We start from the raw sequence: 66,635 nt of genomic DNA on the forward strand, positions 1-66,635 counted from the left end.
TTATCAGGTCTGCAGCCTTGCAAACTGTTGGCTGGTTGGTTTCTGTACAGCAACCATAGCAACGCACAGAGCTGACCATAAGCCGTAAACAGGCAAGAGGCCATAAACTGCGATTAAAAACCCTGATTGAGACGCATATTCCGAATGCGCTGTATACATAATACATGTCCAAAGAATGCCTCTAAAACCCGAATAATACCAGAATAACCCACGTCTTAATCAGAAAATGCTATATTCGGAAAAAGGCCTTATTTGGAATATCCAACCGGAATATGCTGTTTACATGATCTGTATCAAATTCGGAATATTGTCATATTCGGAATAATAGTGGAATATTGGTGTGCATGTAAACATACTCATTGTAATCAGGAAAGCACTTTAACTGCATGTAGACTCTGTCTACCACTGTAGCCATCAATTATTGTAGTCCCTGACCCCTCCTATCATTCTGTTACATTTAAGCTAGGGAGCAAATCAAAACAGTATTTTCTCAAGCAGTCTCTGTTAACAAGCATAAATACTGCTTACATGGCCCAGAGGAATTTACTTAAAAAAAAAATTTCAGCTATTGCTGTATATTTAACTGGAGAGTGAATTGGATGAAAGAAACAAAGAGGGACGGATGGGGTTTAAAGCCAAAGGCTGTTTGGTAATGAGTGCTGTTATAAAATGAAAGTGTCTGCTGCCCAGGGTCAAAGCTTTGTTATATCAGTCCCCTTTTTTGTTGAGCTGATTCTTATGTGTTTGATCAGCGGCCTTGCAGTCGACACTCAAGAAACAAAACAAAACCAGCCTTGGTTCTCTGTAATCCTGATATGTAACGTGTTCATTCCTCAGCGGGACTGTGTCTCTCTGGTCTACTCGCTCCTGCACGAGTTGGAGAGGAAATTATGTAACTTCTTCAACCTTCATCTCCTTTTGTCTTTTACATAACACTTTTTGTTGCCATGGAGATGAATTACCCAGACAAACATTTCCCATGCTTACTGAGACGCAACTACTGGGAAGTTGTTAATAGCAGCATGCTTTTTTCCACTGTAGAGGACTGATTTTTAAAGTTTCATCAGATTTATATGCAGCGATTGGAGTGTGTTGATTAGAAAGTCATCACCTAAAACAGTACAGTACATATTAGTTAAGCAACAAAGCTATCAATCACACAGCGATCAATGCTTTAACCCCAGTTTGTCTTTAACCCCAAGATTGACTGCAATATTTTATAAAACACCTTAATTATGTATATGTATATGTATGTATGTGTGTGTGTGTGTGTGTGTGTGTGTGTGTGTGTGTGTGTGTATATATATATATATATACACACACACACACATATATATGTATATATATATATATATATATACACATATATATATATACATATATACATATACATATATATATACATATACATATATATATATATATACATATATATGTACATATATATGTATATATGTATATATACATATATATGTGTATCTATATATATATGTATATATATATGTATATGTGTATATATGTATATGTGTATATATATATGTATATGTATATATGTATATATATATATGTATATATATATGTATATGTATATATGTATATATATATATGTGTATATATATATATATATATACATATATATGTGTGTGTGTGTGTATATATATATATATACAGTACATGTGTATATATGTATATTTATATGTATATGTGGTTTCACTCATACTCAAGGTAGTTCGAACTCTGCCCTAGTCACACCCTAACCATGCCCCTGGTCGGGTTTCGAATATGTATTATATAGATAGATAGATAGATAGATAGATAGACAGTGTTGGGCAAGTTACTTCCAAAATGTAATACATTATAGATTACTAGTTACTGTCATTTGAGAGTAATTAGTTATATTACAATATTACTGTCTCTGAATTGTAATGCGTTACACTACTTTTGCATTACTTTTGAGTTACTTTTACCAAAATAACAGGGGAAGTTTGATTTGGCAGCTAGCTTGTGAATCCACTTTAATACATCATAGATTATTCATATTTTGTATAATTAATATAAATATGCAAAGTAACTAAAGCTATAAAAAATAGATAAGTAAAACGTATAATAGGCAATTAGGAGAAAATGAAAATACTCAATTAAAAGTACGGCATTGTTGTAAAATGTTTGTTTATAGCACTTGAATAAGAAATTAATGTTGTTTAGTTTAAAACACTCTAAAGGAAATGTTCAATTATAGTGTGTTTAAAACTCACTATTTACATTATTTACAGTACTTGATTTACAGCTGATTTGTGAAAAGGTAGCCTACACAACCTTATTTAACAGTAATTTAGTTTTACTGCGAACCGTCACAGGAAGTGCTTTTATTTTGAAGTAGGCTACACGAGTTGTCTGTTGTGTAGCCTACTCTTGCTAGCTTACTGAGAAGCGACATGTCCGTCAGGCTCAAGTTGTTCACTTTCTTGTTTGTAAAACTGCAACATATTGAACAGTAAATGGTCACAGTAAAAGACAAGCGCTTTTGGTCGTCATTCGAAGCCATTCCACTACAGGCATAGTTACTCTCTACGGCTGATAAAATGCAATGATATTTACGTGTAGCAAGCCTCAACATTAATTCCCGACATGTTTATATCTGTCAGCCGCTGACGTACCGTCACCTGTTGGGACATACATGCTGTCCGTACCGTCTCTGGTTCTGGTTCTGACCACGGGAACAGAAACAGGACAGCTCACTTCAACGCAGCGTAATAACTCCTGAAAATAATATCCATCTCGCAAATGTATTTGTCTCTGCAGTCATCTCAACCATCGAATACAGCGACAGGAAAATAATACGGCTTTTTTTTTTCCTGTGAAGAAATGTGTCGCGGTGTTGGTGAATTCTTAAAAAAAACGCACCACTAAATGTTGCGTTAAAATGCGTTGTAACTCGCGTTACTGAGACTGTAACGAGTATAATATTACCGAAATTTAATTAGTAATGCGTTATATTACTGCGTTACAGCAAAAAGGAATACATTACTGTAATTGCGTTACTTTTGTAACGCGTTACTCCCAACACTGTAGATAGATAGATAGATTTTCTGTCAGCAGGTCAGGGGTCTTATAGGTTGGAGGGGAGGACCTATTTTTTGTTTTTATTTTGACTTTGCCTAACTCGAAGATCTGCCATCTTTCTCTCTCTCCTATCTAACAAGAGCCACAATGGAAATAAGATTTTAGATTTGTGTTTTTTCATTCTCAACTGTTTTTAAAAAAGCATCATGCCTCCTGTATTTAGACTTTTATTAAATATATTTATCTAAGATGTACTCAGTAGAGAAAGAGTTTCAGCATATGTGTAAAATAGCAAGCGACTCAGATCTGACCCAGAAGGGAAAAGTCCCTACATGTACTGAGGAGACAAAGGACAGAAGATAAAGTCCAGAACATGGTGGTGCTGTTTGTCACCTGTAGGCTCTCACATATAGTATTTTAACCCAGTGGTAATAAGTGAAACACTGTTTCTCTAAAGTAGGCTAGAAGTCAACTTTTTTGGCTTGTGTCTTTTCTTAAGAGTCTCACAATATGCTTTAAATATTGACAACAAAATGTGAGACTATGAAAAAACAAACTGCTGTCAACACTGTAGTGATAATGACGTTCAACACGTCTGAGGGTACATTATATTTCAGTTAATTTTTATGTGTGTGTGTGTGTGTCACACTTTCCTAATCTGGTAATTTAGGGTATTCTTAGCCATGCTTTAGTAATATGTCCATTTAATACTCAGGAACAGGGATATGGATACAGCTAAGGACACTGAAATCCTCTCCTTGGTATTATGCCTGAGAGTTCAATGGTCTGACACAAGTTAACATAATTACACAGAAAATACATATGGTATTTAGAAAATCTTTGGGTTATCTTAAACATTACCTTTTATTTCCATGTGGAGAGAAGTCTTTGAAAAGCATTAGATCATTGTGTTGTAAAATAAATGTACAGAATATACAATTGGGCTGTAAAATGAATACTTGCACTAAGCTTTTATGGTGGCAAGTTTTTCTTAGGAGGGTGAGTTGCATGTGGCCACTGCTCAGGAGGGTCCACCATGGTCCCTGGTTTAATGGAAGAGAAGGTTTGAAGTGGTTAATGATGCAGTTAAATGCAATAAAATTGTCGGAATCATTTCTTTAGCCTTGATCATTTTTTAACATGGGCTAATAAACTCCAATTTATTACCTCCGTTTTATTATGCTGCTAAAGTCTGCTTTTCTTTTTATACACAGTACTCAGACAGTGAAAGGTTTTTCCATGCCCTGAACTAATTTTTTCAGGCTGCGCAAAAGAGGTCAAGAGGTTTTTTAGATCAGTGTCATCCGCTTTAAGAGGATTTTCTGAGTATGTTCATATAGTCGAGTACTAGATATTGCCATATTTGGATAGAAGAGAGGCTCAGTTTTCCTTTGGGTTTGACATGTTGAAGTTAAAACCCAGGGTTGCACAATAAAAATAAAAAAGAGCAGATTGTGCATTAGATATGAATCTCATTTGAACTCATTAACCCCGTGCACGTGCTCCATGAAGCCACAGACGGTTACAGACGCCTTTGATGAATCTTGTCAGTTGTCACTATGAATTACAAACAACACTGTTTTTTGCATGTTCGTCATGAACCACAGCTGTAACAAAGACCGACACTTGAGACGCTTCTTTGATGCGATTCTATCACCACATGGCGGACAGGCTTCTTTTTCTTTCCGAATGGAAATGAGGTGCCTGATCCCGAGGCTTCTGTGGTCTGTTAATAAAAAGCATATTTAAACGAACACACACGTGGACTGTGTGCAGAACTAAGCTCAACACTCATGTGCTGGCGAGTGCGCGCATTGATTTACAAGCTGGTACGCGCTTGTTTTCAGCACAACACCCCCCTCAACAACAAGAAATAAGACACACAAAAAAAGCAAATAAATAGTTTTTATTCATCTGGTTTGGACTGTGAATATCTGGAACCCTGATGACATCACCAGCTCAGTTTTTGAGGGAAAAGTGAGGCAATGAAATGACAACATAATTTGCTCTGTGTCAAAGGTGTTCGACACTATCAGACTTTATTGCAGACACGCATTGCTAAAGAGCGCGCTGCTCCTGAATGTCTTTTCTCATGTGTTTTTTCTTGACGCAAACTCGCTTTAAATGCCACTGACAGAAATCTGTGAATGGTTTAAGACAGCAGTGCTGATATATAGCTTCATGTCTGCGTTAATACAGGTTGATATAAGAGTGAGACCTATATGAGCTCACAGAGAAATAATGTAGCTTGGATCAGTTGTGGATGTGATTTGATCAAGTGTTTTTGTTCCACCACTGAATGAAGGTGTCTGCGCTCGACATTAAGTGTCAAGTTAATTTCCGATTGGGCGGGTGGTGGACGTATATCAGACATATGCGCGCCGTGGGCGGGTGTCGACGTGTTTGTAAAGGGGGAAGGCAGAGGGGAGCGCAGCGCTTCAGTGTGTGGATATACGGAGATAGGTGATGGTTAGAAGAGATGCAAGTGGCGTCGGCCTCAGCTCTCCAAAGCTGTAGGCTTTGGATGGGGGAGGCGTGGCGCACTCTGCCCCTCCAGACCGAAAACCACCTGTATGGATGACCAGTCCCTCAGCGTGATCAAGCCCCGCTCGTCCGCCAGGCACAAGGGCAGCAACGCGACTGACAGCCGGGGTTATGCCGAGGTGGAGAGGGACGTCATGACGGTGGAAAACATGCTGGAGGACCCCGCCGTGCTCTCGGCGCCTCACCTGTCGGTGGATCGATATGAGCGCGGCCGGCAGGGATGCTGCCAGAGGGTGGTCATCAACATTTCGGGTTTGCGCTTTGAGACGCAACTTAAAACTTTCAACCAGTTCCCAGACACGTTGCTGGGGGACCCCAGGAAAAGGATGCGCCACTTTGACCCACTGAGGAACGAGTACTTCTTTGACAGGAACAGACCCAGCTTTGATGCCATCCTGTACTACTACCAGTCAGGGGGGCGCATACGGAGACCTGTTAACGTCCCCATTGATATTTTTTCCGAGGAGATCCGGTTTTATCAACTCGGAGAAGAGGCCATGGAGAAATTCCGTGATGATGAAGGTTTTATAAAAGAAGAGGAGCGCATACTGCCCAAAAAAGATTTCCAAAAGCAGGTTTGGCTTTTGTTTGAATATCCTGAAAGCTCTGGACCAGCGAGGGGAATAGCCATAGTTTCAGTGCTTGTTATTTTGATTTCAATTGTTATTTTCTGCATGGAAACTCTGCCGGAATTTCGGGAGGAGAGAGACCAATCCACAGTGGCACCCGCGGCCAATGGCACTGCTCCCTACGTGCCAAGCCCGTTCACAGACCCCTTCTTCATCATAGAGACCCTGTGCATCATATGGTTCTCTTTCGAGTTGCTGGTCAGGTTTTTCGCCTGCCCCAGCAAAGCTACCTTCTCCAAAAACATCATGAATATCATTGACATCGTCGCCATAATCCCCTACTTTATCACTATGGGCACTGAGCTGGCCGAGAGTGAAACCAACGGCGGCCAGCAGGCGATGTCCCTCGCCATCCTGAGGGTTATCAGACTGGTGAGAGTCTTTCGCATTTTTAAGCTGTCGCGTCACTCAAAGGGACTTCAGATTTTGGGACAGACCCTCAAGGCCAGCATGAGGGAGCTCGGCTTGCTCATATTCTTCCTTTTCATCGGAGTTATTCTCTTCTCCAGCGCGGTTTACTTTGCAGAAGCAGACGACCCCTCGTCCAGTTTCACCAGCATCCCAGATGCGTTTTGGTGGGCAGTGGTCACCATGACCACTGTCGGATATGGAGACATGCATCCGGTGACCATTGGTGGGAAAATCGTGGGGTCTCTGTGCGCAATAGCAGGTGTGCTGACCATTGCCTTACCCGTGCCAGTGATTGTGTCCAATTTCAACTACTTTTACCACAGGGAGACTGATGGAGAGGAGCACCCACAGTACGTGCACACCAGCAGCTGTGAGCACCTCCCCTCGGAGGAGCTGAGGAGGTCCTGCAGTTCCTCATCCCTCAGCAAGTCTGAGTACGTGGTGATAGAGGACAGTGCGTTTAAACAGCCTAACTTCACCACCGAAAACAACCAGAACTCCGTCAACATCAAAAAGATCTTCACAGACGTGTAAATGAACCCCAGAATGGATCATTTATGGAGCATGAAGACATAGTAGCTATAATATAGTTTATATATGTTTATTTATTTATATATATATATATATATATATATATATATATATATATATATATATATATAGCCAATGTAATCAGTCTATATCTGTTAATGAACGTGCGTAAATGTCCGTTTTAACACGTCATTTAATGTTGTTGGTTTTTTTTTAACGTAAGCAAACGAGAAATACCGAGTATACGTATTTCCAGTCAAAAATTATTAATATGACCCAAAAACATTTGCACTGGAAAAGTATTTATTTTGGCTAAAGCTGTTGTCAGAAAAAAACAAACATTTAATGAACACGTAAACGGCTTGTTAAAACGGATATATTAGCAGGGTATTGTGCCACATATGCCTACATATCTTGATGTAAATGCGACAGTTGTTGGTGTTCATGATCTGGATACACGTATAGCATATAGTCTACTATAGTGAAAAACGACGTCTTGTGCTTCGTGGAAAGAAACTTTTCATTGTCCTGTATGCTAATACATACAATACAATTGTTGTACAATTATTGTTCATATGCTAATTTATATAGCCAAATGCCTGTTTAGGTTATATTTAATATCATAACCAGTCGAAATGTTAGTTTCTGAGTCTTGTTCACATGATTATTCAGGTATAAGAGTGGTCTCGATGGAAACTCTTACCATAACAATGAAGTCGAGCTTTTCGTAAAATTGTATTTTTATTCAGAACTGCCTATATTACCTATATTAAATAAAACGGAAATTAACTGACCCCGACTCAAAATGTCATTCTAACCTTATACATATCTTTTATCATTGCAAATTTCGTCCAAAGCGAGCAGAGGGGAACATGAAATATAAAAAGTGTGAGTAAGCGTTATTTGAAGTAATGTGCGCTCTAACAACAGGATGAAAACTGCGTGGATGAAGGGAGGGAGAGCGTGCAGAACACCCCGCCTCCTACTCGCTGAGCCCGCCTTGTGATGCAGTCTCCATGACGACGGTGGTAACCCCATATTCTATATCTATGGGTAACCCCCTCTGATGTTAGCATGGCATTGTATTGCATTTTCACACTTTTTCACGCATTTTCAAAAGACTTTCCAAAGGTGGTTCATTATCACATTTTGTCCTTGGAGGGGGGAAAGACGCAACATGTTAAATTGAGCGCCATTGAGTGCCATTCCACCGGATGACTGTTTTTTCTGTGTGCCGATCTGAAGGCCACATTCTGCTTCATGAGGAATCATGCACAAGTTGAAGGAGCTAATGGGATAACATTTCACTGGAATTGTACCTCGTACGATTTTAAGTGACAATTAAAAATTGATTGATTGATTGAACTAGCAATACTTTATTGGTCTTCTTATTGGTGGTTAAATCCAATCATTCAGCAGGTAAAGCACGTATAGCCTCAGGCAATGAGCTGGAAGACCTGTAGAAGTATAGCCTATGGGGAAATGATTGTGTTTCCCTTCACTAAAACCACCTCAGCTGCTCTGTGAGCTTCATTCTCTGAGTTGGCATGCCAACTAGGTCTGACGTCAGCTACCTTTCATTGTCTCCAACAGACATTTGCACCTGTGCTATGTAGTACAAAGTGGATGACTTTTATAATTGTTAGTGCTGCAACCAATGATTATTTTCATTATGGACTCATCTGTTGATTATTGTATCAGTCCGATAATTGATAATTTAATCTATAGCCTTTATGTCATAAAATAGTGAGAAAAAAGTGTTATAATTTCCCAGAGTCTAAAATGATGTCTTTAAATGTCTTGTTTTGTTCAACTTAAAGTCCAAGTACTCAGATTACAATGACATAAAACAGAGAAAAGTAGCCAACCTTCACTTTAGATAACTGGCAGCAGAGAATGTGTGGCCACTATTTTGATCATTAATTATCATTTGGAGGTTTTTTTTCAAACAAACATGCCAATACATGTTCTGTCAGTTGGTTAATCCATTAATCAGATATACATTTTAGCTCCAATTATTTTATTTTATTTTATTTTATGGAGTACCAGTAATTAGGTGTGCTTTCTGATCAGCACAATGTTCATTGCTGTTTATTACTGTGTAATTGATATAAGAAGACACATTTGTTCAGAATTCAATGGTAATGACTGTAGCGTTTTTAGAAACTACTGTCTGTATCATTAAGTAGTTTAAATGATGTTGTATTGCTGCTGGACAGTAGGTTTAGTCGTGTTGTTTTTGAACTGAGGCTTCATCATTCTGAACATAGCTCAGTGCTACTCTCTAGTGGATCAACTGATTTATTACTTTTGGGAAGGAGTTTAATGTTGAGCTCGTGCTCATTATATTTAGCCCCTTCCTTTTATACTTGATCAGTCTTGAAGACTGAATATATTATTGTGCCTTTATAATCATGATAGTGGTATCCAATTTATAATGTAGTCCACATTTTGTTCTAACTGCCTTAGACTTTCTGAGCCCTTTTTAACAACTCAAAAACATACCAACATTGTTTTATTATCCCTGATTTTATGAGAACTGCTTATGAGCACGATTTTGAACTGATGACGTTTCAGAAGGCTGCCAAAGAAAATGACCCATTGCTTTTGTTTGAAGCCTCAGGGACTTTAACTGTAAAATATAGTCATATACAATGGATTTTCATATGCTTCTATATGTGATTGGTGTTGACAATACTGTTTAAGCAGCACGACCCCTCCCAAATACCAAATTTGTCTCTTACTGATATTTTATAACAATTATTTTCATAAGCGGTCTAATGAGTCCTCTTGCTACTGTACATTTCTTTCTCTGAATATTTATTTGCCATATAAATACATCTGCTCATGCATAGCTCATATTACATATAAAACATATTAGTGATGTCCTCCTTTGGTGTAATAACAATGCCTAATGGTCATATTTAGTCATCTTCATCAAATGTGCAAGGCCCTTTGTGACATAGGAAAGGGTTACCACTTCAATACTTATTTAGGTATTGGGTTTTATTCAGGTCAGAATAAAAGAAAATATGCATATTGAAGAAAAGGTTGATTTTTGCAGTACTTGATTCTGTGAGACTCCAAACAATGAGGGAGGAATAATGTTTTGTTCCAGACTCTGCCATGTGATTTGTCACGCAGGTCAGGAAACTACCATATAATTCTACCTAGAGGCTTTTAGTTTGACTCACAATTCTTAGGTTTCCTAATTCCCAGTAGGACAAAGGGAAACCCGTTTGTAAGCTTGAGTGCTGAAAAACCTCTCCTCACTCACACTCAACATGACAGCACAGAAGTTGACGTGAAGGTTCCTTTAAATTCACTTTCAGCTGTTACAAAGCAAAATCCACTTCTAGAATCACATGACAGCTCATGAAGTCTGTTCTATAAAGCAACATTTTAACAAAATACTTAAGACAATGAACTTAACAGTCTTCTATAATATAATATACTCACAGAATGGTTCCAATAACATGTTGCATGATTTTCTATAACCCACTTCCATATTCATAATACTGTATACTGGACAGGTAACTTCTAATTTGCCATGAAAATAATTATGTTGAGTTCAGGTTAAGCATTTGTTTGGATAAGTGTATTTTCTTATGGTAAGATTTGGGTCTTGATGACAATGATTTAAATGTCAAACTTCAGAAACTCCTGTCTTAGTAACATGTGTTCCAAATTTGATTGGTGTATACAAAGACTCCACATACAAACAAAAGCACCTAAGAGAAGTAAACACAACATTTGAAAAAAAAAAAGAATAGAAGGCTAGAACATATAATATGACCGTCCACATTTTTAGTCATTTTTAAAGTGAAGCAGTTTAGCATTGAGTTTCACAGATTTAACCCTTCGTCCACTTAGTTTTACTGGCAGAAGGTCAAAGCCCATGCGGTCCACAGTTTCAGGTGCTCTGCCTTAGAACTGCTGAGTGGCTTTGTTCCCTCTGTCCCTACTGGAATTTAAGTCCTTCTTCAATGTATTTTTAACCAGGGGAAATGTTACCCAGCGCCATTAATCATCTCCTACAGAGTGCACCTGCAGTTCAGCCTGTCTTGTTCTGGCTTGTGGAGAGGAACGAATCGCATTAGAGTTGAACTTGTTTGACTTAATAGGCTGAGATATTGTGGCCTCATGAGGAGATCAATGCTGCTTTTACAGTATTTGAATACATAGAAGAAGAGCATATCACTCAATTGTTTATTCATCTCATCAGGAATGCTGAAAGTTATTACACAACTTCAATTACCAAGGCATGAGTCCACATTTTTTTCAAAATTCAGGACCATGTAGTTCTTTCAATAAATTCTTTTCTTGACGTGTCCCTTTGTTCCATGTAGAGCTGGTTATCAACTGCAATACCGAAAGTACCAAAAGCTGGCATTGAAGCTACATTTATCAATATTTCTGCCTTAACAATGGAAGGGTGTCCGTCAGCTCTACTGATCATTTTTGCATCTTTTAGCTCAATGTTTTTGGTTTGCTGGCCTGCAATCTCTGCTCTTATTAATCTTGTTTCCAGGTGCAGCAGGCAGCTGTTTTCAGCAAAAAGCTGTGATAGGCAGAACGCAGTATTAAGAAAGAGATTTAAAGCAGGATGGACACTTCTGACTTTAATGTGTCTGCTAGTTTTAAAATGTGTCCTAATGTCTAAGTAAGTGTGTGTGTGTGTGTGTGTGTGTGTGTGTGTGTGTGTGTGTGTGTGTGTCTGTGTGTGTGTGACGCATGGATGCACTCTGCTGAGGGATCCTGGTCATTGAAGAAAGTAGTGGTTAGAGCATGCATATGAGCTTGCATGCACACAAATGCACACAACAGACGCAGGAAACCTCAAACAGTCAGCTCCGCAGCTGGTCCTCTCTGATACTGCAGCTGCAGGCACATATGAGGAGTCCAGGATCATGCTCAGTTGAAGCTGGGGGGGGAGAGGTAGAGGGGACCCCGGGCTTCCACTCTCCTTTCCTTTCCTTTCCTCTCCTCTCCTCTCCTCTCCTCTCCTCTCCTCTCCGTCCTCATCATGCCAACATTCGCGACATGAGGAGCGATGCCTCTAATGATAAAAGGGCTTTTCCTGGCTCAGAATGAGCCTTTGGGGGGGGACCACGCACGGCAGGAAGCATGATCGGTCCGCGTACAGTAAAGGGAATTCTGTGTTACCTTATTTGACAGAAATCTATGCATTTCCCTGTTATATCTGACAATTTGATCAACAACAATTTATAGTATGCTTGAGTAAATTAAACCCCAATTAACAAATTTAATTAAAAAAAATAATATTTAAATAAATCACCAGGAGTCCGGTTCAGACTCTGGAGATAAATATGAGATTAGCTCTCATATTCAAGTTTATGTTCTGCTCGTTCAACGTTTGTTTGGTAAATTGCTCTTAAACACGTTAAGAGAGGATTTAAATCGCTATTTTTATTCTCACTTCTTTTTATTTTGGTTATGGTAATTTTTCTTTGGGGCTAGCTAAAACCTTTTTGGGGAGCGCCAAAAATTCCTCTATGCAGGAAAAACCCTGGATAAGCAGCAGTGTGCCAGCAGAGGAGCCTCTTGTCATCTTTGAACTTTACCAAAGCATGACACATCAGTGAAGGGAAGAGGGGAAGGAAGTAGCTAAGCCTGGTGCAGTTATTCACAGCTCTGCACATTTTTCCTCTTGCTCTGATGGTATTTTTATGTGGTACAGTATTTGCCTTAAAACTGTAACTCAGCGCTGCCAAAAATAGAAACCATGAGACATATTGTCATTTATTTCTCTGGGTGTCATACATCCATCTGCTCTCCGGAGAACATGTAATGGCACTCTTGGGGCTATTCATAAAGTTAATTCTTCTGCGTCAAGACTCTATGTTCGGGGCTTTCAGTGAGAGAAAAGAAAGCCCAGAAAGCATGTCAGAGAGAGCATATATTCCCCCCCACCCCCACCCTTTTCTGCCCTTGAGGGAAGACGTACTAAAGCTAACAATGAAACCAGTTTCATTCAGGCAACCTATGCTGGAAAACATGTCCTTTAACAACAGAAACACATTTTACACTTTTCTACCCACTAATTCATTTTTTACTTATGCAGCTGACTGCAGGAAAATAAAAAGTGCTTTGTCATCTTGCTGTAACTTTACCTGAAATATCCCAGTGGCACCAGAGACAGCAGGTGTGATGTCACTGCCGAGCCTCCTCCCACTGCTGCCCCTATAGAGATGGTCTCCGTAGCAACCAAATGAGGCTGAGCAAAAGATTCACCCAGATACAGTGCAAATGCTGACTTTGGACATTTTCTGTGCTTTTCTCCGCTTTCAAAGAGTCTGATCATCTTTACCTTGAGGGACAAGATTAATATTTGAGGGAAAAGTCAGATGTGTTTGGTGATGAGGTAATGTGATCCTGGAAACTGTGCAGTCCTGGCTCATCCCTCAGGTCTCCTGTAAGAGAGAGAGAGAGAGAGCAAGCGTCAGCTGGGTCCAGCAGACTGCAGACCAGACTGCTGCATGAGGCTGAGGGAAGTATTTTGGTTCCTCAAGTCACTGGCAAACAAAAACCCGAGGATTGCATCATCACAGTGACACAGTAGCTGTTACTGTAAATCTCATAATGTGCATCTGTGCTGCAGCAAACAAACACTGCAGCCTATTCTACCACCAGCGTAGTAAATTCCAGTGAATTCCAGTGAATATGCTTAGCGCTTGTCCTTTTAATGCCAAATTATTTGTTGCACTTTCTAAAACATGAAAAGGGAGCAAAATCCAGGATTTGCTAAACTATTCAGGGGTGGAGCAATGTGCTGCAATAAGTCACTGCAGCATGCAATGCATAAGGTCAAAGCTTATTGTCGGACACAATCAGCTTCATTTTTCTTCTCTCACCCTCATATCAAAGATATCATATTTCCAGTATGACCTTGGTGTAATTTAACCTAAGTGTTCCTGAAGCAAGCACTTACCATGGCTTGAATTTCTCACTCATACAGACACATTTTGTAGCAAAGCATAAGGGTATCCCTGCAACATTGACACTGACTCACTCACTCACTGACTGACTGACTCATAGTTCTTCCCTTCAGCATCAGTATCTCTCACTGAATTGAATGAAGTCACAATTTTGTTGTCATTTTGCTGCTGTCAGTACAAATAAAGAAGCCGTATAGTAAAGTGTGGGTTTGTTTCAGCCAAATGTTGCATGCTGTAACTTTTGACTTGCAGACCAGTAGCATGTGTACACAGACACTGTTATAGTGTGGAAAATGTCCACAGGTAGCGACTGGTATTCTGCAAACCTATGAGTTTAGATAGTAAGCTAGTGCAGCGGGTGTGTGCGGACTTGTGAGGTTATCTGGGTAAGTGAGATGCAGCTTGGCAGTATACCGCAGCAGCAGTGTCCTTGTGTCTCTCCTGGTATCTGGCTCCTTTCCAGTGTCTGCTCTCATCCTGCTGGTCCTCAATCTGATGAGCACGACTCACTCCCTTTTTTCTTCTCATCCCTCTCTTTGCACAATGCTCTATCTTCCCTATCCCTCCCTGTATTTATCTCCATCCCTTCCTGTTTCTGCCTCAGATGTACTGTTAGCTCCAGGGACACAGAGAAGGACACAGGGAGCTGCATTGCTATACATCTGTGTACCTGAGCCACTCTTTTTCATCTCTTGCCTCCCCTTTCCGAGCCTGGTCCTGTCGGCTGTATGTCCTGTATAACCGGCCTCTTTTGCAGGGCACCACAGTTTCTCTCTCCTGAGCAGTGATACTGCAATGACTCATCTCCCAGAGGGTCAAAACAATTGAGTTTCAGTGGTGATGCATTGGGGGGAAATAAGTGTTTAGCACTAAGGTTATGGGATTGCCAGATACACTGATGATTGGAAAAAAAACATGGTGGGAAATACTAATTTGTCAGAATATATAGGATGAGATCATTTTAGCATAACATTCTCATTGAATATGTTGATAACTTTGCATTAGAGAATTATCTAATGAGGAAATATACACAGGTGAAAGTTGCCTCATCATATTTAGAAGCAGAAAATCTGTTTTAATGCAGCAGCAAATCAAAGAGTAGACATGATATGGAGAGCTTATCTGTTCCGTCTTATTGCATTATATTGGCCAATGAGTTCGCTGGTAACAGGGAGTGTGTGTGTGTGTGTGTGTGGGTGTGTGTGTGTGTGTGTGTGTGTGTGTGTGTGTGTGTGTGTGTGTGTGTGTGTGTGTGTGTGTGTGTGTGTGTGTGTGTGTGTGTGTGTGTGTGAAACCTGTGGCTGCTGCAATGCAGTATCAAAGAGCAAGGAGACATCCAGTGTTTTTAAAAAGAGCACTGCCCTCCAGGGACCGAGCTGAACAGTACTGATACTTGTCCTTGATAAACCTGGAGACTTTGGGTACAGCTAATTTTGCAGTGATTTTCTAGTATTTTTCTAGCAACCAACTTAAAAAAAGTGCTGAACCTCAATTTTTGTACAAAAAGGAGACTGTACTGTACTGCACTCTTGGGAAGAGCATAGTCTGCCATATTGGTTTAAAACGCTGACCGGTTTCAACCTAAAAGGCTCTTGTTTACTTATTCTTTAATCAAATAGTTTTTATCTGGCTGTCTGTGTTTAGACATTGAACATTAGAGAATGCTGCCTTCTTTTGTATAATAAAAAAGGGTTTTATAGAAAATATATTTGTCAAAGAAAGTATCAAAAAGTATAGTTTTAAGGTATAGTTTTGGTAATGGTACCAAAGCTCAGCTCCAATATAGGTACTAGTCATGGCCGGATGAACCTGTTAAGGGGGCTTTACTGTTGGGCTTCTACTGACCCTCCTCCTGCCGCCCTCTGTGCAATGTGCAAAATGTACCCTGGCGACACCTCCAGTCCTCCCACGATGGAAAAGTACTTAATTTGTGTTTGTGGTAATTTGATTAAACATATCTTGATTTTAAACACAGTGTCTCACTATAAGACAGCATCGGTTGATATTGTCCTCTCATGGTGCAAATACCATAAAAGATTTGTAATCAATCCAATTACCAAATCCAGTTGGCATCTAAGGATCCGGGACCCTCGGACAGTTTCCTGCTTTACCCAGTTGGCAATGCAGCCTTGGTACTAGTATCAAAATATTTCAAATGAAAGCTTGCATCAACTTTCAGGTCAGATTCATAGTTTACTTACTCTTTGAACTGATACCGTAGTTCTTGGTCGAGATCAAAATTTAGCAAATGTGAGGCATCCTTATGACCCTGTGTTAAGATGCAGCATTTTACTGCAATGTTCCTGCATGGTTCCGGCTGGAGATTTTTAATTATGTACCTTTCCCTCTCATCACATTTCCTGTGTCTCTACTACTAGTAGTGATTCTATAAAAAAAAAGGCCAGCATGCCAAAAAGTATGAAAAGTTTTACCAATTTGAGACTATTCTTGGAGGGAAAGTTGTTACACAGCTGCTTGTGCATTTGAGAACTGAAGGTAAGCTTCTTTTTATTAAAATGAAAAAAGTTTAGCTTTTTGGTGGAAAAACATGTTTATGTGTCTTAAAAGAAGGCATTGTAAAAAGTAAACTCGGGTATCATATCGATACTAGTGAAAAAAACTTGAATGTAAACTGCCGTGTTTTTCATGAATGTTTCTGTAATCGTTTTTGTTGTCGTTTAACTTGTGGCTCAGTGATAATGACCCTGTGATCCTGTGCCAAAACATCAGATTGAAACGAGTCCTGAAATCAATACCTCTTGGAAACAAATTCATCATTGTCACCCTCATCTACACAATCACTCATTTTCACGTCCCCATGTGATTAGAACATGTACAGCATTTAGAGTGCTGGGACCCTTCTTTTTTAATTAAAGTAAGTCAGCTAATGCAAAGTGAACTGAGCTTTAGAGTCTGCATTAACAGTCTTTGTAATAGGCCCCCGTCTCATAAATAATGGCTGTGCTGTCATGAGGAACCTGGGAAAGCCATTGAGAGATTGTGAGAGACAGAGTTAGGATGATTTCCAGTTTTCATTCCGGTGTATGAGCTCAAAACGCTTTTGATTTATAGAAACTGGCTGAATTGGCATTTGTCATTATGACACGTTCTGACAAATAAAAAAATAACTTACATCAACCTGTGCCGACGGCATCACGGCACTAAATCTAACTTGTATTGCAAGCAGTGTTGGTCAGTAGCATTACTAGTTTAATTACTTTTCAATGGCATAGGCAATTGATCAAGTAGTGCAGTAGTGCGTCCACACAAGCTAGATTTCCTCAAGCGTTTGTGAAGCTCAAGCGCAGCGGAGCTTTCTGCTGCAGTCTGAAATAAAACTGCTGCCGATTAGTGATGCCACCGCAATACATGGATGTGTAGGCCTATGTGTATGTGTAGGCCTATGTGTAGCGTAAGTTACATGGATGTATAAAAATTTGCTTCAATGTAGTAAACTACTTTTGCCATGTTGCCGTAGCTTAGCTTGCTACATTCCTTTGGGGGCTAATGATAGCTTCAGTGTAGTGAAGCTTCATTTAATGTCAGTAGCCTAACTGGTAACTTTAACTAACTCACTAAACTTTCCAAGTAGCCTGCCCAACACTGGTAGTAAGCAATATGATAGTCTATATCGACGATGTTTCATTTCCGGGATTGTTCTAAAACAACAAACAACTTTTAAATGTACAAATGTTCCACCAAAAGTACCTTCCCGAGGCTATTTTGCAGAGGCACCATTTTCTGTCCAGCGCCAAGACGATTTTGATTGGTTTAAAGAAATGCCAATAAACCAGAGCATGTTTTTCTCCCATCCTGGGAATGTTGTGTGGACTAGCCAGACCCTAAGTAAATGCGCTTGGTCGGGACTATTGCCGTCCCTTTTGATGCAGTTATGTTAAGGAAAAGGTCGTGGGTGGGCCTTACATAGTACTCGCTAAAACCTATCTAACTGCTGCTCTCCCCAGTGCGTTACACAAACACGCTGAAAGACGAATTTTTCGTTGCATCAGACGCTGACAGCCACTGTCCAAACGTCCTTATTTTACGAGTTCGGAATGAGAACGGGTTGTAATGTTATATTTATAAAACAAACTAACTGAGTCGCTGACAGTGTCTACAGGCTATACACAAAGTCATGTTACTGCCGAGCCCAGTAGCGAAGGAGATCATATTTCAATAGCGGTAAGTTCATGTGTTTTTGAGGCTGACGAGACAATATCTGGCTGAGTCAGTCTAAAAGAAAACTAATGCTGCAACAGCGATATGTAAACATTTTGGATTTGAAGCCGACAAAAGAGCTGAGGTGAGCTGAAAAAGACGAGGCAAAATGTAAACACAACAGGAAAAAAGTCATGGCATAGAGATACATTACCGCTACCAAGTGGACTGGAGGCGTTATGGCTCTCTCAGTCTGATTGTAGGTACATCTCAGTTCTCTTAAATTCAAGCAAAAAAAAATCGAGCAAATGTGTTTCAGAGGGATGAGACGTCCTTTCCTGTCAAGCATCACATGAATTAGTCAGCTGTTTGGGCGGAGTTAGAAACCCTTTCAGCTGTACAGCTTCCGGGAAGGCTGCTCTGGTGTATCCTCGATTATAGCTCCTCGGAGAGCCCTCCTCCTTCGAGCGAGGAACTATCAAATAAGTGTTGCACCTAGTGTCCCACTCGGGAGTGGCTGCTGACTTAAGCGAAACACCTAGTGGTAAAATTTGGTGGTCCGGTCCAGTGGCTTAATATCACTCCGGTTTGAAACATCGGCCCAAGCCTAGTGAGAGGTATCTAAGTGGGTGGCAGCAGAGACAGGCAGACAGACAGAAGGTGACGAGGCTGGGAGCCGTGGTGGTCTCATGTCTGGCAGAAGTAACCTTGGCAAAGCAGAGTCTCACACAAATCATTCCGCTTGCCTCGCCCCACCCCCGTTTCTCCTTGTTCACCTCTTCCCTTTCACAGCCAAGGGATTCCCGCTGACCTTTGGCTTCTCTGGAGTTCCTCTCTGGCCATGGTGCATTCATTCCCAGCTCCAGTATTTATAGCAGGGAGGGGATTTACTATCGATCAGTTTGTTTTTCTATCTGAATATAGCAGAGCACAATGATGGAGGTTTTGCTCTATTTCTGTCGCCCTCCTATCTATTATTGATGAAGCTTTGTAGCCAGGAAAGGTTACAACCATAACTGCTGTAACAAGAGTTACAGAAAGCAAACTCATGTAATTGCCTCTGTATATTCTAAAAAATTCAGCAATAAAGCTTGGTAAAGACACCTGAATGAGAAAGACGTCCCCACAGACATGCATTGTTTGTGGGACAATGCTATTGAATAATCACGCTGAAGTATTTTACAAAAAAACAGCTACAGTCAAGTAAGTTACTGTACTTGTCTGTTAAAACAGTTATTGTGTTGGTTACACAACCTTGTCTCATCTTGCTAACTACAATAAATGCTTATCTGCCGATACTTGGCATAGCAGTTTGAGAAAAAAAAATGAAACCATCTGACCAACAGCGGTGCTGCTGAACAATGCTGGAGATGTGTTGCCCTTTAAATTGCCCACACTGCAGATAAGGTAAGGAGTGGTAGGCTTCAGTGCGGATGGAGAGCGCGTTTTTTTCGCCCTTGCCTTCTCCATCACCAGCACGTCTATTGGTATGCACAGCAGTGCCCGAATGCAGGTTTGACAAAGCTTTATACACGAGCGGCCACTGCTGACTACAGAAATCTTTCACACACACATATTTCACCTACAAAACTTCACCTCCTGCCGAGGTGAGACCATGCAGAACCAATAAAATCCACTTTATATTCATGTGTGTGTTTGTGCGCGGGGCTCTGGCTCAGTGTAGGATAATTGCCTAATCTTATAGCCCACTACATAGGGCGAATCTTTAATGCATGTCGTCTCAAGTCAGTGTCTGAAGACGCTGCTCTGCTCATCATGTAGGCTATGAGGAGGAGACTCCCAGAACTGTCTGTGCACTAAACGTTGGGACGCACTTAACTCCGCAGGAGCGGATCTGCAGCTCAGACACTGGCTGTTGTTTCATGTGGCGGGCGCATGCTTAGATAAGAAATATTTATTTCTTATCTATTTATTTATTTCTTATCTAGTATGTATGCAAATTGGCTTGAGTGACGGCAGATTTATTCACACACTGACATGAAAAGAGGACTTATTATTGATGCATATGTCCCAGAACGCGTCTAATTATTAAATCTTGCTAATAAGATGTATCTATTTTTTTTTTTTAAGCCCTCTCCCTCCTCTTCGCCTTTTCCCTCCCTTTGCAGATGTTGCCTCTCGATCTGAGCACCTTATCAGGATCATTTACCTTTGCGGCTGTCTGCAGCCACAGCTCGCCACACAGTCACGCTGGCGTGGAGGGGAACAGCGGAGGCAGATCATTCTGCTGATCCCAGCACCTTTGCTTATTAAGGGAAGCACCAGCACCTCCTTGATCGTTTCCCTCCTCCCTTTTTTTGCCGATTGCCATCCCACGACAGCCTAACCGGAGGAAAGGAGCCGGGGAGGGGAAAGCGAGGACACACCCGCACATACTACTGTAGGCTACCCGGTGTACACGGCGAGGATGCTGCTGCAGACAACATGAGGTGAATACCATCGACTGCCCCAAATTGGATTTTTTTTTACCCGCTCTGAAGACAGAAGACCTGATTGTCGTGGCTGGTTATTCACCTTCCTACCAGTGTTCAGCAAGAGCATCAACTCACATCACATGAAAAAGATGTCTGCAGGTATGAAGATCAAAATAAAGCAGCTTACCTATCATCTCTGATTTTGATTATATGTGTTTAAAAGTCTTGGTATTGCACTGATTTGCACCTCACTGGAAAACGTGATAATAGGCAATAAGCCTGCAGTTATAGATTTGGTGTATGTTTCATAAGGATTTTATTTAGTAAAACTGTGCTCCCACTCTGTGAGTGGAGATGATGTAGACGAGATACAGTTTTTCTCTTGGAACCTATTTCCTTCTATGGATCAATTATTTATAGATGTTTCTGAATATTTCAGAGACAGGCACCATTTCAAGACTAAAATGCTCCAACAAAACTAAACTGAAGTCAGTTAATATGAGGCGTGTGCGTGTGGGCTTGTTTGGTACAGCAGTAAATCTAAGTGTCTCATACATTAGTGTTTAGACTGCAGTGGTTTTCTATGATATTCAGGATGCTGTCTGTATAAATATGGTGCCTGCTGCATTGCCATATTCATGCATGGCCTCACTGCAAAAAGGTAGTCTCATTCATCTCAGTGTGTTTTGTCCATTGCAGCAGATCAGTGTCCTAATTTATGAGCGTCTGTATGTTTTATATGCCAGTTAGCCACTGAGTTTACCTGCATTCAAGTCATATATATGCATTGCGGATGGCTTATATGCATATTAATTTGCCAGAGTCAAGAGCAGGAGAGTCATCTCAAGTTTTCATGAGCTGATTCATTATTGCATTGATTGCCTTCTCACGACAGTATAACTTTACATAACTTGTATCAAATCTACTGACATTGTTGCAGAGGGTGGCTTCATTTCCATCTCTTTTCAGTTGTTTAAAGCAAATTCCTGACATCTCTATGTCTATATGTATCTAAATGGTAGAAGTATTGAGTGCTGAATCATGTCTCCGGTTTACCTGACCTTGTTGTCTGTCTTTGCTTCATCTTTCCTGCATGCAGTCAGATCCTAGGTGACATCCTGTGGCCGTCAGGTCTTTACGGCGTTGAGCCCCCACCCTCTCCTGGCCCCTGCCTGCAGTTCTCCAGGCTGCAGGACCCAGACTCACTGAAAAGTGCAGGCCTCCTCCCCCTGCAGAATGACTGTTGCCACAGGCGACCCCTCTGACGAGGCGGCTACACACCCGGGGCAGGACTACGACCCGGAGGCCGACCATGAGTGTTGTGAGAGGGTGGTCATCAACATCTCAGGGCTGCGCTTTGAGACTCAACTCAAAACCCTCTCCCAGTTCCCAGAGACTCTGCTGGGAGACCCAAAAAAGAGGATGCGGTACTTTGACCCACTGAGGAACGAGTACTTTTTCGACAGGAACAGACCCAGCTTTGATGCCATATTGTATTATTACCAGTCAGGGGGCAGGCTAAGAAGGCCGGTCAACGTCACCCTTGATATTTTCTCAGAGGAGATTCGCTTCTATGAGCTGGGTGACGAGGCCATCGAGATATTCAGAGAAGATGAGGGTTTCATCAAGGAGGAGGAGCGGCCTCTTCCTGATAATGAGTTTCAGAGACAGGTGTGGCTGCTGTTTGAGTACCCAGAGAGCTCAGGTCCTGCTAGGATTATTGCCATAATCTCTGTCATGGTCATCCTGATATCTATTGTCAGTTTCTGCTTGGAGACCCTCCCAATTTTCCGCAATGATGATGACGATATGCACAAGTCTCACTCAAAAGTCTATTCACCTGAGACCAATACCACAACCATCAGCTATACATCCACCTACTTCACTGACCCCTTCTTCATCCTGGAGACTCTCTGCATTATATGGTTTTCCTTTGAGTTTCTAGTGCGCTTCTTTGCCTGCCCCAGCAAAGCAGGCTTTTTCGGTAACATAATGAACATCATTGATATTGTTGCTATCATCCCTTACTTCATCACTCTTGGCACAGAGCTCGCAGAAAAGCCCGATGATGGTCAAGCGGGTCAGCAAGCCATGTCTTTAGCCATTCTCAGGGTCATCCGCTTAGTACGAGTGTTTAGAATTTTCAAGCTCTCACGTCACTCCAAGGGGCTTCAGATTTTGGGTCAGACCCTAAAAGCCAGCATGCGAGAGCTCGGTTTGCTTATTTTCTTCCTCTTCATAGGAGTCATCCTTTTCTCAAGCGCTGTCTACTTTGCTGAAGCAGACGAGCCCGAGTCACAGTTCGAGAGCATCCCAGATGCGTTTTGGTGGGCGGTGGTGTCCATGACAACAGTCGGCTATGGTGATATGGTCCCAACTACGATCGGTGGCAAGATCGTGGGCTCCCTCTGTGCCATCGCAGGTGTGCTGACCATTGCCTTGCCCGTGCCTGTCATTGTGTCCAACTTCAACTACTTCTATCACCGCGAGACTGAGGGTGAAGAACAGGCGCAGTACCTACAGGTCAACGTGCCCAAAGCCGATTCAGCTGAGGAGCTGAAGAAGAGCCGTAGCGGCTCCACCATCAGTAAATCGGACTATATGGAGATCCAGGAGGCTGTGAACAACAGCCGTGAGGACTTTCAGGAGGAGAACCTTAAGACGGCCAATTGTACGCTGGCAAACACAAACTATGTAAACATCACTAAAATGCTCACAGATGTGTAGTCATCTGCTATTTTCCTTCCGACACAGCCAGGAAATGTGGAGCAACTGGACGGGACATGTGTACAGCCTCCCACCTTACGTGTGCTGGAAATATCAAGGCAATAGAATTCAGGATGTTGATGACGATAGACAATGAAGAAAAAAAATATTACAGAGACCATCCGCTTGCTCCTCCCTCATCCTGTCTTCACTTCTCACAACTTGCCCTTAAAACTCCTGAAAACTGTCAAACAGAGTGAAATTTCAAAATTTGCATTTCTGCATGGAGTTGGCTTTTTGTGTGTCTGTGTGTGGCTGTCTAAAATGTCCTGCTCACAACAGTAGCCAACAGTAGTGCACAAAAAATTGAGAAACACAGCAAGTAGTAAAAAAAACAAAAAAGAAAAAAAAAAGATTTATTGCTTTCAAAAAGAAAAAAAGCAACACAAGCCCTGCTTTAGTCCCCCGTCCCTCGGTCCCTCATTTCCCAAGGCACACTGCTCTGCCATGCGCTTTCTGAAGAGAATCCTACTCGCTCACATGCTGCTTCCTGGAGCCAATGTAACAAAACTGGCATACGCTCACACCATTTAGAAATAAGAGGATGTGTGAGCATAAAGCAAGCTCACTCCATCGCTGAAATGGCCTGTGGGTGACTTGTGACTAAGTTGGTGGTTTAGTACACCACGTTATTTCAAGGATGAATGACAGCCGTCGGCGCTTAGCTTATGGTTCGACACCTTTTTTTCCCAGCAGACATCAGTATCTGATGAATGACTGAGAATGGCCTTGACTTTTCACTGCTTCAGTCTTACATGTACTGTATGTATTGCAATGCAAGCTTTCCCCCTTCCATTCACCCAAAACTGGTCTTACTGCAGAGCTTTGAAGACAACTTGAATGTTTCTTCTCGTTTTGTTTTGTTGTTTGACACTGACAGACCCACACACACACACACACACACACACACACACACACACACACACACACACAAGCACGCAGTACCAATTCCAATAGATAGGTAGGTTAACTGTGACTTAACTGATAGCCGGTAGGTGCTGTTAGTAGTAAACATAGACAGTAGATTAATGCATGACATTTTTATCTGAATGAGAATTTCCACTTGTTTCTCAACTGCCACTTGCTTCATCACAACACTGTATATTTGTCTGTACACTGCCTTCTGTACAAATCCACACTTTAAAAAGGATGCCTGCAGGTAGCTGTTAAAAGAACCTAAAGCTGTATGTTAGAGGATTTCTTAAGGAATAATCACAAGGCCAAATCCTACACTTATCAGGATGCGGTGTCCTCATCGATATTAACATTCCATGTAGAAGTCATTGCGTTAAACTTTTGCCAGGTCGCTGTAAACAGCTGAGCTGTGATTTCAGGCGTAAACTCACACTCTAGTTTTGGACATAAATCCCAGTCGCAGATGTGATAGACTTGCAGTGCTGTCTGTTTCACAGTTTGTCACACGATCACGTCCTCATGATCAAAATAGCAACTTTTAAGGACTCGTGTAGGCTATAGAATAATGCTTCCCCCCCAAAGCCTTTTTATCTGGATTTATGCTAGTGTTGCATGACCTCAAAAACATTCCTAGAAGCATGCATTTAAGGTCAAAGAAGAAGCCAGACAAAAAAAGTACAATTATTACAATAGATATATGTATTTCTTATATATATTTATATATAAAATATATGTATACAGGCAGGACACATATACAGTACACATATACCTTTATTGGAGAATTAAAAAACTTTAAATAGCAATGTTTAAGAGAAAGCAAGAGCCTTTCCACAATGTGCAAATCATTGCCATGTTTTTATAATAATAATAATTACAATAATAATTGTTCTGAGCACAGTTTCTATTTTCTCCTGTTTTAAAGGCCTGTTAAGAGTGCCAAAGGACACACTCTTACTCGCCATTTCAAAAGCATATTCTTTGCTAGAGTTTTCCAGCAACCCTGACACGTTTAAATACAAGACGTTTGCTTCACTTAGTGTAAAAATGCCTTCTGTGAACTAAGTGTTGAAAGGCAGGGCAACACAGTATCATCCCTAACCAGTCTTATATCAGAACGATTTATATTGGCGTTAAAATGGTCAGAATTGAAATGAAGTCTGGCTGTCCTCTAAGAAGTCTTTGATGCCAGAAGCTCAATCTGTCTTTAAAAGTTGGCATCAGATGTGAATTAGGTTCTGATTTCAGGATTGTGTCTAGCTGAGATTAATCCGCATTCGCTCAACACTGCCAAGGAACATTCAAAGGCAGTAACGTCAATATGGGAAGTGTTAATTAGCAGCAGTGTAGCAGATATTGGCTAACCTAGGGGTCCTCTGACTTCACTCCTGAGTCGCTTGCCTTTCTTCATCTTTTCACAGATGTCTTAGGTAATTAGAAAGGTGATGGATGATCTGTAGCAAGAATTGTCTGAAAGAATTCTGTCATGCCAGGATGTACATCTTTATTCTTAGGGTTTCATTCTGCTCACTACAGTCTTTAACCTGCAGTAGCAAAATGTTTTTTAAGCCATCGCTGCCAATATATGCTCAGGATGCCTCGTCCGACTGCCTGACATGAGGCTTCTGATGTCTCTCTGTCCAGATCGGTGTCTGCTTTCATGTATCTTAAAAGGATTTTTAGAGAATCTTAGTGAATAAACTGGAGCAGTTATATATGTTGCTTTCCCAAAAGTAGCATTAAGGCGGATTGAGATGTTAAAATGGTCTGTAACTCGAGGTAGGACCAGATTAAATTGTTGTTTAGCAATATTCCCATAATCCTTTGGTGGAGGGGTCTTTGTGGAGAACATAGATGTTTGTTTAAAAAAAAAGAATGAACCTTATTGGACCTCCACAAACCAACCTAGATCTTATTGATCATCATTTGAGTATTGATGTGGGTGTGTTGATGCACAGCTATGTAGGAGGTGTGTGTGTGTGTGTGTGTGTGTGTGTGTGTGTGTGTGTGTGTGTGTGTGTGTGTGTGTGTGTGTGTGTGTGTGAGAAAGAGAACCACTGAATGTCATGGTTTTGGTTGTACAGTTGCATTTATGCAAGAACCATTTGCATATATCTGTATATGTGAAAAAAACATATTTGTCTATGCATGCAAATGCAATGTATCTTATTGTCTTCATTCCATTTTTTGCACATATATTTATGATAAATGTTACAGACACATGCAACATTTATCTGTTATGTTTGAAATTGGGCACGTCACTGTACCTCAGCCATGTTCACTGTAGCAACTCATAGACTGGAGTTCACAATGTTGTAGTTAAATATCGACAGCTATTTCTGCTTAAAGCACAAAGACGAGTAGAATCATCCTCATCTGTATACCTGCAGATTTAATCTGTGAAATGTTTTTATTCAGTGGAAACAAAGTCAATTCAAATTATGTATTGCTTTATAGGGAGCACCACCGCCTCTAAAAACAAATGTCATCTCTCATGCTGAGGGACCCACCAGCAAATCCCCTCCCTGAGAAGGGTGCCCAACAGTGAATACACTGAGAAATCTATGCAGAGAATGATTATTAGCTGGTAGTTGAGAAGGTTTAAGTACACATTTTTTATGTTTTATTCCAGCACCAATTACATGTTGATCCTGAGAGCTGACAGCACATTTGAAACAAACCTTTCAAGCAGAAGAGACACACTTTGCAATATTCTGCTGCTGTACGTCAAACACTCACACGTTGGCTGAATGTGAATATGAGCTTTCTGAACTTTTGTTTGTTTGAGCTGCGATGTCAGCTCTTTGAGACAAGGCTCCTACATAAAAAAAACTCATACATAGGGGAAATACATTAAGATGATCAATATGCAATCTGTATGCATGTGTGTGTTTGAGGATGAGAACGTTTTCTTTTCGTTTGACCCCCAAAGTCTGATAGTGTGGCATCCACTAAAACAATATGTACAGTTGTTCACTCCCCCTCCCCCCCCCCATCCTCCCCCATATCATAGAGGCCTGAAAACATCCATCAATGTTGATACAGTGGATAATGGATTTTCTTTCTATGAAATGAAATGTGAGAGAATAATGTACATAATAACCAATGGATGATGGAGCAAAAACCATGTACTATATACTGTATGTGAAGTCTGGATTTAAAACGTAGTATTATCTGCACTTTACAAGACCAAAAGGACAATCTATGGACAAGAAAACGTCAAATTAAAAATGCATATAATCCTTCCTAATGATCATAACCCTGACAAAGTAATATCAATAATGAAGCCAATAATAATTCAACTGAAATGTTGTGGTCAGTGTGTTTATTGTGTGTCACTTTTGTCCCAAAAAATAATGTGATTTTTAGTATGAAGAGTTGTTTTTCCAAAGGTTTATCCAGCCTTCTTCCCTCCCATCACGTTGTTCACAAGATATTTAGTCAGCAAATGATTTGAGGAGCTAATTTTAGCCGAAGAGCATCTGCACTGATACAAAATGTCGTGAATCGATCAGAGGCCTCTTTGTTGTTATTCTTAGGACATCCAGCGTCTTTGTAGCCACGGGCAGTGGAGGACATTTTCAAACGCCTCCTGGTATCTTCAGCTTCTTCTTCCCTTTAAGTGCACAGTATATGCTCCCTGCAGTGAAAAGAGAGAGCAGGATGTTCTATTAATAGCCTTTTTGTTGGAGAAAGAGATGGGAGCAGGAGGAGGAGGAGGAGGATGAACGTGAGCAGAGGAGGAGACAGAAAGAAGGGTGGAAAATTCTTTCAAAAATCCTTTTACAATGAACTTTTCATGGCAGCACAGTGACAAAAAAGTGCTTTCTTTCTTATAGGTGCTTTTTTTGGGAATTTTTATTTTGTTTCTTTCAGATCCTTAAATTCTGCTACTGCAATTTGAGATAGTACAAGCATATGTAATATAATCTACTGTATACTGCTTTGTTCTTGGGATATATTATTTCTTCTCTTCATCTGTCACATCTAACACCTGCACACTCTTTTGAGGTAGCTGCCGTCTTGCGCTATCTGCTATCTTTAGTCCACTTGTGGTTTAACTACAGCTCTGCATTGGGAGCGGGAACACTTGGGGCCTCGGTTCTGTAGCTACATCTCTGCTGTATTCATTAGTCTTGCTTTGATCCAGCGATGCAGTGCAGTACTCTGCGGCTTGCTCTGCTGAAACCAGGGCAAACGGGGAGAAGCAGGCGGGATGGTGCAGCCCAACCAAGGGCACAGGCAGCTGGAACACAGGCCTGCTGCAGGTGGCCACTGCTGCCTCTTGTTGTTGTTGTTGTTGTTACGGAGCAGTGTGTGTGTGTGTGTGTGTGTGTGTGTGTGTGTGTGTGTGTGTGTTGTTTGTCATGGATGGTAGCATGCCCACAGGAGCACGGTTGAGCAGTCATACAGGCTTGCACTGTGCTTACCATCTTGTAATTAGCAGGCAAGCACTGTGGGACTTGCTGCTAATCCAACAGGGCTGCCCTGGCACCGGGCCACACCCCTTTATTAGGAGGTGTTCAGCTTTTTACACTCATTAACTTCTGCCCTGAAATCAGCCACCAGTCATCACCCGACAAGTCCTGCAGCGAGCCTGTTGAGTTTACATGGTTGCTTCTTTAGCATGCTTTAGCAGTGACTGGGTTCTAGTTGTTTGGTTTGAAGTGAAGGTTAAAATAATGGAGGTAGGTGTTCAGGTTTATTTGGAACCTTGTTTGTTCAGTGATGAGGAAAAATGAAGAAGAAAGCATTAGTGCCCTCTAGGGGTGTTTTTGCAGAAGTGACACAATTTGTGTCTCAAGGCAAGGCTACTTTATTTCTATAGCACATTTCAGCAACAAGGCAATTCAAAGTGCTTTACATAAAAGTGGGTGCTTACAGTGCACCCACTTTTAGTTACAGTGCAGTGTGATAAATGAACAATGACTTGATTTAATAAAAGGCAGCGTCAAACAGAAAAGTCTTCAGCCTTGATTTATAACAACAGAGGTGCAACAGACTTCCAGTTTTCTGGGAGTTTGTTCCCAATGTGTGATGCATAAAAAGTGGTTCTCAGTTTCTCTGTCACCAGTCAATGCGTCAGACAATGTGTTTGTTAAGAGTATACTCAAAATCAGTGGTGGAAGAAGTAGTCCGAATCTTTACTTAGGTAGAAGTACCAATACGATAATCCAAAACTACTCCACTACAACTAAAAGTCCTGCACTCAAAATCTTGCTTAAAACTTTTTGATATTATTGAACGTCTGTATCATTCAAGTCATTGCCAAATTAGGTTGCTACAAAGCTAATTAAGACTATCAGCTCCACACAACTCTTTCTGTATTTCTCAGTATGGCTGTGTTCACAAGATTGTGTCGTCCGGTGACTTTCCCGCGCAGAAGCTCGAGTGAAGATAATTGCCTCTTCTGAAGAGTCCATGTTTTTTCAATCCTCCATGTTGTCTTTGGCTACTAGCGTGGAGGAAACTACGCACTATAGCTTTAAGTAAAAGTATACAAGTATTATCAAGAAAATCCAAGATAACAAAAGTAAAAGTACTTATTATGCAGAATAATAGCCCCTGTGAGTAATATGCATTGTATACTACATTATTAGATTGTTAGCATTTTACTGTTCTACCTGCTCTTGGTAGAGCAAGTTTTAACTACTTCATACACACTCGGTAGTTTAAGGGTCAAGCTAAAGGGCCGCAAGATAAATCTGATGGGTTGTGAGATAATTAATTGGAGAGGAAAGAAGTTCTGCTGCACAAATCTATATTCATTTCTTTTTGATACTTATGTGAAATATTCAATATGTTTACCTCATTAGGCCTCAAACTATTATTTAAATGAAACAGAAGCTTAAAGAGAAAACAACTTATAGAAAAATAAAATGTTACAAGGGGCCCTCCACTAGACACTACTTTTTTGTAAGGGGCCACAAGAGAAAAGGTTGGGAACCACTAGTTTAATCAGGCTTTTTGACAGCTTATACTGTATGGTTTTATGTAAAAGTCGTAATCTGAAAAGTAACTAGTAGCTGCAGATGTCAAATAAATGTATTGGAGTAAAAAGTCCCAAATTTCATTCTGAACTGTTGTGGAGTTCAACTATAAAGTAACATCCAATAAAAACACTCAGTTTTAAAGTAAAAGTACCTCTATATTGTACTTAAGTAGGCTATAGTACGTGAGTTACCTTCGACCGCTGCTTCACCTAAAAACAATCAGGATATATTCTGCATAATTATGCAGGTTTTCATTGGTCTAATCCAGGGGTTCCCAAATTTATTTAGCTCAAGACCCAAAAGAGAAATTTGGTGTCTGCCCTGGACCCAAACTTACAAAAATACATCATGAATTGCCATGACATCTGAATTTATAAACTACTGACAAAGGACACAACAAACCATGAATTGTTAATGCATATGAAATGTATTGCATTGCACCTCTCCACATAAACGCATCAAGGCCTCTCCAATGCATTTTAAATGGCTTCAAAAAAAGAATTCACATTCCATTCACATATCATAGCATTGTTATGCATTTTACCCTGCCGATAGACTGACAGTAGTGTTGGGTTTCCAGACACAATGGGACACATGTCCACGCCTGCTCCCTCCAGAGTCATATGGAGGATCAATACACTCATATAGATAGTGTGATGACCCCATTGAGCGTGTGTGAGAACAAATGCACACGTAGATCCAGAAGCACACACACACACACACACACACACACACACACCCTCCTCCTCCCCTCTGGTGGTGACAAATGGGTTAAGGTCAGCCAACCATGCGTCCCATCTGACAGGCGATGGCGAATCTGTGAGAGCACACACTGGACAGATGCTCCAGAGCTCATAAGCGCACACAAAACCAGGAGACATGAAGTAATATGAAAGACCAGACCAGCGTGGAAATGAGAAAATCCTCTTTTACATAATGACAAGGTGGGCTGAATAAACAAAGTGGGGAGAGGTCACAGGGAAACGTATCAGACTGCAGGACTCGATTGCACAGTACACGACAGCCCTCTGACCTGAGGAGTGGAGGGATGGATCAACACTGAAAACCATCCTCGTGGTAGCAGTAGTTTAATCTGAGTAATGGAAGCAGGTTTAGGCAATCCTGTGTCATCTGAGGCGAAGACATATGGAGTACAAATGAAGCGAGTTCATGTTTAGGAGCACCGAGCCGTTTGTGCAGCAAAGTTAGAGGGTTAGTGTAGAGAGATTTATTAATGAAACGACAACCCAATAGAGCAACAACAACCGTCTGTGAGCTAAAGATGCTGTTAATGTAGAGCAGGCTATTGTTAAAAACTATTGCTAATAAATCACCGTTTGTAAAGAATTTCTAGGTTGTAAGTAATGGCTTTGTTCATGTTTAATGAGGGTTGTGAAAAATTCCTCTGGCTGCTGTTTATCCTCCTCCAGCATTACTCCTGACTTATCATTTCTGATAGTTCTTTACTTAGCAATAGGTGGACGTTGAAGAGTGTCTGGACCAAAAATAAATTTTTTAACAACTTATTAAAGGAATAGTTAGACCTTTTTTTGGGAAATACTTTACTTGGGAAATATAGGTTGAGAAGATCAATATCACTCTCATATCTGTATGTTCAGTATGAAGCTACAGCCAGGAGACGTTAGCTTAGCTTTGCATAATGACTGGAAACAGGGAAACGACTACCTAGCTGCTGGTTGTTAACAAGAAATAGTCTGGTACATAACCCCCCCACAGTAAAACCATAACTTTACACTTTGGATTTTGGTATCTGTAGATGGATTTAGTTACATTTAGACAGTGCCTGGCTAACGGTTTCCCCTTTTTTCCAGTATTATGCTAAGCTAAGCGAACAGCTTCAAATTGAATGGATAGACATGAGAGTGGTATCTATAATCTTCTCATCTAACTGTCAGAAAGAAAACAAATGAGTGTATTTCCCAAAATAGGTTTATGACATTCATCACTGCATTATTACCAAGATTTCTCACAACCTGCAACCTAGAAGTAGCTCATATCGATGGCTTATAACAAGTAGGCAACATGAGGGGGTAAGTCATCCCCCTTGTAAGCAAAATGACCAAAGAGCATACCCCCCCCCACGGATTTGTAATTGCGACTTTGTTCTTTTTCAAATCTGTCCTCCCTGTTAAAAATGAACAATTGCCTACTGCTTAAAGCATCGGTAAATTAACTATTAACTAATAATAAAGCCATCCGAAACGTAAAGCTTCATATGCTTTATTCAAAAGTGCTACAAAAAGTCTTATTTTAATTTAATGATTTATTTCAGGCTCATTTTTTTAAGTTTATTTACCATTTAAATACCTTGGTAGTCACAAGGACTTCATCATTGTGTCTTGGCCACAAATGCAGCATATAGAAATGGCATAAAAAACACCATGCACCACAAACCATAAAACATTCATAGATAAAGGCAATTCAGTGCATGTTCATGAAAGCTGAGAGGAGACGTGAAAGCCCCTAAAAGCATTAAAGAAAACACTTCATGGTCGTCAGCTCTCTATTGTATTTAAAATGACTGATGTTAATGTGATGGCCAAAAGATACATGCAGCCAAGGGCGGACTGGCCATCTGGCATACCGGGCACTTTCCCGATTGGCCGACGTGCTTTTTGGGCCGACCGCCGACACTTTTTTTTTTTTTTTTTTGTCCGGCCCATGAACCAGACCATAAAAGTGGTAGGCCTAGATCGACGGCCCATTGTTTTTTCAATTGACACTGGGCTGGCCTAAAACACAATATCATTTTATCAATATCGATATCATCAATATAGGTTTTCTGTCCCTACACAAAGACCCCCTACTTTTCACAAAGAAATGGACTAGTTTACTCCCCAGAGTCATTATGGTTTTTTTTCGCCCAGCATATTTCCTTGGATTAGGATGGCACCAAGATCTTGGTTGCAGCTGTTGCAGTGGTCCTGCTGCACTCCCTGCTACACCCTGCTACGCTCTGCGGTACCCTGCAGTGTCCTGCTGCGTCCTGCTACGTCCTGCTATGCTCTGCTGTGCCACGCTATATCCTGTAACGCCCTGCAGTACCCTGCTATGACATGAACTACTACGACTACCATTTGTAGTCACTGTTCCATTATCTTTATTGTGACTGTTCATCTCACCCCCAACCGGCACCGTCAGACACCGCCTACCAAGAGCCTGGGTCTGTCCGAGATTTCTTCCTAAACAGGAGTTTTTCCTCGCCACTGTCGCACTAAATGCTTGCTCTTGGGGGAATTACTAGAATTGTTGGGGCTTTGTAAATTGTAGAGTGTGGTCTAGACCTGCTCTATCTGTAAAGTGTCTCGAGATAACTCCTGTTATGATTTCATACTATAAATAAAATTCAATTGAATTGAATTGAACTAGTCCGTAACGGTGCGCGGTGCGAAAGATAAACACACACACAGTGACAGGAGAACTGCATGCAGTTTCAGTGTGCATCTGCCAGGCTAGACTAGTGATAGAGATCATGGAGAAGAAACGCAAAGGAGGTGCAGAGAAGCTGCGTGAGAAAAAGAAACAAACCTTAAGCTTTTGAATGCATTTGTGTCCTTAAAGTAGCCTAGATAAACGTTGCACATCATGCAAACTTTCTTAACGAGAATTGTAGCTTTTCTATCTGCATTGGCAGACAAAAACTCATGATATACCTCTTCAAATTAAAGCACAGGGCCTCTGCAGTCGTAAAATGACATATATATATATATATATATATATATATATATATATATATATATATATATATATATATATATATAGCTTGTTTTATGATTCATGAGGAGTATACCGTTTTATTGTATTAATAAATAGCACTTTTTTTTTAAATATTTAATGTGTCAACTCTCACTGACTCTTGCTTACTCATTACATGGCGTTAGTAGTTTTAAGGAGTAGGAGTTGGTATACATATTCAGGGGAGCGCAATGACGGATGGTATTTGTGATCTTATGTGGTGGGCCGGTCTGTCTGGGCCAAAATGCCAGGGCCGATTTTTGGTCCCAGTCCGTCCCTGCGATGCAGCTATGATAGAGTTCAACTTTAAACAAATCAAAAACAAAGCAAATATTGAACTTGCTGTTACCCTAATGTGTGTTAAGTCATGACTTAACACACATTAGGGTTGTTTTTGATCAAAATGTGGAAACTGCATCCTCGCTGCTGGCTACATCTGGTGGAGGCCATATCCAAAAAGCAGACCAGGGAAAAAATGTCACAGGCTTTAAATATCCTGTGTGAGTTAATATTTTATTAACATCTGTCCCAGGGCCTCTCCCAGTTTGTACATTCCACTTCCAAGTCTGAGATTGTGCACAGAGCAGGAACGGGAAATCTGTAATGCTTCCACTGCATTTTGTTTGACTTCCCTCCACCTTCTCCTACCTCATGTATGCTGGTTCTGTTGCGAATAATTTTGCTTACTGCTTATCAGTTATGTAATGCATGCTCTCTTTATAGAGAACGTTATCACAGCTGATATGAAACACTGTCTCATCAAAACGATTAGAAGAGAGAGGGAATCATTCGGAGAAAATTAAATCTTGATAAAACGAGGACATTCAAATGTGCTGTGTGTGTGTGTGTGTGTGTGTGTGTGTGTGTGTGTGTGTGTGTGTGTGTGTGTGTGTGTGTGTGTGTGTGTGCGCGCGTGCGTGCGTGCGTGCGTGTGTGCGTGTGAGGGGGGTGTTATGGTGAATGTGTCCAACTGCGTTCACGAAGCTTATTCATTATGTATGCAATGATCTCTTGATGAAGAGAGGGCCTCTTGCCTCAAACAAAGTGTCGTCATCACAGTGTGGATGACACTGTGTGAGTTGCAACTTTATAATAGCCATCCAAATAATATTATAGATTATAGATTATTTACAAAACAATTTTTAACCATTGACAAAGTATTAACTATCTAAATTTACAAACTAATTATTTTATGTTACACTAAACTAATAACATTTATTTATCATTAGTTTAGTGTAACTAAACTAAAATTAAAACATTATTAATTAATAGTACAAATACTGTATATATATATATATATATATATATATATATATATCATTTTAGATAAAAGTAAATTTACTCTTAATAAAATAAACATAAATCATTTCATTGCCAACAGTAAAATAACTTGTTTAATTCACTCTTTATTTTCCATTTATTAATGAATGTTATTGTGAAATGTTACCAAATAAAACATAAAAAGTGAAGGTCTGTGTCATGATGTAAGAAAATGACATAATGGGGTTCCTGGGTGGAGCGTTCATGTCAGGTGCAAGCAGCAGGGAGGAGAGATAGTGAAGGAGGTTTAGCAGCTTGCCTTTATTTATTATTCATGGTTGATCAAAGACAGTGATGCAGTAGAACACTCTTGGAGGTATACAAAGCCTTAAAATAATGGATGGAATTATGTGGCAGTATATCATGTATGTTAATGCTACTTCTACAAACGGTTAAGTATAATTTCAAACACAGCAAAAAAGATGCATGTTGTTCAGTGATGTATACTGGAACATAGTGAGCTTATCAATGAGCTACCATTAACCCATTTCTTTTTTTGTTTGTTAGACCCATACTAAAAAGTGTGTGAAACCCATTGCCATCACTTCTGTGATTTTAAAGATTTATAGCTGCTCTATTCTCCCAAAGCAGCCACAGCGCGGCAACAATGGCTGACAGTGTTTCTCTGGATAAGAAGATACTCAGTGTTCAGAGTTGAATACCTGTCCGTCTGTCCCCAGTTACATGGCAGCAACCAGGGCTTTTTCAGCACCTTTGAGACGCATGCCGGAGTATCTATTTCCTGCACATACCAATACAACATGGAGGCTACACAAGGCAACCAGAGACCTCACGAGGATTCAGCACAAGCGTTTGGTGCAGAAATATTTTATAAGCCAAGAAATGTTGTTTCAGGAGAGTATAGGCTACTAGCAACAAAGATTTGCATGATGGGTATTGTGTGGTTTTTAGAGCTGCGCTCTGCTAATAAGGCATACTATTGAAATTGTTTGCAGATTTAGTTTTAATCGTTTGGTTGCCCTGTAACGTTTTTGTTTGTTAATTCTTCATTTATAGCAGGGGGTGTGTCTTAGAGCAATACTAACTACCTTACAAATAATGCAGCCATAAGAGTGCAATAGGCTCATTCAGTTTCCACTTACAGTACCAACAACACTCTACAACAAGAGTCTACAGCCATGCTGAAACGCAACACATCCTGGACTAGCCTACCTGACCATTGCACATGTTATATGATATGCACATACGTATTATATATTCTGAACTTTTGCACATTCCCTCATCAACGTTTTTGCACATCCTGCAAAAAAACCTTACAGCCTTCGTTTCTTATTCTAAAACATTGTACATAGTATATGTTATAGTCACTTTTACATATTTTTATTGTAATATTCCTATTCTATATTTATGCTTTTGTCTGTTGCAATACTTTGCTTTATTGTTTATTTCCTTTTAATATGTGTCAGAGATCAGGACTTGAGTTTGAGACTCAGACTCAAGACGCACACAGTGAATTCAGACTTGAGTTGAGACTCGTGCTCAATAGACTTCAGCCTTGACTCGGACTCGAGATGCGGGACTCGTGAACAATCTTTATTTTTAGGAAACGTCTGTTGAGCTGAATGTTCTTCCCCTCCCTGCATAACCTATAACCTATCTACCTAACACGTGTCATATCTGCTGCACGCGGCCACACGTGAGAGAGGACAACAAACATGTCGACCTCACCGGCAGCCACTGTGCCATTCATCAGAAGCTTTGGCTTTTGAAAACTTCATACAACAAAGCCCACACAAAAGAAAAATACCACCTGAAAACGCACCTTGAAAGGTTAGCAAACATGTTTAGCTCAGCATTGGCCATCTAACGTTAGCTTGCTTCTTGCTTTAGCCACGACCTACGGGAGGTTAACTTAGACTGTTGCTACGATGAAAAGATAAATGAGCGTTTGTTTGTTTGCCCAACTTGTGGTTGTAGATTTACGCAATCATTTACGACCCGCTGACTGCCACCAAGTTAATTATTAATGTTGGCTGTACTTGGGTGCAACAATGTTTTGAGTTTAGCAGGTAATGTTTACTATGTTCACTCTCTTAGTTTTAAGTGTTAGCATGCTGATATTTGCTTGCTAATAAAAAGCTGACCTGATGGTGGCACTACATGGAAAGTCAGATGATCACCAAAATTGTTACAATCATCCTGAGGGGAACACGAATGTGTGTACCAAAATTGTGTGCCAGTCAATCAACTTTGACCCGCTGCTGGCAGAAATTAATTGTAAACCACGTTATATTTGTTGAGCTCAATCCGGAGCAAAGTTTTAAAATTTGAAATGTAATTCAGTCTGCAATCGAAGCATTGGACCACCAAATCAGATAAAAGTCACGTTGAAGTAGGGCTCAACCCAAAAAACATGTCAATCTCATTGTTGCTTTTTTTCCATTTAAATGTCCTTTCCTGTCAATTCCTGTCAACCCCCTCTGACTTTCAACAAAGTAAACTAAATAGACAAGAGGAAGGGCAGCGAGGTGAACATACACACACACACACACACACACACACACACACACACACACACACACACACACACACAGAGAAATATGATAGAGAGCCAAGCCAGAGCACCTGGCAGGCAGATGGACAGATTGAGGACTTTACTAGCGATGAGAAAAATGAGCCCTGTGCTGCACAAACAGAAGTTCACTTCAGTTATGGCTCGTTACACTAATGGGGCGGGCAGGTAAGGGGAACAGAGTTTCTATTCAGAGATGGCAAAGAACTTAGAGGTTTCAAGTGACATACCTTATGTGAAGGTTGTGCGGATTGTGTTGCTGTTTATGCATTATTACAGTATTGCAGAATATTTATAACAAAAATGGGGATCACTGGACAAAAGCTACATTAACACGATGTGAACAGGGAGCTGTGTGAAGATTTGTTTATTTGCACGTTACTCAGACTGACCAAATCGATTGAAACCATGTTGTTGTTCAAAACATCTGTCTTGTTTATGGAGTATTTAACTGTATCTGCCCTGCCTTCTGTCAAAACCTCTCACTTTAGAGAGATTTACAACTGCTCCTTAAGACTCTGCCATTGCCTGTTTGGATATTTAATCTAAGAGGGTGCGTGAGTGAGTTTAGACGAGCTTCTTTCACCGCTGGATAACAAGGTAAATTCAATTTGATGCTTTTATACAGTATTCATATTAAAAAAAGCCAAATAAAATGAAAAATTCATGGAGAAATTTATACACCTGGATTTTTAAATAGAAACTGTTAAATGTAAGCAGTGAAACTTATAAATGAAATGCTGCTATGATGATTTTTATAGTCACAGTGGTAGTGGTTAAAATATTATTGGTTTTATTAGTAGTCATTGTATTACCCATACCTTCCTAATCTCAATGCTGAAATCCTGGATTACATTTCATTCTTAAATGTATTCATTTTTTGTCTGATCATCATAGTTGAATGTTAAAAAAATGCAACTAGGTTTACATCTGACGCATCTCACTGATAATTCCTCACTTTCATAATGTTTTGTACTCTACAACAGGCCATATGGGAAACATAAGGAGGAGGCTCTGTAACTCGGGAGGCTTTGGATGAGCTCAGAGAGCCTGCAGCCATGGAACCTCCCTGTCCAACGGTGAGCAATGTTGACATCAAAATAGTGGGTGGTGCATGGCAATCATCCTCCCTGTTTGACTGCTGGATGGAGAATTATTCTTCTCACTACTTGTGATAGTGCTTTGAAGGAATTGGTTTGTGTTACAGCATCTATCGGATAGTTTTGTGCTCTAACAGCAGAAAAAACAGAATGGATGTTTGCAAAAGAAAGTGGAATTTAATCAGTTTGTTTAAACAACTGAGGATTGCAGTGTTAAATGTTGTGGCTGCTCGCCTCCTCCCCTACCGTGTTGGGTCCAAAGAGTCATCCAAGATTAGCACTTGCTTTTGATTAGTGAGGCTGGAAACAATCCAGACATTTCAATTAAGTCCGTAGTATTTAGTCCACACTGTTCATCTATGAGGGTGATTCTCCGGGCTGATCTCCTGTTTTGCATAATCTCCTTAGTGGAGTAACAGTCCTCAGATTCAGCTACAGGCCAAATCCTCCGTCCAAACAATGAAGGTAAGCGTCAACTCACGGTGGACAGAAAAACTTCTAAATCTTTTATTAATCAAAAATGTACTGACTGACATTTAAAGTCCCACTCAAAAATGTGTTTTGCTTATTATTGCTTCACTTGGATATTTGCCCTTCACTGTGCAGAATGATGTAAGTGCAGTTTGAAGTTAGTTTTCACAATTATCTGCTTAAGAAGGAATGTTTCTCTGTGATCACCTTAAATCTCAGTAGTTTAAGGCGTCTTTTTTTATGTACAGTATTCTACTCAAGCTGCCTGGAACCTCAGATCTAAACTGCAAAATGTGGTCTCTTTATGTGAATTCAAATTGAAATTGGTTGCTCTCTCTTCAGGCTGCCGATGTTTTGGTGTATATTAGAATCTTGATTTTTCTGATTAAGTGATTGTTTTGGATTGCTGTTATTTTCATGGTTTTAGAACGCTGTTTGGTTGTCTTAAGTTACTGTTTGTTTGTAGGATGAAATCTTTTACATTATTGTGTTAGAAATGTTTTTACAAATTGCATTTCTGTTTAATTCATTCAGTTTTCGAGGCATATTTTGTGTTAGCCATCTCATGTTGTTTGTGATTGTTGTTGCTGCCTACCTTGGCCAGGACAAGGATTTTTAATCTCAATGAGGCTTAGAATAAAAAATAAAAAAATAAAAAAAACAGACGTGGGGACATGCAATAACATGGTCAGCCTCTACAACATGGATGGATTACTGAACGGGCCTACCAGGCACAGGGGCCCCCTGGCCTTCACCTGCACCTCAAGAGACTCAAAGCAACAACAAAAAGAGGCAACAGCATCACAAAGTCTGTGAGGATGATTGTTCTTATTGTTTTTTTTATTGTATTAAATTGTCAAGACCATAGCTCCAAAAGAATGAAATAGAAATAATAATATATTTTAAAAAATTTTTTTATTTTGATAAAACATTTATCAGAAGAATACCTTACATTAGTATTTAAAGCCTCCCCAGTCTTATGTGACACCATCTAGTTATCAAGTGAGCCCACAAGGGATCCCAACCTGTGATTGAGAAACGCTGATCACTTTGCCTGTAAGTGTTGCTGAATCCATCCGAACGTGTGGCACTCTGAGGTTCTGGATGAACATGTGTCTGTGTTTTGAGCTGTATGGGGTTTTCTATACTGTAGCTGTTATACCCTTGTATGCTCCTGACCTGTCCTTGTATGTTATTTGCACTGAGGGGAACCTCTGCTACAATATATAGGATTACTAGACTGGAATAACCAGCTGCCTTTACAACCGCTATAAGATTACCTGGCTAGAATATCTAATCCGTGCTACCTGACATGCACTTTGAAATCCTGTCACCCTTAATGGATGAGCATATGGGCTTTTGTGATAGAATTACTTAGATCATGTGCACAAGATGAGTTGCCCACAGATTTTGTTACTTTGTCATTTCCAAAGACAAACAGAGAGAGTTTAGGGAACGCACATCCTGAAAACTTCTTTAGGTGCTGAATCAGAAAGGCAAAAATCACACAAAAGATCTGCACACTGTACTGACAGCTACCAGCCAATGTAATTTAACAAGAGCAATGTTTCGATCTAAGCGAGTAGTCGTCAGGCCATTACCAATCACTTTAACTAATAACCATCACAAAGCAATATGTGGACACAAACACTTATACACTTATAATAATAAGTTTATTTGATATAGCACATTTACAGACAGTCACAAAGTGCTTCACATGAAACAGAAAATAAACAAGGAAAAAATAATTGAAAGACCAATGAAAATCATTTAAAAGATTAAAACCTAAAACCCAAAGTTACAAACATGAGTCAAAAGCGAATTTAAACAAGTGCATCTTCAGCTGCTTTTTAAAAGCTTCAACAGAGACTGCAGACCGTAAGACAATAGGAAGGGCGTTCCACAGGTTTGGAGCCACCGCTTCAAAGGAACGGTCACCTTTAGTTTTTAAGCGAGTGTGTGGGACCACCAGTAGTCCCTGGTTAGAAGACCTGAGGGACCTGTTAGTAGTGTACAGATGGAACAGGTCAGAGATATAAACAGGTGCCTGACCATGCAAAGCTTTATAAATCAGAACAAGAACTTTAACTTGGATCCTGAACTTGATCAGAAGCCAATGTAATGAGTATAAAATTGGAGTGATGTGCGACATCCTGCTGGACCTTGTCAACAGCCTTGCAGCAGAGTTCTGGACCAGTTGTAGACGGTCCTGGGACGACTTGCTGAGACAGGTGAAACGGAGTTGCAGTAATCAAGCCGGGATGATATAAAACCATGAATGATGATATCAAGCTCAGAATGCGAAACAACAGCTCTAAGTTTGGCAATGTTTCTTAATTGAAAGAAAGAAGTGCGGGTCAGTGATTTGATATGTTGATCAAAATACATGTTATGATCAAATATAACACCAAGATTTCTCAGTTTGGACTGTACCGCTGAAGAAAGGGACCCCAAAAGCTGAATAACCTTGGAAGAACTTATCATAGAAACTACCACAGTATATCGCAAAGTACATAGAAAATGTAGAAAATCATAATAATATAATACATTATTTTCCCAAAAAGGGTTTAGAGTGGTAGACAGACACAGTTAGTGTTTACCTGGTGAACATAGTGGAGCATTTAGCAGCTTATGAAACAGGTATTTCCTTAAATGGAGATTAAAAACTGAGCTAAAGGACAGTGAATATTGGACTTACATTTGCCATGTGGGCAGAAACACAACTCCAAATAAACCAATGTTTCTCAGTAACTGCTGGATATGTAAATAAGCAACTGTTTGCAAACAATTTTGCCATATCAACTGTGTTCACGGCTTGTTTCTGCTGCTCTGAAGTGGCCAAAACAATCAGTTAATGCAGGTTTGAGTGTTTCCATTTCATGCCTCTTTGTACTACTACTCTATTACATTTCGGAGAAAAGCATTACTTTATACTCAACTACATTTATTTGACAGCTTTAGATACTAGTTGCTTTACACATTAAACGTTTACATACAAATTATGTCCTGGTTCCTTAAGACGCTGAAAAGGCTAGTTTTCATCTGTAGTCCAAACTTTGGTAGTCCCTGACTTTACAAAGTCAAGCTAAAAAAGATTATAAAAATACAAGATTCAATTTTAATATTTTATAAGCATGCAGAGTAATAATGTTAGTAACATAACAAGAAACATCATACAGGACACCATGAATTAAACTGAATAAAATTGTTTTTGTTGCAGGACATCCGCCTATAATGAAGTATATTTACAGTGTGTTACTGTAATGCTTCTTTTACTGAGCAATCTGGATACTTCCTTCACTTAAATTCAGTCACTTCTGTGTTGAAGTTTTTTTTTATTTCTGTCCGTGGCTCAAAGTCAAGGGGGTAAGCGAGCCTCCACAAAGCGTACCTCCTATGGAGCCATTTTTATGTTATCAAGCCATCACCTGCCGTTAGCATTCCATTGAATGTGTGTGTTTAAAGACTCTATTTGGCCATTGTTTATTTCTAAAGAAACACAACAATCTCACGTTATGGCTCCGTAGCAGACGTTTTTTGTAAAAATAGGGTAACGATTGCATCATAACCACGCGACTTTCTGTCGCATAGTAGACAAATTACTGTACAGGCAGGAGAAGCTCGCAGGCAGTTTCGACTTACATTAGCTGTTCAAGTTTAATTACTAATGTTAACTAGCATTTTAGTTAGCAATAATTAGCCTGTGCCTATGTTATCTCCTTACATATACCTACGCTCTCCATCTCTGCAAGATTCAGAATGATTGAGATTTCTCTTGGCACAGCTACCAGAAGACTTACAACTTTCAGACAGGTTGCTCACGTCACATCTACGTCGTCAAGCTCAGTTTGAGGCTGCGCAGTAACGCTCAGCCATCACCGGAAAAGTGCTTCTAATATCCTTCACTGGTCTCAGTGGAAGTCTACGGCGTCACTTTGTCCATTTCTTTAACTGTCTATGCTCAAAGTCAATCCCTGTAACAGTGTGTAGGAAGGAGGTGTTTATACCTATGCAGCGTCAGTATAGTTCACGCACAAGCATGCTGATGGAGAAAATGCTTTGTCAACACAGTCTGTTAATGGGTAAGGTGCCTGTGTCATGGTTGCAGGGGAGGGAGGGAGGGATGATGGGGCTGCGTAGAAGGACAGAGGGCAGGACGTTATCCCTCTGTCACGCTGTCAGGAGTCCTGAGATGGGTGACACTGCAGTAGCTGCAGTCCACCTCATCCTGTAGCTCATATCCCACCCATTCACCTCTTCTACTGACACAAAATCGTTTAGCAGTGGAATGGATCGATTATTTACCCTCTTAGTCCGACTCGCGTAGTCTATGATCGCCCCCCTCACTGTCCGTCTTCCTGTCTCTCTTCGCCTGTAACAAATTCTATTATGAAGTGTTTAAGCGGCAGGTCATGCCTCAGCTGACTGCGTTTTCAATGACATCTCTAGGACATTGCAGGATGATCCAAGAAATAGATCCCTATATACCGTATATATCAAGCATGTTGAGGGATGTTTGTCTGTGCACATGCGCCTCCCTGCATCCCTGTACTCCTGTGCACATGGGGCAAACCTCAATGTATATCTGCATATACAAACATGAAGTTTATATTCATTGATGCACATGTGCACAATGTTCCTGTGAGGACAGATAACGAGATGCTTAGAGGTAATGGTGTGTGATGATGTACAGCAAAGCGTAGACTGTGAAGTCCTAAAAAAGTTTTCTGTAACCTTGAAGCCATGTGCCCGTTCCTGCAGTGGTGCTGCTCATGCCGCAATGTTACCGAGGACCAGCAGACACCCAACTGCAGGCTGCAGCAGGAGGAGAGGGAGATGAGGGAATGATTTCTGATTTCGGGCTACTGGTTCACTATCAGGTAACACTATATTCAACCTATGTTGCCAAATTGGCTGACCTTCTGAAAAAGTGCAAGATTAACTTTTGATTAAAGTTTGCGCTCCTCGAGAGAATTCAGCAGGACTAAGAAAAGGAAGTGCAGCCTTTCTGTAATTTAAATTAACCTTTTAATTAGGCTTGTCTCGTTTTTTTCAAAGCCACAGAGCTTCTGTATTAATCTGACAAACCTTCAATAGCTGGCAGGCACACAGTTGCTGGAGTTGGCAGGGACAGCAGAAATGAAAAACACATCTGCAGGATTTTCTTGGAAAAGGACTGTTTTTACTCTCAACACTATGACCCCTCTAACAAATCTATACTCAACACCTCTCAGGGAAATGTGTGCCCAGAATAAATGACCTCAGTGAAAATGTACATGTCTTTATCAATAAAATTGATTCTTGTGTGCTGTATAATTCTTGTTTTTATAAAAAGGGACTGGCAAATGCTTGTTTATTGATTTGAGCACAGGGCTGTTTTTTTTTTATTAGAGACAAGACGTTTGAGATTTCAGGGAAGACTTGGAAAACATTTGTGACAGTTAAAAAATGTCATAGAATATTGATGTCAGATGAAATAAGACTTCACGTCAGCATGTATCACTAAGGATGTAAACAAGAGAAAGCTGAATCCCCTGGGCAGATGTGCGCTGCTGCAGGTATTGAGAGCTACGACAAGTGCTGTAACGGGGGAAGAATGCAGTATAATCCCCAAGGTGAGGGTGGATAGGATGATCCTGCGTGTTGATGCTTACTCTGCAGGAAAGAGGGGAAAACGTGGGTCCCACTCTCCCTTCGCCATATCAAACAGTGATTGGCTCCTGCAGCGTAAATCTCCTATCAGAGAGCTGCCTATAACAGCCTCACTTATCCCACTGACAGAGGAGGGACCAGGGAGAACAAAGCCAGGTGACCCCCACCCCTCCAATTCAAAATACTGTGAGTTTCCTGTGTTCTGTGTTTGTCTCGGTTTGTGTGTGCGTGCGCATGTGTATGTTTGCGAGTGTGTGTGGGTACCTCTGGCATCTCTGGTTTCGCATAGGGTGTTAAATTACCCAATGGGAGCTTTAATAGAGCTAGAGACACTCTTGATTGTGAGTCTGGATGAGGGAGAGATTGAAGGGAGGAAGGGGGAGCAGAGCGGAGCTGCCAGGCAGGATTGAGAAGGCAACACAACTTCTGCAGAGCCGGGGACGCCGGTGAGTGGTGCAGACCATCTGCACAAAGCTGGATTTAAACTTTTAAACAATTGATTAAATATATATTTGCATGTGTTTGTGGGTGGTTTGATAAGGGTAGTGATGTGATCTCTGTGGCTCTGTTGCCTTTGATGCTGTGTGAGACAAGGCAAGTTTGTTTGGTGGGAAGATTATAGTAGCAATTTAGCAGCAAGAAGTTGCTTTTAGAATTTTTTTTAAAGATTCAAGAGTGTAGCTTTAACAGCACTTTTCTGTTTTCTGCATCTTTAAATGTCCTTTCCCTTGGTCTGAGTAACCCCTCTTTGCTGACATGGCACAATCAATACATTTATTTTTTGCACGTACAAGCCATATCATGATGTCATTTGAAAAGAAGATACATCCCGGACTGTTACGTTATCTGCTACAATGCAAGTGGAAATAGAGGCAGCTGAGTCTCTCCGAGTGCGCAGGGCCCTTGGTGTCAAGTGGACACAGAGGTTGCAGCTTTCGAAGCATGAGTCGGGATTTGGTTACCTCTCTGAACCAGACAAATGGAATGATAAACAGCTACTTAGAGATAAAGTAAACGTGACGCTGATAGACTACCCCACCACAGGGTTGAGATGGATTAACCCAAACAGTAGTTAGAGACAAACATTCAAACAAAAGGAATAAATGTGTTTCGGTTTTGATGAGTTTCTGCTTCCAGTCATAAGTGAAAGCTCAGACGGTTTTCCATTAGAAATTTAAACATATTCAGTTTTGTAGCCCATGATCAGCGCTAATACTACCCATACCTTGTGTAAGCACTTTCACAGCCGAACTTGCAGAGCTTGTGTTTTCGTTTATTCCGTGGCAGAGAATTGGGAAAAAAATAACTGTACAAGCATAGTATCAGATGGCAAGTTCTTTGCTGATGCAGACACGAGCTAACAGAAAAGTCTCTTCACCAACAAAACTGTATTTGCACTATTTAACAAAAATATAACTTTTTTTTCACTCCTCTTCTACAGATTACACAGTGGACTGAATCTAAACATAGCGTACGGCTGCCTGAATGAGAACCAGAAGGAGGCAGGCCCTGCCAGGATCTACAGCGTGGCACTGGTTGTGGTATCCCCTCTGTCTCCTGCACTCGAACCAGGCTGATAGACGGAGCTGTGGCCTGTGACAAGACAGGCGATGGAGGTGCCACTGGTTAATTTTGAGAACATGGATGATGTTGGCATCAACCTGGGGGACCCGAGTGACTCTGGGTACCCAACTTCACCCCCCTCAGAGGCCCCTGATCACAATCTTTTAACTCACCGCCTTAGTTCTCCTCACCAGTCGCCACACAGAGGACGACGTCGGCATCAGTCTGGTCAAGAAGGGTTGTCACCATCCAGTCCTCCGTCGTCTCTGACCACTAAAGCAAAGTCCAGCAGTGGCAGTTTGATCTCTAACGTGAAGCTCCTGATCAACAGTGAGTCTCCCACTGACAGCGTCTTCAGTAAAATGGCAAAGGATTGCTACGAGAATGAAGATGTGTTTGAAAAGCACAGCATTGAAGAAAAAGATGAGAAAGTTGTCATCAATATTTCAGGCCTGATGTTTGAGACCCAGCTCAGCACCCTGAATAACTTTCCAGAGACACTGCTCGGTGACCCCATGAAGAGGATAAGATACTTCGACCCAATGAAAAACGAGTACTTCTTTGACAGAAACCGCCCGTCTTTTGATGGTGTTCTGTACTTCTATCAGTCAGGGGGGAGAATCCGTAGACCGGCCAATGTTCCCTTAGATGTTTTTGCGAATGAAATGGTTTTCTATGAGTTGGGTCATGAAGCGATGGAGCAGTTCCGCGAAGATGAAGGGTTTATCAAAGAGCCAGAGGTCCTTCTGCCCACCAACGAACTCAAACGACAATTCTGGCTACTGTTTGAATACCCAGAAAGCTCCAGTGCAGCCAAATCTGTCGCTCTGGTTTCTGTGTTTGTCATCGTCATTTCCATTGTCATCTTCTGCCTAGAGACTCTGCCAGAGTTCAGGGAAGACACTGACTTTCCCCCGATTTTAACCCAACTCATCAACGGGACCCAAGGCGGTTCTGCCCCTCATCCCGCCATTAAAGACGTATTCGCGTATTTAACAGACCCCTTTTTCATTGTGGAGACTATTTGCATCATTTGGTTCTGCTTTGAAGTTGGTGTCCGTTTTGTGGTGTGCCCCAGCAAAAGAGATTTCTTCAATAACATTATGAACACCATTGATATAGTCTCTATAATTCCCTACTTTGTAACCCTTGGAACAGAGCTGGCTACTACCCCTGATGATGATATGAACTCCAGTCAGAACATGTCCCTGGCAATCCTAAGAATTATCCGTCTAGTGAGAGTTTTCAGAATTTTTAAGCTCTCCCGACACTCGAAAGGGCTTCAGATCTTGGGGCAGACCTTGAAAGCCAGCATGAGGGAACTCGGGCTGCTTATCTTCTTCCTTTTTATAGGAGTCATCTTATTCTCAAGTGCCATCTACTTTGCAGAAGTGGATGAGCCCCAGACGCAGTTTGTCAGCATCCCTGACGGCTTCTGGTGGGCTGTGGTGACAATGACCACTGTGGGATATGGAGACATGTGCCCCATCACAATCGGAGGCAAAATGGTCGGCACCCTCTGTGCCATTGCTGGTGTCCTGACCATCGCCCTGCCCGTCCCTGTCATCGTCTCCAACTTTAACTATTTTTACCACCGTGAGACTGAGCAGGAGGAGAAACAGGTGATGGATGCGGCGGCAGAGGCTGCTCAGAAAACGTCAGCTGCAAACAAGTATGGAAGCACACCCTCGCTAAACAAAAGTAACGGCAACTGGCAAAATGAGAAAAATGGCACACACTGTTAGAGAAAGTATTTCTATACATCAAGGGCATGAAAAACACATGGACAAATCAAACATATCCAGTAGTGAGATGCACTGCGGCGATATTAGTTTGTTTCTCACTATTTTGTACTCCAAACATGGGAACATGTTTGCATATTATGACAGTATTATTAGGCCCTGTGTGGTGAGGCAGCCTTTATACAAGTTGTCTGTCTGCTTGTGGATGTGTCAAAGTGCAATTAACACAACTCAGCAACTACTCTGTCCATTCAACTTCAATGAGAAGAACTGAATGGTATAATTATCATCTTTCATCCAGTGCAATTTGAGGAAAAATATTATGGCTCATTTGTACTATAGACATTTCTGCAACTTGAAAATGTAGACTGTTGGGATAAACAAGTGCAAATAAGTTGTAAGTTTCACCAAAATGTCCTTGAGGGTCTAAATAACAGTAAGTTTATTCCACAAATGAAAAAAAAAAACTGTTGTGATAATCACAGAATTTAAACTGGAAGTATACTCACAGTTCATATTACATCAGTTAGTCTACACTTTGTCATAATCAGCAAAACCAAAATAGAACTTGTCACAATTTTCAAGGGCAGGCAAATAGTGTAAGGCAAGAGGACAGGAGCGCACATATTGTCTTATCAGCAAATCTATAGATGTGAATGCTCAGCCAGCAGCACTTCTCCATATGACACAGCATAACAATATCTGTGTGATAAGCCACTTTTCCACGGCAGGAACATTCCCCAGGGTCTACAGTAGGAACGTTTTGAGGAACTCTTTGCGTTTTGACCGCAGGGACCAGGGTCTAAATTAAGTTCTGGGGCCTTTTTACCCCCTAAAATGTTCCTGAATAAATTAAATAGTTGGCATGTCTGCTATTAGTCTTGTAGATAGGCAAAATATAAATCTGCATTATAGTACATGCAGTAGTTGCATGCAGCTTTTAAAATAAAAAGTAATTTTTAACTACATGGTTTCATTTTTACTATTTGGCGTTTTGCACCAGATCTAATATTATTATAATGTGAATTTATGCTTTAAAAACCATATCAATTTGTAGCACTGAAAGTTTATTCCCACTTATCTCTTGAGCACTTTTGGAGCTTTACACCATCAGCTGTTGGCAGGGAAAACACATTTCTTAGAGTGTCTAATGTAAATGTGAGATGAGGTATATATTTGTGATCAGACTGAGAGAATCGAGGAAAGGGCATAGACAAAAAACAATAACTTTGCACTCTTGTATTTAAAAATGCCTCTATTTACCCTTGGTCTCTCATTTGTATTGCATGGCATAGTGTGCCGAAATGAGTTTTAACTCTTATTATCAGTAATTGAAAGTTTGACATATTTATTGTACCTAAATATATTAGTCTTTCAATCATATAGTGATTATCTTTATATTCAATGTGATAGGGAGAGCCAATACTACAACTGGATTTGTGAAATGATGACAACAAATGATGAACTTTGTGTCTCATCGGGAAATTGGTACTATATATGCATGCCACGTTTCAATCTTGAAAATGTACTGTATGTGAGTTTAGTATACATATAAATATAGCTTGTATAGAAATGGCAGTGGATGTAGTTGTAACACAATCAATGCCTTTCTAATAATCCCACAATTTGCAATAATGACGACGTGTGGGTGGCAAAAACAAATATGTTGTGTTTTTCACCCAATGGAAAGAGCAATACTTTAATTAAAATGAAATGCAATAAGGTGACATCAGTTAGTCACGTCAGCACTTTACTATGTTATGAAGCACTTAATACTTGAGGACTGTTACTGTACAGTATGTATCAGCATTGTACAGTATACAGTGTCGTAATGTTTTATTTACCCTGTAAAGAGTGCCTTTCATTAAACATGTATCCTAACTGTGTATAGGTTCCCTCTGATGATTTTATTTCTGCGATAAATTGGACTTGTGACATCAAGCAAATTTAAACTTTTTTTTAAACTTTTTCTCTGTTCGACAATAGTGATGAATGTAAGTGTAAGTGTCAGTGCATGGCTGCAGGTCAATACTCATTACCACCTCATGTTAGCTGTTATTAATGCCTTCTCACTGCTGGTTCTCTGCACTGATATCATGATGGCATCTCTCTCCCTGCCTCTTCATTTCTTTCTATTCAAAAATTCTACCCAGTGAGTCCGTGTCACACCACAAGAGGGAAAAAAAGCCGGGTAAGTGTTTTTTTAAAATATATATATCTGGTGTCGTGGTGTAGGTGGCAGATTGGAGGAGCAGACGTTTTCTTGTTGTGTATTTTGTAACAAGGAAACAGGAAGATCAAACAGGATTATCAAATCATGGAGAAATGCAACAGATGGAAAGCTGACATATTGAGGAGTTTTTGTTGTTGTCTGGGATACCGATCAAATTAGCGTTTTCTTTCTATTGGCACAACTCTTCACTAGATGGAGAAATTCTAGTGCTGTGAGCTTGACAATGTTTTTGACTGTGATAGCTTCAAAAGCAAAAACACTAAATTAAATATGCAGACCAAATGAATTATTTATAAGATTATCTATCTTGGCCACCAATGCTAGGAGCTGGCTGTTTCATTTAATGCTTAATTGTCCCAAACATTCACATCACAGACATATCATTGGGAAATATGTTAAAACAGTATCACATTCTGGTCAGTGCACACTTTGTGATTTTCGGAGCCAATTCCTTGCTCAGTAAGACAAAGCTGTTAAAGTAATTTCCTGCTAAAATATACTGGCTGTGTTTTTGCAGTGTGTTCAGAGGCCTGCTCCTGTTGTCATTTAGTTAACGCTCAGGTCAACGGGTCGCCCTTCTGCCCTGCTGATCACTGATCCTACAGTGATACAACGGAGACGAGGCCTGATAGCATTATAGCATTTAACAGACAGGTGGTTCTGGCAAGGTCAAAGCTAATGTGAGGCTGTCATTTATAATTCATCGGGTGTTCCACGAAGAGATCACATCCATCCTGCCTTTGATAAAGATTCACCCCAAGAAATCCATTCTTGGAGTGTCCAATCACTGTGACACAGCAGACTGTACCGCAACTCTTAATGGATCTAAAAATATTCCCCTTGCATGACTCTGTTCTTCGTGATAAGAAGAACGGTCCCACTCCTTAAAGGGGAAACAATGGATGAGTCTCACACGAAAGCTCAGACTGTGAAACTCATATCTGTAGATTGGGTTACTCTTTTGTCAGCAGACACATTATAAGCCAATTTCAGACCTGCACAGACAGCAGGCTGGAGTTCACTCCCTCCAGAGGGCAAAGTCAAAGTTGGACATGGGCAGCTTGTATTTAATCCGTCCAAAGTATCCTGTTTCTTCCAGTGACGGTAACTGGCATCAAGCTGGCTCACCGCTGCCATGACCTTGCCATTATATGTTTGATCAAAGTGCGAACGCAGTGCTCAATATTGAGTGGCAAAGCAATCCTCATGGGTTTAATATTGATCAAAGTTCAGCAGTGCTCACCTACAGTATTCCTCGAGCCATTGATTCTGTGCCCTGATTTTGCTAATCAACAACATTCAGATATTGGTTTTGCATTACTTTTATAGCTGCTTTATTTAATACAGGGCTAATATGATTAAATGGAAAAGCTAAATGATCTTCACCAAAAGGTAAAGGATGCATTATGACAAATGCGCCGCATATTTTTGGCACTAGATAAGTGAAGCTTGTGAGGCGCTCCATCTGCTCTCTCAGCACTGGAGAGGATGAAGGAAAGACAGGTGGAGGACACACTCTATTTCTTAATGGGGGTGATGGGAGATCAGGCATCCTGACACAGTGTCATAAAACACTAATGTTCGGGAAGTCATTCTGTTTCTCATTTTTAGTTTAATTTGCTTCACCCATGCTGGAAGTCCCTGATATCATTGAGGCATCCTGCATGTCCTCCAATTTATTGCTGACTCCGATTTTAAGATAATACATAAATCAACTTGAATCTATCTTATCTTATAATATTATATATATATATATATATATATATATATATATATATATATATATATATATATATATATATATATTGCCCCATCCATCCTTGGCAGTCCTCTCCTCTTCCTTCAAGCTCGGGTCCTCGGGATCTCAGATGTTGTTCCTGGAATTTGCTGGAGCCACTGTCCCAGTTTGGGGGTTACAGCCCGAGTGCATATATAGAATTCGCATTAACAGATTTTCTCTTATCCTTTCCTTTTTAGTGATGTGATAAGAAACTCCTGTGATCCTGATTGAGAGTTTGTGGCAGAAGGACTTTGTTCCTAAAAACATCAATTATTCAAATGACATTTTGGCCTACTTCAATAATTCAGAGTGGCTTAAAGGGACATGTGTGACAACCATTTAATTAATATCATAGGAAATCAATAAAGTGAGTCTATAGTAATTTTGGATGTATAGATTAATGGAATCGTTGTATCCTCCAGTATCCGTCTGAGTATGCTTTGTTAGCTCAGTTTGGCTCTATACTAAGATTGGAGTAGGGTGAGTAATGATTCAAGGAGATAAAGATTTATGACAGGTAACTGCACCGTGACTGCTCCGCTGCAGTGCGTCAGCCCTGGAGGTCAATGGCCAGACTTTGTGGGACGAAACTCGAGTCTCACTTTGTCCTGCTTAACACCAATGAAAAATGAAAAAGGTGACCTCAAGTATCACCCGGGTTCAGATAGTAGGTGACGTGTTGCCTTCAGATGACCACAGGCCGCTCTTCACATCTGGGAAGCCAAAAATGTTTTACAACGACTAAATTAGAGAGGCGTGTGCCAAGTATGGGTCATTTAGCTGTAGTGCATTTTCAAAGATGAATCTGGAAAACACTACACACAAAAATAACCTTAATTATTCTCACAATGGGAATGACTACTGTATATAAAACAAAGGCAAAGCTTCCAGAATAGAGAAAGATTCATTAATTTAGACTTCAGTATTTAGTCATTTAAACTGGATTGTTATTGTACCTAAAACATTTCCTCTTAGATTACACACTCCACAAACTAACATGTACTGTTTGAAAATCTCAAAATGGACTGTGAGAGCAAGGCGAGGTTTGTTTTGTATGTAAAATATTAATCTGTAAAGTAAATCACAACTTAAGCTGTCAAATAAATGTATTGGAGTAATAATTCCAATATGCATAGTCAAGTAGAAGTATAAAGTAGCATGACATGGAAATACTAAGTAAAATGTACTTAGTTACAATCCACCGCTGCATACAGGTAACACAAGTGAGACGTTTGATAGCCTAACTCATGGGGACAGGATTGGATTTGTGAGGCCATAGAGACAACGCTGTTTCACAGTGTTTAGCATGACACCTTATGGCCTTAATGTGGTACTACATACAAAGCAAACATGGAAGGTTTTCACTAATTTGTTTGTTTTTGTAAAAATATATGTGTTGGCATACATACATATGAAATAGGAAAGAATAGGAATAGGAGTTTTAATTTTCTATACGGCAATTAGTAATTACATTTAAAAAAACAAGTGAGGGGTTTGTCCAACTGAAGTTCACAAAAAGCTGATTAAATTACAATTTATTTCCTGTCTAAATTTTGGAATAAATGTGGAAAACCAGTCATTTGTATTTCAGATGCATAGGAATCTCTCTTTAAAGCACAACATAATTAGGTGTAAGTAAAGACATTTTAAAATCTTAGTTTCCCTAATAACATTAAAAGAATCAGCAATATGATGAAGATATATTTAGGCCAATTGGGGTCATGAAGTCAAAAGGACACGCTCATAATGATCAAACTACAGTCTGCTATAGTCTCTAGACAAACAGAATGAAGGTGCTTGTTAACTCCAACCAGTTGGACCAGAAACTGGGCAACTAACCAGTTACAGAAAACATCTCTTGTTTCCGGTAAAGAGATTACTCATCAGATACAGTGGTCGTGAAAAACATTGTTGATCGATAGGGAAATAAGCAAGAGGTAAAGCACTTTTTCCTTCTATGAAAATAGTTTTACACTGATAACATTCATTTCATTTTCATTCATTTCCAGAAGAAATCTCTGACAGCATTGCATACTGCAGTAGTACTGGGTAAATCCCAGAAAAGCAGTGATTGCAAAACTTGGGGAAACCGTCTGAGGTGAAGTCATAATAGTTTGTTCAGTTCATTGGCGTGCTGCCCGTGGTAAATGATTAACACAATTAAAGGTGGAAATGCTGATGAATTTATTGGTTATCACCATTAAAATAGCCTGGAGAAAATGCCATATACATGCAATATAACCATGGAAACCAATATTTAAAGCTTTCCTTTAAAAGAAACTACTGATAGAAAGAAATATGGGTAATAATGGGCTACAAATGGGGCAAAATCAATTTCTGCTATTGTTATTATTATTATTGTTAATGTTTTTGCTGGGCTTTTTGCAAAATTTTAAACAGTTTTATATTAAACAATGAATCGATTCATCGTAAAAAAAAAAAATTGACTGATATAATCAATATTGTAATATTGTTACATATTTGTACGGTATATAACACATTTGCCTGTATACTGTAGAGATCTGACTATACTTAGGCCTACAGGTAAAGGTATTAAACTGTGTGGTGTTTTGAACATTTTGTCTACCCTCATTAATATAAATAGGGTGGACAAAATAATAGAAACACACCAGCATAACCATACTATTCAACAGCACTTCAAACTAAAGCCTCCAAATTGATCAGCAAAACAAAATAATTGTACAGTGTGTATTCAATACATCAATACAATATCTAATTTGTTTAATTTTTGTTTTTTCTTCTGGATCTACAAAAACACACCGATCCAAGGGATAATATTTATAAGTGCGTGAAGTAAAACTCTGTTCAACACTAGAAAAAAACGATGTCCAACAACCAAGATGTTGAAAGACAGACATAAAACATGCAACATAAAATCAATACAGCTAAAACAAAAGATTAAAAAAAGCTCAAGTAAAATGTAATTAATAATCTTTCACCTTACTGTACTGCAGGCCTATATATAAACCCTAACCTCTGGAAGTCCCCCTTGTTTTAGTCAACTCCATATTTGGCTCCATTATTTACTGAAGGCTTCATAAACACTGACCATTGTGTGTCTTGTCTGCAATGTGCGGACTCTGTGTATGCTTTTATTGTGTAGGCTATGTTAAATGTTGTACCAACACACTGCAAACCAATTCCCCTCTGGGAAGATAAAGTAATAAATAAATGAATGAATGATGGGTATGGACCATTGTTATATGTGAACACAGATATTCAGGAGCATATGCCCATTGGTGATATCATAGCCTTCATATGATGCAGCTTGTGTTGTTCTGGCAAACTCGTAATTCATATTCAATTCCTTAATTAGGCTATTCAAACACAACACATGTTCAAATGAAAGCTTTTACTTCCTGTAAAACGTGGCAAAACCACCGGGGAGGGGCAGATTTACAGCAGAACCGAGAGCTCCGGCGAAACCGTAAACAAGTTACATTCTGACGCCTGAGCTCACATGCAAAGCAGGAAGACTTTTATGGTTTTCCCCGTCGTCCCCGCCTACTTTTACATATTCAGCCTAAATATGACCAAACTGTAGGCGGCTGCAGGTAAGGAAGGCGGGCAGAGACGTGTCCAAAGATGTGTTGGGGAAATAGTGAGCAGGTAACGTTAGTCCCTTCATGACAGAGGCAACTTTAGTCGCATTCAGTAACTACTCTGCAGGGACGGTTCTAGCCTACTGTTGCTGAAGGAGACCAGGTGAGTCCATAGATACACTAGCGCTATCCTGTAGTATTAAATGACTGCTAGTTTATTCCTATTCTTCTGACTTTAGAGCAGTGTTTGAAAACGATTCTACATTTTCTGCAGCTATGATCCACAGACTAGCACTGTAATAGAAGGCTTTAGTTCATGCTTTCTGGTCCACATAATAAACATTTTAAACAAGTACTTTTTTTTAGTAAACAAGTATGTCTCTAGGCTATATATGTGGTTTAATCGACGAGATGAACTGTTTTAATAATTGATTATTTTTTTGTTATTTTTCTAGCTTCCTGGTTTCTTTCTCTCTTGTGATAATGAAATGAATACCTTGGGACTCTATGTTCAGACAAACAAGCTATCTGATCTATAGGTCCACTATTTTTTAGGAGATCAAATAATTAATCGATTGAACAACAAGACAATAATTGGCAGGTTAATTGATTATGAAGATAGTCCTTAGTGCCAGCCTCAATACAGTTTAGGGCTGCAACTAATGATTACTTTCATTATTAATTAATCTGCTGACTTAATTTCTTGATTAATTATTAACTAATCTTTTGGTCTATAAAATAGTAAAACAAAAATGTCCAAATTGACATCTTAAAATAGTTTGTTTTGTCTGGCCAACACTCCAAAACCCAAAATATATTTACTTAATGATCACATACTGTAAAACAAAAATAAAAGCAGCAAATCATCACAATTGAGAACCTGGGACAATGCATTGTTTGGCATTGTTGCTTGAAAAATGACTCAAGCTATTTTTCTGTTGATTGACTAATCGTTTCAGCTCTTAAGGCTTCTTCCAAAATGCGGCTTAGAGCATGAGTGATGTCTGACTGAAATTGGCAGACGTTTGATGCAAAACAATCTTGTAACCTATTGTATGTGTGGTGTTTTCTTTTTCTTGTAGTCGTCCCACCATGGAAACACTGACAGAAACACAAAGGCCCAATAACGGCCAGTTGATTTTTGTGCCTCACAAGGATACAATCCGTCTGCTGGAGGTGTACGTCAAGCGCAGCCTCAGCGTAAATGACGGGACATTGGGGGATAAGAGGGCAGGGAGGAAAGAAAAGTGGGTGACAATGCCAAGAAAGCTAAGACGACATTCCAGTGACCCTTCCCTTCACTTGGCCGATGGATTAAACGACAACAAAATTGGTACATTTTCTGCAGTCGAACTTCCTGCAGCGCCGCCTGAGAAACGACCTGAGGAAGCAGAGAAACCCACCAAAAAGTCAAAGAAGAACAAGAAGCCCTCACTGTGGAAAAGTTTCCTTGATTTTTTCTCTCGGAAGAGTGACGAGGAGATAGATGAAGAGCAGGACGGTCCATTAGAGATGGCCGAGGCCACCTCAGCAGAAGACACTGTGACAACCTGCCTGCCCATATCTCCAGACCTTTCACCAAAAAGAAAGGCCACGAGGAAAAAATCCATAAAAAGAAGGTTCTCCAAAAGGCGCTTATCTCTTACAAAACAAAATAAACCTGGTAAAGATCTCCAACCTGCTGACATCACACGAGTTGAGGGTAAGTTTGATGATTGAACTCGACTGAATAAATTAACCTCATTTGTGTGGTGTTAGAAGTGACAAATAATATGTTAAAATGTTGTCTTAATGTAACCAGACTTATTGGAAATAGGTTGTAAAAAAAATGCTCTAACCACATGCTGTTTATCCTGAAGGACATTTACAAATAATTGATTGCTTCTTTGCAGCTGTCGTCAGCGTGGAACCGACAGAATATTACTACGAGAAGGTGTCAGAGGAACTGGAAAAAATTGTTCACGAGGTCCAAGGAAAAGAGGAAGTTCAACCTCTCTCTGATGGTAAGAAACTGTTTCACTTTGCATTCATTGAGCCTTGCCAAGTGCGAGGCAGTATTCAAATGCTTTCAAAGCATTTTAGTTGGTGATAAAACAGCACCAGACAATAAACAGTTTCTCTGATAAATGTAGTTTGTAATGGGTTTAAGTAGTGAAAGTTGGGTTGACTTGAAGTAAAAAAAAAAATGTACCATCCTATCATTTCTCTTGGCTGTGTCTTAGCTCTGCATTATTATAATAACTCAAAGATGAAATTAATTCCTATAACTTCATTAGTTGTTCAGCATATTGATTACATTTCCCCTTGCTTTGTGTTTTCTCTCAGAGGAAGTTATCGACAGGATCATTAATTTAACAAAGGAGGAGGGTGATGCCATAGAAATCAAGGTTGGTATTAATTGCTGTTTTAAGTAAAACAAACAAGTTGATGAGACTGCGTAACGATTAATAATTTTGCTGAAAATGCTTCAGACAGAGTGGGTTATTTATAAGATTATGCAATTCGTTAATTATTAGAATTAATTACGGTAACATACATATAAAGTGTTGTTGTGCTTGAGCAGTTTCAACAGAAAGCAAAAGCACATTAATAAACCATAACCAGCTGTTATAAAGTCAAGACAATAAAAAGTACAAACTCCAAGAACATCATGTTTGATTGGCCAGTCACCTGCTAGAATAATAAAACAGTATTTTAGCAGTGGTTAGGCTGTTTTATGGTGTCCTTTTTTTTACCATGCTTGTTTCTTAGCAGTAAAATCCCTGATAGGTCAAAGTGTACTGTATTTACTGACAGCCTGGCTCTCCTTATCACCTGCAGCTGAAAGACAACCCCACCCTGAACAGCTTCTTTCAAGGGATGTCATACTCTTCATTCCAGAAGTTGGCTGATGCGTATCTGGAGACCGAAGCATTGCCGACCCACAATCCTCCCACTGTCCTACCGACAGCACCTGAGCTGGTCAAGTTGGCCTTTACGCTGGACTTTACTGCCAGGATAGCCGGGCTCTCCAAACAGAATATAGGTCACATCACTGGCCTGGGGCACCGTTATCTACAGGACCGATTTAAATACCAACAGGTAAGAATCACACCTGTTGAAAAAAGAGAAAACAGAGAAAACTTAACATTAGACATAGACAGCTTTGGTGCTCTTTTTCTGTGTGAAATTTAAACCACATAACGATTCAGCTTGAATTTAAGTATGTGCAGTATATGAGTTAATTTGTAGTGCAGCATACAGTATGAACAGTCACACACCAAGAGGTTATAACTCTTTTGTTGTCTTTTACAGGCATGTACAAATCATCCAGGGTCCAACAGTGATGTCTGAGAGGCAGACATTCAAAAACAAAACCATTGCTGCAAGTGAAGCGTTCAACTTTTCTCAGGATGTGTTGCAAGCATGAATTTCCCCTTTTGAGATCACAGTGTGGGTACCTCACACAACAAGTTTTAAGCTTGTAAACGACAAATTGTTGCCATTAACATTTGAGTGTGTACTTCTCAAAGAGTTGACTGGTGTCCTTCACATGTAAGATCACAGTCCTAAAACATGACGCAATATTTTAGACTCACAAATAGCTGATTCTACAATGACACTAATAATGTGATGCTTTTTTCTTTGTTACAAATCCACCATTGAATTCTATACTTCCTGTATATTGATTTGTAATTATACAAAGGAGCAATGCAATAACTTGTGATGTGTATAAGCTATAAGACACCACTGTGCAATATATATATATATATAAATATTTCTAGGATTTTAAAATAAGTCAAGCTAAGTGAAATGTGACATGAATGCTGGCGTTCATATTACATATTTGAAAGATGATTTAATGCTCAAATTTGTGTCTGTGTTTTTTGTATTTATGACACCATACATTTCTGTCAGGCTTTACTCTTTGGTAATTGAACTTGTCTCTTGAACTGTGCAACTCTTTGCAATATATAGAGCAATGCAAAATCAAGGCTTACTAAAACGCTAATGGCACTCTTGGCCTCACTCCATCTGTAAAATAATCATTGAGTACAAATATTTTTATTCCAAGAAATCCACTCCTTCTTCACTAGAAGAGAGGGTGAAATCTAATAGAATGAGTAATGTCCAACAGCTGGAGGCTAATACTGCAGTTTCTTTTGGATGGGAGTGTCCCTTTTCTGTGGCCAGTGTTTCCCAACCTGGGGTAAGGACACCGTCAAGGGGTCGCGAGATACATTTTAAGGCTTACAAGACAATTAAAAAGACAGATGTCTGGGAAAAGACGCATAATTATGTTTGATTTTTCAGACAATATATATAGATTTGCCTTTTTGCTCCTGGATAATCAGACCTTATCCATCTTCTAAAATGTCTCAAAAAATAACTCTTTGATGAAACAGTGGTATAAATGTGCAACCAATGACAAGCTGACTAATGCTTTAATTTAAGGCGTCACAAGTCAAAAATTTGAATTTTGAAAGTACTGTTCAACTTTATAAAGCAAGCTAGTTGTGCGAAGGTGGAGGAATGAACAACACCTTACTGCTGCAACCTTATGCACAGTGTGGGTTGATCATGCAGCTAAACATTAGTAAAAGATGTGTTCATGTGTATACTTCTGTAAAGATTGTTGATGGCATCTGTATTAGATTCCCAGCCGTCAGGTAATTATGAGATGTGACAGTCAGTCCGTCAGTTACATGCTTAAAGCGTGCAGTGATGGCTCTCACCTGTGGTTCAGGTTCCCCTGCAGCAGGCCTTTTTCTACAAAATGAAGGACCGCCTTTATATCGTGCCAGAACTAATGTGCTCACAAGGGATTCTCGTGCATCCAGCAGCACAGTGCTATGCAACACATGTACTCACATGCGTCAGGGAAAAGAGGGTGGCAGAAGCAAATGGAGAAAAAGATGAAGAGACCGCTCAGTGAAAACAGTAGTCCTGGTGTCCTCAATCACTGCCATGTGAATTTTAATTGGTGTTAAATGTGAATTGTGAATCTAAATATTTTCATACATAATGCATTCATGTTTCTAACTACTTTACATTTAGATGAGTTTTGTTTATTTTCCCAACATGGAAGGTGACGTCTGAAACTTTGTTGACACACGTTCAGGTGACTGTCAGGTAAGAAGAAAAAAAAAATGAAATAACAAAAGATGAATTGTGATGCAACTGATGACTCACATCTCATTTATACACCACAGTCCCAGCCCTTAGATCAGCACAAATTTCCCAGCACTGTTGACTCGTCATAGCACGGAAAGCACAGGTGTAATTAATAACATTAATTACAGCTCTGCAGCACTGAGGTGTCCCTGCAGGCACTATAGGGCCCTGCTTCTGGACTACAGCCATTATTAATGGTATTAGTTAAAAAACTATAATTTTACCATGAGAAACATCTGTTGAGGCTTACATAAGTAATTGCTTAGTGAAGAACGTTACCATCTACTAGACTTCTTTTCTTAATTTGTGAAAGTACCTGTCTCACATCTGTTTGTAAATTACCTCCCCATAAACACTTTGTTTTTTACCACAAAATCTGAGTTATAGTTACAAAAAATCAGCATTTTGTTTCTCTATTGAGCATTAGTTTAAATAAAAGGCCTGTTTTACTGCTGTTCAAAAACAACACCAATGTAAAAATAAAAATAACAATGTTAATTATTGACATTGGTTGTTTAATACATGAGATGACAAAACTGTTGGCAGGTTTTAATGCGGTTTTGAGTTGTGGTGGTGGGGCTATCTCTGCGTTATAGTTGGATCAAGGATTGTCCCTTTAAGCCGGAGCCATTATGTGGTTATCTGGCCAACAGCAGGACAGACTGACCACATGCAGGGTCTGGATTGCCTAATGACGACGGGTTGCCCAGTCTAGACTATTTTTAGCTGACAACAAAAAAACTTTCAACATCAAGCTTTGAAAGCCAGACAATTATTATTAGTGGTAATGTCTTTGGGAATAATTACTTTTGCACAGGCAAAGGACAAAAAGACAATGTGATGAGTGTAAACCTTTTACATTTTTATTGCTTTTTAAACACAGAGAATGCAGATTAATCAAAGAGTCCAAAGCCCATATCTTCGTCTGACTCTTCTGATTCCTCTTTTTTCTCTTCCTTTTTCTCTTCCGCTGGAAACGAGATGGAGAAAGACAACAGTCAACACTACAGACGTTATTAAGAATGTTTAGCAGCACTTAATTCCAATAAAGACTGCTAAATGCATCATAGCATTTGCATTGCTATCGAAATGCAATAATATACGATAATGCCATTTAGTACTTAAAGGAATCCTAGAGAAACTGAAAAAATCCATTTATCAACTTAAGGTAAGAATGAGGGGTATACACATACCAGCAGCAGGCGCAGCCCCAGCTCCAGCGGCCCCAGCAGCAGCAGCGGCAGGGGCCGCTGCAGCACCACCTGCTGGTACGGAGGCTAACTTAGAGAGGCCTGTGGACAAAGGAAAAATAATTTTTTTAGCCCTCTTCCATGTAAGACATCTTGAAATCTTCAAAGCATGTTAACTAAGAGGCCTTTACCTGAGTTCATGACGGCATTGATGTCTTTCCCATTCAGCTCGCTAATGACCTGCAGAGAAATATAAAGTTTAACTTCAGCCACACAGCATCTACTGTGGGAAAACATTTTATCTATTTTTTTTTAATTGCATAATCTACCGTTGTTAAATGGCATACCTTGTTTAAGCGTTCGTCATCGGCCTCAATTCCTACGCTGCCCAAGATGGCCTTGATGTCTTTTGCAGAGGGGCTGGTGTTTCCACCGAGCACGGCCAGGAGGTAAGCGGCCACGTAACGCATTCTGTATTGACAGAAGAGACACACAAAATGACAGGTGAACAATATGTGTGCTGCTCTGCAAGTTATGCAACTCTGACGTCAAGTCTGGGAGAGAAAAATAATAGAATGCTGCCCGCGTACCTGCTGGAACTTTTTTGAAGTTAGTTAAAATACAAACACACACTTGGCTTTGCTGATTTTACCTAGGCCGTAAAATAATTTAGAGGTAAAATTATTAGTATATCGTCATAAAGTCGACCTGGTAACTTTTATGATAATTGACTGATTTCAAGTTTTTTTTTTTTTTTTCTTTAAATAATTAAGCCTATGAGGATTTGCTGCTTCACCCGGTCTCTTATTATCTTTGGGTTTTGGAGTGTTGGTTGGACAAAACGAGCAGTGTGAATATGTCAACATGGACACCAGTAAATTGTGATGGAAACATGTCATGCTTTCCACATTTGGCAGGTTTATTTTTACCTAGCTATATCACGTTGTGACATCGTGGTGTACTTACATGAAGTAAACACTATTAAACATACACCCAGGCATAAAATAAGTTAGTTCAGAATACCATGGTGTGAATACTGTAACGTTAGTTCTCTCTCTAATGAGTAGCTACGTTAAGTGAATATTATTGGGAGAAGCCCAGTTTGACGTTAGCTTTAACGTTAGCTGTCCGTATATTGAAACGATGCTCAGACTTAGAATCTCACTCGGACAAGAATCAAAGGTCGGTGTTAAGAGTTTGTATTTCACTGTGCTTCACTTAAGATGTAGCCTAACGTTACTTTCTACTTCTCCGGCAGTGTCGCACCGTACAACTGTGACACATGGTATTTAGAGCGAACAGAGACAGCATGGCGGCCAGTGCTTTTCCTATAACGCTCACTGTCCTCCATTTGTGACAGCGGCTTCTGTTACAGCAACGCCACATTTTCCGTAATTAAAACCAACCGTCGAGTAGCTTTCGTATTAAAAACACAGTTAGCCATGACCTAATCGACACACAGTTTAAATTTAACTTACTTTTAAGTCTAAACAGACACGAAACGTCGGTCACGCTAGAAAATCCGGAAGAGAAGGGAGGAGGTAGGGGGATGTACCGGGAATTTTAGAGGAGTGTAATGCATCGATTTCATTGGTGCATTTGGAAGACAGACGTGTACGTCAGCATTTCGATAAACCAATGAATTACATGAATTAAAGAAATCTGTCACATGTATCCATAGACTGTACGTACCCATAGACTGTATATAAGAATGGACCAACAGAAGCGTTTAAAGACTTTATTTGTCCATTGTTTATTTCTAAAGAAACACAACAATGTATAAAAGGCTCCATTACCTTGTACCTCACGTTATGGCTCCGTAGTATACGGTTTTGTAAAAATAGGCTAACGATTGTGTCATAACCACGCAACTTACTGTCGCATAGTAGAGGAATTACCGTATAGTACAGGACAAACTCGCAGGCAGTTTGGACTTACATTAGCTGTTTAAGTTTAATTACTTATGTTAACTAGCATTTTAGTTAGCAATAATTAGCCTGTGTCCATGTTATCTCCTTACATATACCTACGCTCTCCTTCTCTGCAAGATTGGGAATTATTGAGATTTCTCTTGGCACAGCTACCAGAAGACTTCCAACTTTCAGACACGTTGCTCACGTCACATTTACGTTGTTTCTCTCAGTTAGAGGCTGCGCAGTAACGCTCAGCGCTCACTGGAAAAGTGCTTCTAAAGGCCTTCACTGGTCTCCGTCCAGAGCAACGGGATCTGTTGGTCCATTCTTATATACAGTCTATGCGGAGACCAGTGAAGGCATAGACTGTATATAAGAATGGACCAACAGATCCCGTTGATCGCTTTGTAGCATTAAAATGGCGCCATAGGAGGTTCGCGGTCCGAGGAGAAGCTTACCCCCTTGTACGTACCCCATTATTTACTATCACTGTATGTAATTAGTATTTAAATTACAACTTTCTGAACACTTTATATTACAATAAAAAACAGTGTGTTGTTGAAATCATTGTTTTATTTTATCATTGTTGAGTGTTTTCTTATTATTATAATAACTAAGCAATAGAATAATCTCCAATGAGGACAGGCTATACAAACTGCAATAGACTACTAAGTGTGCAGTGGTGGAGGAAGTATCCAGATTATTTAGGCTACTTCAGTAAACGTACTAATACCACACTGTAAACAATGATCTGTTACAAGTAAAAGTCCTGCATTGCAAATCTTAGGCTAGATAAGTAAAATAATCTAGGTATAATGACAAGAATGCACTTAAAGTATTGAAAGTACTCAATGCAGAAACAACTAAAAAACAACCAAAACCTTAAATGTGGTTTAATTTTCAGAAAACACCATATATTTGTTGTAGGCCTACTGCACATTGCTGCAGCTCCTCTTTTCACCCTGTGTGTTGAGCTCTCTGTTTTAGCTACAGAGTGAGACATCTCACTTCTGTTCCATCTTTGTTGGGAGTCGCACATGCGCAGTAAGTACTGCTACCTTGTCAGTTGCAGAATATGAGGGTGTGCCATGCTAACAGCTAGGCAAGCATTATGTAAGTATTAAGTATTAAGTGACGGACGTTCGTCACGGAAGGCTCCATGGTGTTCTTTGCCTCCAACGTCGCCTTCCAGGCAGCTAACCCTAGTCTTAACCCTAAACATAACCATTGCCGCGCTGCCTGGAAGGCAAAGTTGGGGGCAAAAAACACCAAACACCTCACGGAAGTAAAGGCTGGACTACAATAGAGCTGTTTGGAGCAGTTTGTGAACAGTGTTTTCTCTGGAAGATGGTAAGTCCCTTTGGGGTAGACTTTGGGCTTTTTCACTTTGTAAGCCTATAATGTGCACAAAAAGATATATAACACAATAAAGGAAAGGGGAAAAGCCAAAAAGCATAATATGAGCACTTTAAAGCTTTAGTGTGTAACCTTTTGATATTAATGAACGTCCGTTACATTCAAGCCATTGCCGAATGAGTTGCTTCAAAGCTAATTAAGACTATCAGCTCCACACAACTCTCTCTGTATTTCTCAGTATGGCTATGTTCAGAAGATTGTGTCGTCCGGTGACTTTCCCGTGCAGAAATTTGTGTGAAGATAATTACCTCTTCTGAAGAGTCCATCATGTTTTTTTAATCCTCCGTGTCCTCCTTGCATACTAGCAACTGTGTGCGCGATCACGGAAGGCTTGTATCATGTGGCCGTGCAGACAGTTTTGTTGTCATTACTTAGAATTCCTCATGGGGGAGACAGAAACTATGCACTATAGCTTTAAGTAAATTACAAGTACATTACAAGTACCTCAGAACTCAATTAGGCCTACTGTATACTTAAGTAAAATGTTTACATTCAACCACTGCAAGTATATGAGTATATGTTATTTGTTTTGCCTTTCTTTTTCTTCTCCCCCACCATTCATCATTCCTTCTTTATAGAAAATTTTCATTTAATCAGCACTCTGTATTTGTTAAATATAGCCTAAGGCAGCTTGTATAACGGTGTAAAATATACCGTATGTCAACAATTTATCTTACATTTCTTTGATATTTACAGTACAATCTGGTAAAAGTATTACCAGTAAAATGTACTTTTAGTATCAAAATAAGTCATTAGGCAGCAGAATCCCTTTCAGAATGTTATAATATTGGATTATTATTATTACTGATGCATTTCTGTATCTTTAGCATTTAAATGTTGTAACTGGT

At 40.0% G+C, this 66,635-nt stretch overlaps 5 protein-coding genes across 6 annotated transcripts; 4 read left to right on the top strand and 1 right to left on the bottom strand.

Moving 5' to 3' along the window:
• Positions 1 to 5,042: 5,042 nt before the first annotated feature.
• LOC116051598 (potassium voltage-gated channel subfamily A member 3) lies at positions 5,043 to 7,240 on the top strand. The gene has a single exon (XM_031302118.2). The coding sequence runs from the start codon at positions 5,637 to 5,639 to the stop codon at positions 7,179 to 7,181; it is 1,545 nt and encodes a 514-aa protein (XP_031157978.1). The 5' UTR covers positions 5,043 to 5,636; the 3' UTR covers positions 7,182 to 7,240.
• Positions 7,241 to 18,773: 11,533 nt separating this feature from the next.
• LOC116051453 (potassium voltage-gated channel subfamily A member 2) lies at positions 18,774 to 27,716 on the top strand. The gene is made up of 2 exons (XM_031301897.2): positions 18,774 to 20,889; positions 21,830 to 27,716. The coding sequence occupies exon 2, from the start codon at positions 21,967 to 21,969 to the stop codon at positions 23,455 to 23,457; it is 1,491 nt and encodes a 496-aa protein (XP_031157757.1). The 5' UTR covers positions 18,774 to 20,889; positions 21,830 to 21,966; the 3' UTR covers positions 23,458 to 27,716.
• A 10,195-nt stretch (positions 27,717 to 37,911) lies between these two features.
• Positions 37,912 to 50,426, top strand: LOC116051452 (potassium voltage-gated channel subfamily A member 10). Of its 2 annotated transcripts, XM_036002192.1 has the most exons (3): positions 37,912 to 38,610; positions 38,997 to 39,089; positions 46,675 to 50,426. In XM_036002192.1, exon 3 carries the CDS (start codon positions 46,844 to 46,846, stop codon positions 48,539 to 48,541), a length of 1,698 nt encoding a protein of 565 aa, XP_035858085.1. In that variant the 5' UTR covers positions 37,912 to 38,610; positions 38,997 to 39,089; positions 46,675 to 46,843; the 3' UTR covers positions 48,542 to 50,426. The 2 variants fall into 2 exon arrangements, with proteins under 2 accessions (XP_035858085.1, XP_035858086.1); XM_036002193.1 differs by lacking the exons at positions 37,912 to 38,610; positions 38,997 to 39,089 and adding an exon at positions 45,453 to 45,679.
• A 5,559-nt stretch (positions 50,427 to 55,985) lies between these two features.
• Positions 55,986 to 60,712, top strand: LOC116051454. Its single transcript, XM_031301898.2, has 6 exons — positions 55,986 to 56,277; positions 57,197 to 57,816; positions 58,007 to 58,117; positions 58,440 to 58,501; positions 58,935 to 59,195; positions 59,409 to 60,712. The coding sequence occupies exons 2-6, from the start codon at positions 57,207 to 57,209 to the stop codon at positions 59,445 to 59,447; spliced, it is 1,083 nt and encodes a 360-aa protein (XP_031157758.1). The 5' UTR covers positions 55,986 to 56,277; positions 57,197 to 57,206; the 3' UTR covers positions 59,448 to 60,712.
• A 1,397-nt stretch (positions 60,713 to 62,109) lies between these two features.
• Positions 62,110 to 64,145, bottom strand: rplp2 (ribosomal protein, large P2). The gene is made up of 5 exons (XM_031301899.2): positions 63,937 to 64,145; positions 62,806 to 62,929; positions 62,650 to 62,698; positions 62,462 to 62,560; positions 62,110 to 62,238 (listed from the first exon to the last, which is right to left on the bottom strand). The coding sequence occupies exons 2-5, from the start codon at positions 62,926 to 62,928 to the stop codon at positions 62,162 to 62,164; spliced, it is 348 nt and encodes a 115-aa protein (XP_031157759.1). The 5' UTR covers position 62,929; positions 63,937 to 64,145; the 3' UTR covers positions 62,110 to 62,161.
• Positions 64,146 to 66,635: the final 2,490 nt, after the last annotated feature.

Source organism: Sander lucioperca, chromosome 6 (assembly GCF_008315115.2).
Source record: "Sander lucioperca isolate FBNREF2018 chromosome 6, SLUC_FBN_1.2, whole genome shotgun sequence".
Classification (NCBI taxonomy): domain Eukaryota; kingdom Metazoa; phylum Chordata; class Actinopteri; order Perciformes; family Percidae; genus Sander; species Sander lucioperca.

Excerpts from the sequence above, each read along its gene's own strand:
- LOC116051598 (XM_031302118.2), top strand. The coding sequence starts at position 5,637 with ATGGATGACCAGTCCCTCAGCGTGATCAAGCCCCGCTCGTCCGCCAGG.
- LOC116051453 (XM_031301897.2), top strand. The coding sequence starts at position 21,967 with ATGACTGTTGCCACAGGCGACCCCTCTGACGAGGCGGCTACACACCCG.
- LOC116051452 (XM_036002192.1), top strand. The coding sequence starts at position 46,844 with ATGGAGGTGCCACTGGTTAATTTTGAGAACATGGATGATGTTGGCATC.
- LOC116051454 (XM_031301898.2), top strand. The coding sequence starts at position 57,207 with ATGGAAACACTGACAGAAACACAAAGGCCCAATAACGGCCAGTTGATT. Across the intron at positions 58,502-58,934 it reads GTGATGCCATAGAAATCAAG|CTGAAAGACAACCCCACCCT; the intron begins GTTGGTATTAAT and ends TATCACCTGCAG. Across the intron at positions 59,196-59,408 it reads ACCGATTTAAATACCAACAG|GCATGTACAAATCATCCAGG; the intron begins GTAAGAATCACA and ends TGTCTTTTACAG.
- rplp2 (XM_031301899.2), bottom strand. The coding sequence starts at position 62,928 with ATGCGTTACGTGGCCGCTTACCTCCTGGCCGTGCTCGGTGGAAACACC. Across the intron at positions 62,561-62,649 it reads CAATGCCGTCATGAACTCAG|GCCTCTCTAAGTTAGCCTCC; the intron begins GTAAAGGCCTCT and ends CTTTGTCCACAG. Across the intron at positions 62,239-62,461 it reads TGGGGCTGCGCCTGCTGCTG|CGGAAGAGAAAAAGGAAGAG; the intron begins GTATGTGTATAC and ends TCTCGTTTCCAG.